Source organism: Equus asinus, chromosome 8 (genome assembly GCF_041296235.1).
Source record: "Equus asinus isolate D_3611 breed Donkey chromosome 8, EquAss-T2T_v2, whole genome shotgun sequence".
Lineage (NCBI taxonomy): Eukaryota > Metazoa > Chordata > Mammalia > Perissodactyla > Equidae > Equus > Equus asinus.
Genome location: NC_091797.1, coordinates 47,981,609 through 48,053,697, shown reverse-complemented (window position 1 = coordinate 48,053,697; position 72,089 = coordinate 47,981,609). Strand labels below are relative to the sequence as shown.

Here is a 72,089-nt window from a genome sequence, read left to right as displayed (position 1 = left end):
TTTTCAGTTCTCCTTCAGGTCTCTCACTGATTTCCAGGTTATGAACACTGGGCAGCTACGATGCAATATTCACGTTCAATCCTGCATAGGTCCCAATAATCAGGCCGTGATCTTTTTCCCCCCAGCTGGCTGTAATGAACAGAAAACTAATACTCACAATTTTATGCTGTCCCATATTAATGGGGAAATTTCTTGAGGTATCATTAGAAAACTATGCCTGAGGAAAGTCTGCTCTTTTGGAAAAAAAAAGTTAACTAACTGACTTGCATTTAGTGTTCAAGCTGTCCGTAGACACAAACATTTTATCGCTTTGCACAATAAAATGGAATCATCAGGTGACAATGGATGTCTATCAATTATTTTTCGATGAACAGAAATGAAGGAGAACATTCTATACATATGATGTAACTCCCAAATCTGTTTGAAAGTGGCAAAAGAGATGGAGAATGTTGTTGATTATTTATTTGTTTGTTTATTTATTTATTTATCCTTCTATGAGTTCTGGGCTGCCCATCTGCACTGCTTAGGTTTGGAACTAGAGATCTGGCATAGCATGAAGATTATTTATTCAACAAATCCTATATACCAGGCTCTGTTCTACACACAAATGGCATTGGAGTTCATGAGCTAGTCAGAGTCCCAGAAGTCCCTGTTCTGATGGGTTTTATATTCTAGTATAATTGTACCAGAGAAAGCCTTCTCTGAAAAGGTGACTTTTGAGCTGAGTCTTGACCAGTGAGAAAGAAGAGCTGCTGGGCAGAGAGATCAGTAAGTACAAAGCCGAGAGGGAGGAAATGAGGTTGGTACATTTGAGGAACTGAAGGAAAACCAACATGGCCAAAGTTTAAGAGTAAAGGGGATAGTGCTATAAGATGAGGTCAGAGAGCAATTAGCATTAGTCTAGTTGTTTGTGTGAAACACATTTTTTTTTCACTTTAAAAGTATAAGGGAAAATGTAGTCAAAATAAAATGCAACCGACAATTTTTGCCATCACTAGGATGTTCCCAGCATGCTTTGTCTAGCTAGCCTGACATTACCAGCAGATGAAAACAGCTATTGTATTAGTATCGCTCTGCCTCTTAGACAGTGCTCTGCCAGATGATTTATGAAATTAAAGGAAGGAAAGGTCACCTGATCTACAGGCCAAAGCTATTGCAGAAATTCTGACGTGAAGAGATATTAAAAATTTTATGTTCTTTCATATAGGAGAAATAAATGGTACCTGGAAATTCTGAGGATTTTCTTCTTAAGGAGAAATTACTCCATTCATCTAGATAATTTTCTATATTTGAAACAGAGTGTGAACCATCAATCTGTTCAGCATTTTTGTCCAGTTCTCTCTCTTAGGTAGAACAGGCTTCTGATTATGGCATCATATTTTTCAAATATTCTAAAATAGTAAATGTTGCCAAACAACTTTTAGAACAAAATTTTTAACCTAGACTTTGAGAGTTGAGTGAAGCCTTTTAAAATGGTATGTCTAATTTTGTATATACCGATGTATATATGAGTGTAAGATAACCTGAGTAGAGTGAGCTATCAAGTCCGGTAGATTCTGGAGCCATGTTACTAGCGTTTAAAATCCCAGCTCTGCTGTTTATTAGTGTGTGACATTTGACAAGTTACTTATCTGTGCCTCTATCTCTTCATTTGACAAATGAATATAATAGTATTACCTATCTGATAGAACTGTGTTGGTGTTTAAATAATTCAATGAGTAACCAGGATATAGCACAACGCCTAGAACATTATCAACTCTTCTTATGGTATGAAATTTTCTGGGAAGAGGGTGCATGCAAAACCCTCTCATCCCTCATCCCAAATAAAGTTAAGAACAATTGTCTGAATGCTTCAGGAGAGATTATTTTTTAAAGTGGCATTAGGATAACATGTCGAGGTAATTAAAATATCAGTTCGTGCATGCTATTTCCTCTCTGAGGATATACTCATTATTCTGATCTTGTTTCAGAACCACTAAAGTTAACATCTTACTTTCTTTTATTATTAATTTCTCTCAGTGTCATATTAAAGATTTTGTTCCAGTAAAAGTAGTAAGAACTACTTAGCTTTGAAACCTCCTTCCAATATGGAATTATCTATCATGAAGGAGAAAAAATTATTGTTAGTTTAAATAGACTTTAGAAATAATCTTCAGTTAAAGCAATTATGGCTCCAAAAGAAAAAAAACTCCCTGTTTTTTCTTTAATAGCTCTCTCTCTTGAACTCCACTCTGATAATCTTTGGCTAATTCTAATTAGCCACTCCCCACCAATAGTAACTGCCAGACTTGTGTACGTCAATGGTTGGTACACGCTGGAGAGAGGATTTTCTAAAACCCTAAAGAGAGAAGTGTTCCTCTGAGTTGAATTTTCTTTCTCTCTTTGGCACTTCCAGTGATGCCCAGGACCATGGCAGGGGTCATGAGTGTTTCCTAAGCCTTTGTGACCTGTCTCATTCCTGTGTTGAGTTGTGTCGTTGGGATAAAGCTAAAGAGTGCCTGCCTTGGTGCATGCAATAGGCAAAGTTTCATAGAAAAATAATGCAGTAAGTGTGGTCAGCTCTCAACAGTCATCTTTCAAAGTCTGTTTAACATATAACACAGCTGAAATAAAACTTGTGTGTGTATCTTTGTGCGCATCCTACAACAAAAGTCAGAACACTACTTAAAATCAAATATGAAATACAATGTTTAAATCATAGCCAGACTTGAAGCATTTGTATGCTAGTCTATGAGTCTAACATTTATTCATTTCATTTCCTATGAATGAAGGCATTCTGTTATTGAAATCATCAACTTACTAATGAATGTTTAGGACACAAACTCTTTGTAAGCAGGATGATGTCTTAATACAAATCTACATTTCTAGCAGGTACTTTCAGTGCTCTCTCTCCTTCCCTATGCCCAAATAGCCACCTCTCTTTTCTATATTGTTTTGGCTTCTGGCAAATCTTCCCATGGGTACATCACTTCATCTCTGATTAGTCTGACTGACAAAGTCTGGGACCACATCTGATCAATTTATCTACGTAGCATTGAATTAAGGCTAATATCAATAGGACTTCAAGCAACAGGATGAAGCCAATTCGGTATTGATTTCTACCATGAACCACAGTCCTGGGCCTGGACGCAACCAGCTGAACAATTCCCACAAACCATCAGAGTCTAACTTAGAAATCCAGATAGCTTTCTCCCTAAGTTTCTGCATTAACCTTTCCTTTAGATCCAAGGCAATAGTCTAGGTACAGTGGGATGCATGAGTGATTACACAGACTCTGCCTTCACCTGCAAGGAGGGAGTCTAGGCATCATTTATAAAAAGGCTGGTCAGTGGGTTGAGGCTAATCTGGATTCCTTCCAGGGCCAAGGTCATATCAGTGATCAATTTAACTAAAGTCAGCGAAAGACAGATTTTGTACTCACTTTTGTAAATGGATGACTCACATTGTAGTTGTGGGAAGGGAGGTAAATTAATGTCTGGCTTCTACACATGACATATAATCCTGAGGCCACACACGGCGGCTCTGGAACAAAAGTGTTGTTTACAATTGTTGGGGTGCCCCATATGGGACCCACATCATTCAGGGGACATGGGTTGACTGAGCCACCAAAGTAGTCTCCCAGATAGCTAGTAAGCCTTAGGATTCCTGGTTCTATTCAAATAATTGAGTCTAGTCCTTCTTTGTTGAAAGCAGTCAGTCCAATCTGTTCTGTTTATCCACCTCACCACTCAGGTGGCATTCATCTGCCCCATGGGATGGCTGAGAATGATGAGGTGGGGCACAGGGAGACATCTGGAGGTGTTTGGCACAGGAGGAGCAGGAACTGAGGCCATTTGCTTTTTCCAATAGACTCTCCACGAGGTTAAAAGGAACCCCACTCAGACGACGGTCAAAATCTTCTGGTAGGGGATGAAAGACCCATAAGTCAACTAAATTTGAGGGACGTGCAACAGTTTGGAAGAGGCATATCAGGGCATCTTCCTTCATATTCTGAAAGATTAAAGACTGCTAATGGCTCTCTGTTCCCTTACCTCCCAGATCTGAGGGGTTCTCCTCCATGTTCCTGGGTTGTTGCTCTCCATCTATTGCCACAGGATTGGAGTGTTCCATTCCAGGGGCTGTAACATCCATCTTTTTTCTGATTATCTTCAAACTCTAACCCAAATCTTTCATCTGGAAGGTTCCTGATGAAAAGGGACAAAGGCAGCTTTATAAAACTTAACCAGGATAAAGTTTGAATCTCCTAGGCCCTTTTTGGCCAGGCTTCCACTTGGAGAATGTGTCAACCAGGCTGAGCTGGTGTTGCTCTTTGGGGAAAGAGACACACATTATGCCCAGGATGGTCAAGGAAGAAAATTATCTGAATTTTCAAAATAAGTCTATATAATCTCCAACCACTTTCATCCTGATCATTACCCAAGAAGCGGCCAAGAGAGGATGATCCCTTTCTGGGGACAGTTATATTCAGTGACCAAATTGCCTTACTACTGTGTAGGTTTCCAGGATGTGATGAGGGAGAAACAGAAAACTTTTCAAGTCAATTTTTTTTTTTTTTTTTTTTTTTGCTGAGGAAGATTAGCCCTGAGCTAACATCTGTGCCAATCTTCCTCTATTTCATATGTGGGTTGTTGCCACAGCATGACTGATTAGTGGTAAAAGTCCATGCCTGGGATCCAAACCCACGAACCCAGACCGCTGAAGTGGAGTGCACCAATCTTAACCGCTATGCCATGGAGCCGGCCATTCAAATCAATTTTTGAGGAGGCTTTTACAATACTCAGTACTACCTGCAAACAGTAGATGCCTGTAAATAGTGGAGAGCATTGAAAGTCCATCATACACTTTGACTAGTAGCCCCAACGTTGAGTTGCTTTTTTGGTAAAAGGTGCATGGTTATCAGATTGTAAATGGCCCAGAAAGCCTAAAACACAACACACATTAGTTTCAGCAACCACAGTGGTGTAACTGAAGCTGACTAATTGGACTGGAACAGCAACATCGTAATCTGAAAAAGTGTCAACAGTGATGAAGCACCACTGATAGCCTTTAGGGGGTCAAAGTCCAACCATAACCACTCTGCCTGGAGTTGGTATGAACAACCACTCACGGGATTTAGCCTCTATCACTGCAAGACAGAGGGGTCAACTTCCTGTAGTCACACATTTGGCGTCCAATGGTGGCCTCTGCATCAGAAATATAGGGTTCCTTACTTTGTGCTCAGTCTACAGTGGTGACTGCATGTCATATCTGGTACCATGATGGGTCCAGGCTGCAATGGAGGCAATCTGAGGGTACAGGATTGATCAGCAGCTTGATTCCAGTTGATCTCTTCAGAGAATGGGACCTGTAGAGTTAGCAGCTTTTCATCAGTTGCAGAGAAGGGGATAAAATTTCTCTCGGAGGAATACCTGCCATATTTTCACAAAAAGCAAAGATGCCTCTGTGCGAGACCACTTATGTCTTTGAATACACCATTTCATTTGATGATCAAGGATCTTTGGCCATTACCACCTTGTTGGTCATGGAGTCTAAGTTGATCAAATCCCAAATGGGAATAAATAGTAGACTGGAGAGTCAAAAGACCATGATGGATCAGGCATTCAGTTTCAACAGGACCCAGCAGCAAACCGAGAGTTGCTTTTTAAAAGCAATGTACCTGGTACACATGCTCTCAAGGGGCAACCTCCAGATGGAAACTGTATTTCTTTTCCAAAGGCTCCATTAGGAAAATTCATCAGTCACAGAGACCAGCTTCTTAAAGAGGTCATTAGGACTGTGGGGCCTCAAAGGTGGAGAGTATGCTACAGATTGCTGGACAGCTTCGAGTGCAGAGTGTTTGTTTGGTTCCCACTCAAAGAATGCTAATTTTGGGGTCAGCCAATATAAAGGACCAAGTAGAATGCACAAGTGAGGAATATACCTTGTAAAGGTTCCAATAAGATGCTGGCCGGCTCTATGGTGGTGAAGAGAGAAGAGTTTGATTGCTGAAAGGATTGAGCATTGTGATCCAACCATGTAACCTTGATATATTTTATGTAGTGAGTAGTCTCCTAAGTTTTTATAATAGTTGGCAGAGGTGTGATAACACTGTGTAGTCAAGACCATTGAGACTTCAGCTTCTGGCTTGCCTCCTAACAGGACAATATGTATGTAAAGAAAACTTTGGGAATCAGAGGATACAGGCATTTGAGCCAACCACTGGTGGCAAATGGCAGGCAAGTTTGTCCCACTCTGCTCTTCCAATCAGAAAGCTCTCCTTTGACACTTATGGGAGAAGGCTATAAAAGCATATAACTCATCAGTTATAACATTAAGATGTAGAAACAACAAAAAAGTACATTGAATTGGCACAAAGGACACACTCATAAGATTGCATTAACCTCTCAACTTCTCTGTAAACCATTCTCAAACCACGTCAGGTAAATCCAGATCCCTCAGGGACCAGGTTAGATGGTGATTATGATTTTGGTGCCTCTATCCTGTGGATTCATAAAACCTTGAGTTTTCGCCCTGTGCAGAGTTCCCCAGCATACTCAGAATCATAGCATCTTTAATCCTCCTCATGGACAGGGAAAACTTGGCCCAACTCCTAATTATTTTTTTCCTTAAAGAACTAAGGTCAGGGAGCAGAGGAGAAAGTGATCGGGAGATACCGATGGAGAAAAAGCTCTCTGCCAGAAAGCAAGGCATAGTGGCTTCTCATGGCTCACTAAATGAACTTCTAATGCTTCCTGTCCACCCAAAGCCAAATATGAGTTTTGGGGACCACTTGACCCTCCCCTCTCCAGCTTGGAGTTAGCCTGCTACAGTTTTATGAATGTTGGCAGAAGACATGAGATTTCTGGGTCAGAGACAAAGAACTTTATTATTCATGACACAGCAGGCAGCATGAGCTTAATGTTCTCATCAATTTCTCATGCCCCTAGAGTCTCACAGGAGTAACTCAGAGGGGCGTAGGTGGATGCTGTGCTCACAGTGGATTTGTGTCACAGCTGAGGGACTCTGAGTAGGAAACCCCAATCTATTATAAAGGGCTGCAAGCAAAGCTGTGCAACCTTTGCTGCAGAGAGAGACATTATCTTTGTTATACTAGACAGGAAACAAACTTATTCCTTGCTCCAAAAGGAAGACAGAGTCTCTGTCTTTTAAGGCTATTCTCTGTACAAACATCCTTGGAAAAATAGACCACAACGAAGGGCTGTCAGTGACGCTGATGGCAAGATGTACAGACATGGGAGTGACTCATGGAGAATTGTCTCCCTACATACCTAATTCATCATGCTGTTGGGATGATTAAATGAGATAAGATGGCTTATAAAGCATTTAATGAATATTGGTTATCATTATTATGTTGTTATAATTCTTATAGAGGAAGGCTTATTTTTTTAATTAGAGTTAATTTACTTTAAAGACATTAATTTATTAAATTTTATAGTCTTCTGTGTAAGAAAAATACAACTATATACACATGTAATATTTTGAAAGCCAAAAGAACTATGTATGCCTAGAGAATGTAAAAAATGATATTCAAGTTTTAGTATGCAGAAGATTCTAAAGATAGTATATATGAATAAAAAACAGTTCCTGAACTCTTATACTAAGTGGGTTTATGAATTTTAATATGGTTAGATTTTTCCACAGTTATAACAGTTCTAATCGAATGCTCTAATAAACAAATAATTAATACATTATTAGCAAACGGTTTGCTTAAGAAAGCAGATAATTTTTGCATTTTTTTCTAGAGCCCTAAGTGGTGGTGTTTACTGTCTTATGTGTATCTATAAATCTCTTTTATACATTATAAACTCTTGGTTTTTCGAAGTTGGGCAAATATTTGTCTAGACCATCTGCTTCTCTCTATCTTTAACCTAGTCATACAGCTTGGTCACAGGACTTAAGGTTCGCAGAAATTTTAGTGGGGAAAATAGTACCTGTTTTTGAAGTACCACTCGTTAAGTGAGTCTTAAATTATCTATTTTTGTTTTCATTATGCAAAATTTTAAACGTATACAAAAGTAGAGAAAATAGTAAAATGAACTTGGTTTACCTGTTGCCCAACTTCAATAATTATCTATTCACAGTCCATCTTGCTTCATCTCTACTCCCATGCAATATGACTCTTCCCCCCAAAATTATTATTATTAAGTTTTTGGAGGAAAATTAGCCCTGAGCTAACATCTGCCACCAATCTTCCTTTTTTTTGCTGAGGAAGACTGGCCCTGAGCTCACATCTGTTCCCATCTTCCTCCACTTTATATGTGGGACGCCTGCCACAGCATGGCTTCACAAGCAGTGCGAAGATCTGCACCCAGGATCTGAACCAGCGAACCCCAGGCCACTGAAGCAGAATGTGTGAATTTAACCACTGTGCCATCAGGCCGGCCGCCCGAAATTATTTTGAAGTTAATCCCAGATGGAATATTAATTACATCTGTAAATATTTCAGTAAATTTATCTAATATTTAGGAACTGATTTTTAGAGGCAAAGCCATAATACCTCATTCACATTTAAAATTTAATAATTTCATAACATCACCAAATATCTGGTTATGTTTGCATTTCTCCATTTATTTTATAATTTAGTTTTTATTAAAGTTTAATGTTTAATTTGTTAATTAATTAACAGATAAATTGAATTAGGATTCAAATAAGGCTCCTACATACATATATATGTGTCTTCGGCCTCTTTTAATCTATTTGGCTCTACGTGGCAACTCTTTTTGCTGAAGAATCCAGATCATTTGTCCTGTGGCGTTTTCCATATCCTGGATTTTCCTGATTTTATCCATATGGCTTCTTTGGCCATATTCTCTGTCCCTTGCATCTCCTAGATCTAAAGAACTGATAAGATTCAAGTTCAGTTTGGCTTTTTATTTGTTTGTTTATTTTGATGAGACAACATCAAAGGTGACATTGTGTAGGAGGTGATGTTATCAACAACTGATGATCAGTGTCAAATCCATTCTTTCCTAAGGACTTACAACATGAAGATATTCTAAATTTATTATTTCTATAAAAAGAAGCTTCCTCTCATCAACGATTTGGTTCTCCTGTGGTATCGCTTATAAAGGAAAGGCGGGGTAATTGCTTGCATCTTTCCTTTATTTACCAGTTCACATAATGATGAACTGGTTTCTAAGCATCCAAAGGGACCAATTAAGTTTTTTCCTTTTTTTCTGTATCATTATAAACTCGCAAATTTAAGCATGTTTGATTTTCTAGCAAAGGCAGATTTTTATCTTTACTGATGGTTAAATTATTCCATTTTTGGGCTGCTGAGATTTTATCCAGATTGACTACTAAGTCTTTTGATAAAGAAGTGTCTTCTTTTCTCGTGGAATAAGTTATCCATGCTCATTTTGTGTATTTCCTGCCTCGGAATCTAGAATCAGCCATTTCTCCAAGAAGTCTCATATCCTTTTATGGGAAATAATATTTATAGTCCACAATCATGACATTTTTAAGGGGAGATAACATACACTCTGGATAGAGCAATCCTGGAGACCACTAAAATACTGAATTATGTCTGATACCGGACAAAGGAAAACAAGAGGAAAAGACGTTAGAAAAATGTCTGCTTTTCTTCTTTATCCACCAGGTTGTAATACTCACTGTCTCCAAAAAGCAAAAGAAAGATTTAAGCCAAATTACATCCTTTGTTTCAGAGAGGAGAGCATAGTAGTTACTGTTTGCCTAAGCACACGTTTATACCCTTAGGATTTTTATTAAGTGAAAAATTCTTAGTATTGCTCTCAAATAGCCCCTTTAAAACTGGATTTGCTTTAAGAAGATGTTTAAAAAACCAGGCATGGTTTCCCATTGATGTGACTGATTTAATAATGTTCCTCTTCATTTTGTTTATGCAGCCTTATTTGAACTGCTGGTTCTAGCCTGTTTTAAGCTTGATACCATAATTTGGTCTATTTCTGTGGGTAGGAAATTAAGCCAAGAGCTGAAGAGAGCAGAGATGTATGTTATCGTCTGGGCTCCCAGTGCTGGGGCAGCTCTGCATTTGGTGACCTGCAATCACAGAGCTCGTGGATGTGTAGCTCCCGGCTCACATGTGCATTTCGATGAGGCTCCCATGACAAATCTAATGGAAGGCTCTGGCTAGCTGATGCGTATCTGGCCTCTTGCCCCCATTTAACACACAATGCATTCCTCATTCCACATACCATAGTCTCTTTATGGATTCTGTTCAGCCTAACTCAGAAAATAAGATATATTTTTGGCTTGTTTAATAAAACTGGACACATAGGAAAAGGAGGGAAAGAATTGCTCAAACTCTCAGCCACATTTTAGCATACAGATGGTAACTATAGGAGGTGTTAGTTGCAAAAAAAAATGAGTTGATCAGGAAGATTTGCTTGAGTGAATTTTGATTTTGTTTCCAGCAGACCTCCTCACATGGCATTGTTTATGCAAATTGGCCCTCTTTTCAGACACCGTCTGGCTTCAGAAAACCCCTGTCAGTTGAGCATAAAAGCGAAGTTGTACAGCAGCAGTTAGCAGACCTGAAAGGCTGGCTGAATGGAGCAATGGATGCAATATGCAGGCCGGCAGGCCGGCAACAGAGCAGCCATTCTTCTCCGAGTCCCAGTGGCGTGTAGAGAGGCAGCAGACCCCGGAGGAAGACAGAAAAGGCCTGGAGAAAAGGGCAGGCCCTCTTCTCCAGAGAAAAAGCAAAACCTCAACGCACAGTAGCCCAGGATCTTATACACGAGCATACTGAAAAGACAAAAACAGATTTCCTTCTTTTTACTATATTTTTCGTGGCTCTGATATATGGAAATATTTTTTTCTCTCTTTCTTTCCACCTTTTACTTCTCTTAGATAAGATTGAGGGAAAGGAAGAAATAATGTTATGTACTGGCTTCCAAAAACTGAAACAAGCTTTTACTTCCATTTCCTTTTTCTTTGTATCCTGACTACCATTCTTTATAGGAACAAATGAGTAAATTTTATTAATATTGACGGCAGGGGTGAAATGGGAAATCTGAGGGTTTTTCCTTGGTAATCTATATTTTCCTGGATAGTGTACTGGGCACAAAAAGTGGAAATCTCCATTTCATTGCAGTTTGCTTGTATTTACATGTGTTTATAGGCATAGATAGGTAGATAGAGCTGTCCATATGTATATAGTATGTACATCATTCAGGGGTTGTTCTAAAAATATAAATATTGCACTAAGAACAATGACTTTATAAATCAAACATTTTGACTCCCATAAAGGATCATTTTATTTTGTTTTTCACTTTGTGAATAGCACAGATTTTCCCAGAGAATTTTGTTGAAAAGTAGGAAGCATAAAATCAAAGGTGATTAAGGCACCTCTTATCAGTGGATTGCATTTAATTTTCCCTTGTATCATTTATTATAACTTTATTTAGAAAAAGCTCAGATTTTCCTTTTACCGTATGAATGAATTTTCTTTATTAATTGAACACATCAATATATGCAATGATATAGATTGTGTAGTGTAATATAATTGTATATAAATACAGAAAACATTCACATTGCAATAATGAATACATGCTTTTTTAGTTTAACATAGGATAGTGTTTATTGAATCTATTCTGGCCATGACTTTCAGAACATTATTTATTTTTTAAACTAGCATACAAAGCCATCCATTCTGATCAAGGATAAAATAAAAAATAAAACTCCAGGCCAATAATACATAAGGGGAATGAATAATGTATTTTTAATTGTAATGGTTCTGCCTCTCTTGCTTCTGCTGCCTTTAGGTGATGAACAAGTCCGGGAAGTCATTTTTAAGGGCATTGTGATCACAACCAAGAACATCAAAAAGCTTTGTCTTGGTGGAGTTTGGAAATCGCTGGTCATTATGCCCACTTAGAAGCAGATCCTTTGAGCTGCACAAACTAAAAAAAGCAAAGAAAGAAGAGAGTGACATCATCTGCATTTCATGGGCCTGCCCTCCTTTGGAAATATTATTGCCTTTGCTCTCCTTCATCACCCACAAGAATAACAACAGACATTTCAGGGGGAAAGTTGGGGGCTCTTAGCAAAGGGTTATTTTCCATCTGTCATCAGTTTGGATTTTGCATATCAATAAAAAATTAATAAACTAATTTCAGGCATATATGACACGGCTAATGTGGAAGGCCTATTGTTAGGAGAGAAATAGTATATTCTTATCAGTGGATTTAAACAGCTATTCATCATTTCTAAAGGGCAATTATTTGGAATCCATTAAACTGGAATTCATAATACCCCTGCATACTGAATTTTAAATAGAAATCTGTATTTAGATGAAGGAATACATTAGTATAAGTCATTAGAGCACTGAAAATCCATGACTTGTTCATTTTTCACTTCTTTTGCAGATAATATGAAGCACCAGGGATGTTGGTCCTTTAATAAAACCAAACAAAAAGGAAACTATGCACTCCACAGTAGCATTGCTATGGATAACGATGCTTGCTTTCGTTCTTTTTTTATCTTCGTGTTCCAGTTTTTCTAATTATTACACATAAAATGAATCATCTCATGGAAAAATCTTCAGTAATCAGTAGAAAACTCCTGACTCAAAAATGGTGGCACCTTTCTGCAGCTGTGACTTCCTTCGCTACACTGGGCATCTATATCCTGAAAGTTATTTCTTAAGACAGCATATCAAAGCTAAGGAGATATATGTGTGAACAATTGCACAGTTTCAAACAAGGTACAGGGAGCTCAGTTTAAATGAATGAAAATTGAAATTATAAAACCTTTAAAAATAAATTTAGGCCCAATAATTTTAAATAATATGAAAATATTCTTTATTATATTTGTTTTAACACATGGGTCAAGAACATTTATAGTTATTAGATGTATGTATGCAAAAGTGCTGCCTTTATTGCTGTGAAGGGATGGAAGAAAGCTTGGTTGCCAGACATCTGACCTAGTCAAGCAATAAATTTTACATTATCAATTTGCTTAACCCCACCTTTTTGGACACAAACCATGCAAAATAAATTGTAGTCCAGCCTGTGTTAGAATAAATGCCAACTCTGAATTAGCGTGGACTGATAGAAATTTTTCTGTGTGACATCTCTACTATATTCTCCCAGGTTGGACTTCTGTTAACATTTATGTGTTAGTTATTTATATTGACTCCCTTAGTAAATCTATTTGGTAAAAGCGAAAATTATAAACCCACAGCTGAGAAAGATGAAGATAAGGAAGAGCTCACTAACCTGGACTATTCTCAACAAGCCTTTACTAAGCTTCCCCCCTCCTCGCAACACACACACCCATTCCTCCATTACATGAAAATCTTCATGAGAAAACCTAATGGAAAAGCAGCTAAGATAATAGTCATACGCTCCATGTGTGTTGATGAGCGCTGGCAATAAATCAGATTTCTAAAAAAACACAGCGTATGGCCCTGTGACTTGCAGCCTTGTCTGGAATGGTGTGAACGCGGCCTGTTCCAGCATCCATATTATTAACATTTTTCTTGACAAGAAACTAGGTTTTAAACACATGCACAAGCACGTACAACTGCTTATATGTGCGTGTACACAGAAGCAGGTACACACTGTATTCACATACCTTGTGTCAGATCAAATCATACGCTAGTAAACATGTAAGCTGGGTAACAGTGATTCACGGGCAACAATTACTGAAGTTCAAAGGACCACAAGCCATAGCACTGCTGTGTGAAGTCTTGGGTAATATATAGTCATAGTAAAGTGAACAGCAATGTGCTTATCCAGGCAAAGGCGACAGGAATCCAGCCAGGTGCTGGAGTTTGTGTTTGTGGCTGCTTTGGGCTTTTTCTAGATGCACTTTTATGGTGTTCATTTGTTTTTTTTTTTAACCTGAATATGTAAATTTAGCCTCACTTTCTTAATTCACAAAATAAAATTAAGCTTTTGCTAAGAAACATTTAAAGGTGCATTAAACTATATTTTATGCATATTGTATATAAATGTACATGTCATATATCATATAATATACTGTCTACATTATATACATAAGTTTGTGTGTATGTGTGTATCATGTGGTGAGCGGATGACTAATAGCTGCTCCTGTAGGGAGCCTTGTTTTAGTTTGCTAGGCTGCTGTAACAAAATACCACAAAGCCAGAGGCTTAAACAACAGAAATTTATCGTCTCACAATTTTGGAGGCTAGAAGTCCAAGATCAAAGTGTCGGCAAGGTTGGTTTCTTCTGAGGGTGGTGAGGGAGAATCTGTTCCAGGCCTCTCCTCTACTTTCTGGTGGTTCGGTGGCTGTCTTTGGCTTGCCAAGTTCCTTGACTTATAGGCACATTAGCCTGTTCTCTGCTTTCGTGTTCACATGATGTTCCCCCTGTGCACATATGTGTGTCCAAATTTCCCCTTCTTATAAGAACAACCAATCAATTGGATTAAGGTCCCACCATCCTCCAGTATGACTTTGTTCTAACTGAACTAATTCGTCTACAATGATCCTATTTCCAAATAAGTCCACACTCTGAGATACTAGGGGTTAGGACTTGAACACGAATTTTCAACACACCATACAGTTCAACCCATAACAGAGCCTATAGATGCAGCCAAGGAGAAGACCCTTTGTGAACCAAGTTTAATTAACGTCTTTGAGAGGGGTTGCCTTCACTAAGCTAAGCTCTCTATCATCATTCCCATTCTCAAGAGTGGAATGATGTTCAGGTGGGCTAGACCCAATGCTGCCTTGCCCAACACATGGAAATATACTTCCCTTGACCAGTAGTTTTCCAAGTATTTCTTAGAGCCAAGAAATCCACAAATCATAGTCTAGATACAGCTCAGGAATACAATGAAATGAGGCTTAGAGATCTAAATTCTGGTGTGAGTTTTGGAGTAGAAAAGATGGAAACCATCAGGTTAAATCGTTACTCTGATGCCCTAATAAAGACTTCTTGAATTCTGAGAAATGAGGAGAGCCCAGACCATCAGGGCAATCCCTCTCTGGCGTAATCGCCAAGAAGCCCATTTGGATCTAACAAGAATTACAATTTTTCCAAATGAATTATGTTAATATTTCATAGGTAACTTGTTTTGAAAATTTATGCTAATAATATTACTAGAGTTAAAAGTGTTCAACCCGTAATATCTTACTATAAAATAATTAGAATAGAAGGCGTACCTCTTAAAGCTTGCTCAGTTCAGTAGTATTGATGGAATTTGATGATTTTTCACCAACTCAGAATTCATGGGGCTACATATCTTGTAAGTTTTGCTTAATTTGCATCTGTCTTATTTTACCAGAAATACAAAGTTTTATCATTCGATTTCTAGTGTTAAAGATACAAAATTTTATGCAAATGAGAATGCAAAGAGGATTGCACATGATTTATACTTAATAAATGTTTATGAAATGAGTTTTGAAATTTTGTGCAATGTGCATTAGAAAGCAGAAAATGATGGATGGTCCTTTGGAGGATATGATTTTTAAAAACACAGTTCTTTGGGAGAGGTGAACAGCAGTGTGGGAGAAGCTACAAGAGAAATCAAGGAAAAATTTAGACATAAAATTAAAACATCATTGAAGTGACTAGAACAGATTTAATCTGAGAAGATCTTTTGCTCGCTGATTGGAATATAGAATATCTGCTTTATCTAAAAGGCAGGAAGATTAGATTGTGTCTATCTACGTAACTAGTGGAATATAAAGGACAGAGCACAAACTCCGAATGAATTCCAAAATAGCAGAGTTTGAAGGAGTATGTTAAATACTGTTTAGAAGTAAAGCAAGAGTGTCCAGTAAATTATCATATCATCTATAGTGCTCTTTTTCCTTGTGTTGGAATTTTGTTCTTTACATCTGGCAATGCTGTAGTTACTAAAATTAACGTTATTTAATTAAACTATAATATAGTTGTAGTTTTGATAATCTTGTAGCCCTAAGACCTTGTACTGTGAATGTGACCTTGTTTGGAAATAGAGTCTTTGTAGATGTAATTAAATTAAGGAGAGGTCATCAGGGTGGGTCCTAATCCCATATAACTGATGTCTTTATAAGAAGAGGAAAATGCCATGTGAAGAAAGAGACACAGGGAGAATGCCCTGCTTGCGATTACACAGGCAGAGATTGGAGAGATGTAGCTGCAAGCTAAGGAATGCCAAGATTGATGGTCACTGCCAGAAGCTAGGAGGAGCCAAGGAAGAGTCTTAGTGGGAGCATGGCTCTGCTGACCACCTTGATTTTGGCCTCTAGCCTCCACAACAGTGAGAGAATAAATCTCTGGGGTTTTTGTTGTTGTTGTTGTTGAAGAAAATTCACCCTCAGCTAACACCTGTGCCAATCTTCCTCTATTTTTCGTGTGGGCCCCTGCCACAGCATGGCCACCAACCAGTGGTATAGGTCCGCACCTGAGAACAGAACCTGGGCTGCCAAAGTGGAGTGTGGTGAACTTAGCCACTAAGCCACGGGGCTGGCCCATTCTCTTGTTTTAAGCTACTCAGTTTGTGGTACCTTGTTACAGCAGTCCTAGGAGACTAGTATCTTGGGTTCTGGGTAGTTAGCATTTTGCCTGGCTAGCTAATGTTTGTTGTTATGGAAACTACATAGCTACAGAAATCAAATTGCAAAAGCCTTGAAAGCAAGTATGTGCTTTCTTCGTTTTTGGTCCCACTTTGAAAATATGCATTTGTCTACATACACATATTTTAATCCGTTGCGTAATAAGTAATTTCTTTAGTGGCTAAGGCTATGCCAACAAAAGGAGTATGCCTGCTTAGCTTATGTATGGTACAATTCAGTAAAGGGGTCAGGTTTGCCTAGTCTGAGTCTGGAGAATATTCAGGAATGATTTGTATGTTCTTTTAAGTAGATACCAAAATTGGACTTATGTAAACTAAGTAAATAAGCCATGTCGCTTCACACTTCAACCTCTTTCTGGTCTTCCTCTCTAAATTATTACTAACTCTTCTTCCAAATCCAGGCAGCCCTGCCCTCATGCTGCTCTTTGGATTCACAAAGCTTCTCATGGTGTCTACTCAAGCCTGTCCTCCCGGGAAGTGCTCTTTTCTACCTTCCCATTAAGGGCCAAAGCATCTGGATTGAAATGCCTGTTTTCTGGGTGCCTGAGACTTATCTCAGCTGGGTGGAGGCAACTTGATTAAATCAGTTCACTTTAAGGAATTAATGGCACCTTATTTGATTTTCCCAAGGATATTTGCATTTTGAAAGAGGGAAATTATTAACATAAATTAGTCTTTTATTAATAGAAATTTAGACAGCATGCAAAACAAAGAATTCCATGGTGTAAGAAGAGATTTTGAAGGAGATGGTCTTCCATTATTCATTAAATTCATTAAATTCTAGATAATAGCTTACCTTAACAATTTGGACAGGCGACCACGTTTTCTAGTTCTGATCTCTTGTGGGCACATAAAGGGAGACTGTGTTATGAAGCTTTAGACAATTTAAAATGATTGTTTAGATTCATATTTAATGTTCATGGAATTTTTAGGGTAAAGATATTTTTAGGGTTTGCAAAAGTTCACCCAGGTTTAAATTTTGAAGTCATATTACAGGAAAATATTGAGCTAATGAGCTAACTTTATAGTGTGCCAACAAACTCTATGGGAAATTAAATGAGAAAGCACTTATAAGTCATCTGGCACAGTGCCTGACCTTCATTTATTCAGGTATACTTATTGTGTGTGTATTATGTCCCAAACACATGGTACATGATCAATAAAAGTTGTTTTATTTCCTTTGTTTGTTGACAAATACACACACAAAATATGCAATAATATGTCATTGTAAAGATGGAAACACCCATAATCAATTATGTCCAGGAAAATATCACGTATTTGCCAACTAGATTGTTATTATTTCTTTTTGCCATACCACTTCCAGTTTTGTATATGATTTCCCTTATATACAATGTATGGTTTATATTATCAAGTTAATCTTAGAGATATTTGAACTACATTAAGCTTCACATGAAGCAAGAGGCAGCTGTCACGTGATGGTGTTTGGGCTAAGCCAGCACTGCTAATGACTTAGAAGAATTTTAATAATTTTTTAACACAGAAAATTTTCACTTTAAATATACTATAACGGAAAATTATTTTTTATTCTTTTTATTAATGAAATATATGCATGGTATATAAATTGAAAAAATCTATTTCTTAAGTTTTTGGAGCAATGACGTTAAATTTTTAAAAACAAAATTTCTTCTGATGAGCTAACTCAGATTTAGGAAGTTGCTTTTTTCCATTCCATGTGAGAACATTTCAGGAGCTGGCACTGTCTTCCTTCTCAAATAAGGTGTGCTATACAAAGATAAAGAGTGTTTAAGGTCACAGTTGAGATTTACCCTTAAGCTTCTATCAATAATTAAGCTCTGAAAACCTTCTAGGTAACAATTCTTTTTGTTTTCAAAGGTTAATTGCAGAGTTTTTCTGTGTATTTCTAATCATTGAGCAAATATTCCATTAGCAAATTAGTTAGCTAGCTCAATGTATCTGATTATTTGTGTCTGTTTGCTAGCTGTAAAAACCCCTCAGAAGTCCATTTTTGACATCTAGACACATATAATGTGTCTATATGCTGGTATTATGTGGCTTTGAATATGGCTTGTGCTACACAAAAAAGTTACATGATTCAACGAAAGAATATCACATCGTGTCTTTATTTTTTCAGTTTGTCCATCTCTCCTTGCTGTCTTATCTTTTGTATATTAATTTAAAAATAAGATAATCAGTAATGCTGATCACGCAGAATCTGTTAGATCAGTCAGAAACTTCTCTCGTTTTCTCCGGACTGTTCAGTCTAGGCTAACATTGGTCAACTATGATTTGGATTGACCTTAGTCAAATCACTTCACCTATTTAGGTCTTAGGCTTCTCATCTATAAAATAAGGGGGTAGAACTCAAGATGTTTTTCTGATTTAATGTCCAGTGATTCCATTGCCTGAATTGTTGTGCCTGGCAATGCTGCCGCATCCACAGGAGCACTATAGATGCTCTCCCTCACGGGATGGGTATCATTTGGGCCCATGTTCAGGCAGTGATGAAATCCTAGCAGAGACTAGTGTAGAAAACTCACAGGGCATGACATTGGGGATAGCCGACAGGGGGCTAAAGATTGCTCTGAAAGTTTGCCTTTGGCAACCAAAAAAGCTGTAAAATGTTTGGGACTATTTCTGATCTTTTTCTGAGCAGGCCTTGAGGAGCCAGGGTAAAGAAACAGTTACTTCCCTAAAAACGTCCTCTCTAGGCTCACGCTGGTTTGAACTACACGCTTCAGGTTGCTAATTAGACATGCAAGCTTAGATGACCTGATTGAATTTTAATTGTCTCCATTTATTAGTGAAGCTAATGACTGGATTTTTATTTTGCTGCATTTTACATAAAGATGTTTGTTCAAATCAAACTGGTGTCTTTGTATGTGTGTGTGTGTGTGTGTGCGCGCGCGTGTGAATTTCTTGAGTCAACAAATTTTTGGTGAGTACTTACTGTGTATCATAAACTGTGTTAGGTAGCTCAGGGGCGGGGCTTCATACTATTACCAAAGGAGGGCTTGACTCTCCCCAGGATTTTTTGATTTCATACTTGCAACGGAGAGAAAGGTATCAATTCTGAAACGCAGCTGTGAGGTCCAAAATATATTAAACCTATGACAGTGCTTGTCTCTGTGTTTCTATCTCATGTTTGTGTTCTTTATGAATAGAGAGGTGTTTTCAGTTCACCTCGTAATTTCTAAGCATGAGTATCCTGGTCTCACCTATTAAGCCAAGGTAACCACATTAATAAAGCTAAACTATAACAGGTAAAACTTTGAGATTTATAGATGGAGAGTGTTAGTATGATTGAAGACTCAACCATACTGTTATTATTTTCTGTTTCTTGATACATTTCTGATGACACTTACCAAACATTCAAACTGTCCTCTCTGGAAGTCTTACCTGATCGTCACAGGAAGTTGGTGGTACTCTAGTTTTTGCTTTTTATTATTTTAGCTTCGGTGTTTTCTCTGGTTTTCACTTGGTGAATCTGAACATAGATGTATTCCAAAAGGATTTTTTTTTTAGATCAATTGTCCATCTATGATATAAGCTCAATGAACAACTAACAAATGTCGGCTCTGGAAAGCTATTAGGAGCACCTGCACTTAGGAAGACAACACGTTTTAATAAAAACTATTCTTTCACTGTCTAAATCCTGCTTTCTCAAGCAAAGCATAGTGGTATATAAGAACCTAGATGGAAAATTGAGAAATTAATACCTCGTACCAGAACATTCCTCTCTGGACTGATCTTTACCCTAAAAGCTCAGGAATCATATGCTGTTTCTTGTTACTCTTACGAAGAGGCAGTCTCATTAAAGTTACTTTCTGCCAGATGACTGTGTTTCAAGCTTAACCTAAAATTCTGAAGTGAGTGAGACATAAGACCAAGGTCACCACACTTTTGAGTGGGCCATTCCATGAGATTAATCCTTATAGACGTGAATATTTACATAAATAACTCCATTTCCATCAATTATTCTAATTTTTACCTACTGAAACGAGGCTCACTGTATTTATTCTAGATCTCCCACTGGGCAATGTGAAGTAGTGCGTCATAAGCTGTATGAAGCCATGATATAAATTTGGTTTATGCTCCTGGCACAATGAATTTACTGAAAGATTTTGGAGAGAAAATAAATGTATCGATCTCTTAAGCATATAAAGTATTGTTGTATTAAATATGCCTATATATGTAATAGAGAAAGTACTCATTTAAAGTTTCGAGGTAAAAGAGACATGAATGATATTTCCTACAATGGAAGCCCTTGAGTTTAATTCGTTAGCCATTATCTCCCTCTCTCATCTCTCTGGGCACATATATGTATTTTTTCCTTTGACATTAGGAGTTCTAAAAGGGAAAAGTTTGGGGTCGGCCCGGTGGCACAGCGGTTAAGTTTTCATGTTCCGCTTCTCAATGGCCCAGGGTTCAACGGTTCGGATCCCGGTGCGGACATGGCACTGCTTGGCACGCCATGCTGTGGTAGGCGTCCCCCATATAAAGCAGAGGAAGATGGGCACGGATGTTAGCTCAGAGCCAGGTTTCCTCAGAAAAAAAAGAGGAGGATTGGCAGTAGTTAACTCAGGGCTAATCTTCCTCAAAAAAAAAAATAAATAAATAAAAGGGAAAAGTTTGAAGAGTCTTATTCTAAGCAATGTGTGTGTGAATGGGGGCAGGGGCAGGCCGTAATAGGCACAGCACGGCATAGTCTCTCTTTTTCCTTCTCTGGTCATATTAAGATTTATCTACTCAAACCAAATAATGTTCTGCTCTCCACTGACTTGTTTGAGGGTAACCTCGAGCTATATTATCAATGTAAATACAGGAAATAGAAATGGCAGGGAGGGACAACATTATATACTTTTAAAATATATGAATGCTGACAGACCTCCTTTTTTTTTAATCTAAAAATGTTCACCGAGCCCAAAACTTAACATGGAATGATCTGGAAGAATGTTTACCTTGGCAGGTGACAGTTTAATGTGTACGTTCTCTTGCTCTGTAGTTTTCTCCTACTTGCAACATACTTGCTTACTTAAATGTTAGTCATTTGGATATGCTTTGTAACTATTCAGCTCAGAAGCAGCCTCTTGCTGCTTGACACCCAGAGGCCATGGGAACCTCTACCTATTTCTCAGTTATTGCGAGCAATTACTATCGCGAGTATCGCCCTTCTAGTTTTTAGAACAGTCCCTATCTTGTTGTTAATTATTCTGATAGGTTCATACCTCATGTGTCCAAATCTTGTGTGTTATATCTTTTAGATATATGTATAATGTACATAATATACATAAAATATATAATATATATAACATTATGTTGTATTTTATGTATCATATCTATATAATATATTTATTAAGTGGGTGCCCAAATCATTGCATAATGTCTGTATTGCCCATGGGATACCTTCAATAGGGAGGTAATGATCAGAATTCCCAATAACATAGATCAAGTTAGAAATACATCCAGTTTGCAAAATCTATTCCAGAAAGCAATATTTCTTCAAGGGCATTGATAGAAATCTCTTGAAAAATGAGTACTATGGAAAATTAATTTGAGATGTGCTAAGTAAAAGCATTTTTTTTTTGTTCCTTTTTCTCCCCAAAGCTTGATGAGCAGTGTCATGTCCACGCCCAGAATTCGAACCAACGAAACACTGGGCCGCCTGCAGCAGAGCACGCCAACTTAACCACTCGGCCATGGGGCCAGCCCCAAGTAAAAGCATTTTGAAAACATTTATTACAGAACCTTTTAGAGTCTTTTGTATGTAATGTGTGCTATGGCTATTTAAAATGAGGATATGACATACTGAAGTTGCTAACCTTATTTAAAAATGGTAGGCCATCTCCAGTTCAGTATCTTGATTGGTGGACTAGAATTTGATAGGGTACATTACAGGAAACAGCAGATACTTAGGAAACACTAGAGGGTCCAGTTTTACACTTTGTAGCTAAAGATACTGTAAAAGCACTTTTGTCAATAACGTTTTAACTTCTGGTCCTGAGTAACTGTTTCACATTTTGACATTCTCCTAGGAAACTCCAGTTTCTTGTGTTAAGAAACTGCAGTGTTAACTCAGTGTTTAGAAGTCAGCTTCTCTAACAATTAGTCAAGATAATTAAGGGAAGTTGTACAGCTTATCAAATAAAGTATTTATTGGCCACTGAATAAGTGTTATTACAAGGAGATATATAGATGGAACCAACCAATATTCTCATGGTATTGCCTCCAGGGACTCTGGGTCAAAGAAAATTGTGAGAATATTTCTCTGGCTGTAGCCCTGAGAGGAAATATATCTGGAATTCTAGTCTCTTTCAAAGTATTACCCACCTGATCCCCACACATACAATTTTGAGAGTACAGAGAATTAGTCCACATATTTTTAACAAATTAGTCCTCCAAACTCCCTTATAGAAAATGTCATCTTCCTCCTTCTTTGTTCTCTTTAAATATTTATGTTTCTCTGACCTCATAATATTTTGCAGGCTACAGGAATGTGATATACCATGGGTTCTGATAATGAATAGTGTTCCATGAGGATGCACATGGGCTCATTATTACTCAAGTTACCATAGTTGTCCACCTGTCATTGGCACCTACTCCCATTGCAACAGAGCCCTGAGCACTCAACTAACACTGTAGGAATTACCAGGTTCCCATGTATCTATGAAGGTCTTGGCTGCAGTAAATGTTACCATGGTGTGCTTGGTGAGGATGCTCCCATGTCCAGGGAATGTTTTCATGTTGTACCAAAATCTCTATGGGCCAGAGGCAAGCTTTGTTGTTCAGAGCCCTCAATATTCTAAACTCATCTCCTCTCTCAACTATGTTAAAGGGATGCTAAAGCAATACTCCCACCTGCTTTCAATATCTTATGGAGTATTTAAAATACCTCTCTTTCAGTTTTCACTTTCAATCTCTTCTCACTCTAGGTCTCAGATTGTGAGGGCTGAGCTAGAAGACAAATCTGAGAGATAAATACTGTAAATGCAATTAACTCCCACTCACCTCCTCCCATATGATTGGAGGCATAGTTCCTACATACAACTTTTCTGTTGGAATCTACTTTCCTTTGAAATAATTTATTTTCCAGTTGGTTCCTTGGGCTGCCACATACTTTGATGATTGCTAAGTGTGCTCCACAAGTCTTTGAGACATATCCAGATAATTTATAGTCTTGGAAATATAATACAGATGGAAAATATTTTGTTTAAATATTAAAGTGTGTTGTATCCTGTAATTTTTTTTCTCTACTTCCAGTTGAATTAAATAGTGCGACCCATCTAAGGTAGGAATGCAGGGTTGAAAACAGAAGACTCTTAAAGATGGTTTCTTTACCTGACCTTTGTAAGTCTAACCTCAAAGAAGGGAATTTACTGGATATGTTGGTAAGGGAGGGGCATGATGCCCTTGATGGGAGAAAGGTTGGAAATAGACAAAGAAAGATTCTCCAAGCTAAAGAAAAGGATAGTGGTTTCTGAGATCCATGAGGACTTGGGATTTAAGAATCACTTTCTCATAACACAAGGTGTTGGTTGAATTCCAGGAAAACAGCTAAACAGAACTTTTGTTATTGGAACTCCCAGCCGTGGAAACATCTCTTATCATAAGCGACATAGGAGCTTCTAGATTTCAAAGACTAGGTAAGCATGAATAATAGTCTTCCACGGGTAACTAGGGAAGAACAAGGACTGGACTACCCAAGTGTTTGTTTCCATTGAAGATCTCTGGGTGACTGAATAATCATGAGGAAGGGAGCCCCAATATTTCGACCAGAGTCGAATTTCCCATCAATCTGGATAATGGGAGCTTGCAGTTGAACTTAATTGTATCTAAAGGAAGCACAAATCTGAAGTAAGACTGGAACCTGAAAGAAGAATCTAATTAACTTCAGAATGTAATCAAGAAAATGAATTAGAATCTTCGACCTCATGAAATTTACATTTGATGACTTAAAACACCTAACTTACCTCTTCTAACAACGCAAAGCAGTATGTGTTAAACGCTAAAATGAGTACACAGTATAAGAATTTTAAAATTTCAAAGCAGAACATACATTTGAGCATAACGTGAGAAATCTTCCAAGAAAATAAGTGACTTCCCCTGGGCCATAAATAGGGGGCAAGTATGGATTGCAGAAAGAAAGAGGACCATTTCCAAGTAGTCAAACAGTATGAGCAAGACTGTGGTCAGGAAAGAGATTCATGTTTTCAGGGGAGAGTGAAGAGACTAGCCTGACTACTAGGTACAAATGAGAGGATGGGGAAGCAAATCCACTAAGGAAAGTGTTAGGATATAAGGTCAGACCTTGCCGTCGCATGTTAAACCACACTCCTCAAACCTACCTAGAACCAGAGACTACTCAGTTCAGCATTGGGATGAATTAAATGGATGAGCTAACAATCAACATTCCCTTTTATACTTTGCTGTATAGACAAAATCCGTATAAGTAACAGATATTATTTATAAAGTAAGTACGATGTGCTAGGCTTTGCACTAGATGACTTACCTGTATTCTTTCTAATCCTCATGATAAATAGGCACAGGAGGTATTAGTGTCTCCATTTTACAGATGAGAAAACAGGCACTGAAAAAGATCAATGACTCGCTTTAAATCAAACAGACTGTAAGTGCTAAGCTATGAGCTATGAATCATGGCCAGCTCCATCTCTAGCAAAAGCTTGTACATTTTATTTTAACTACACCATATTATCTCTAAGATTAAAATATTTTTAAAACATGTAAACAATTCAATAGATGAATTCTTGCATTCTTGGAGAACATATAACTAAAATAAATAATTAATTGCAAGTAAATAGATGGCTGTTTATTATTTCTTTCAGCTAGAATGTCATGTTTCAGGAATTTTAAGAATAAGAAGAAATGAAGCTCTCTGTTGATTTAGAGCAATGCCTTATAATCAGGTGGAAGATGCATGAAATTTACATCTATTAACAAAGCCAAATAAAATCAGAAGAGAGTTAAATTTCACCGAGCAGAGTCACAGATTATTTTTTATTTTATTTAATATCATTATCAAAAGGGGTAGAATCAGCTATCCCTCCAATGCAAATAACAGGAAAAATAATAGGACGTGACTGTAGTGGATTGAATGGTGGATGCCCAAAATATATGTCCACCCAAATTCTGTGAATGTTTCTTACTTGGGCAGTGAGAAGAGAGTCTTTGTAGACATAATTAAGATAATTGAGATGAGATCATCCTGGATTAGCGTGGGCCCTAGCTCCAATGACAAGTGTCCTTATAAGAGAAGAGAAGGAGAGAAGACAGGACACAGAGGAGAAGGCATGTGAAGGAGGCAGAGATTGGAGTGATGCTACCACAAGCCAAGGGACCCCTGGAGCCACCTGAAGCTGGAAGAGGCATTGAACTGATTCTCCATCGAAGCATCTAGAAGGCATCAACCCTTGATTTTGGATTCTGGTCTCTAGAACTCTGAGAGCACAAATTTCTGTTGTTTTGAGTCATTTGGTTTGTTATAATTCATTATGGAAGCCCTAAACACAATGACAATATTCAGTTTAAGCCACGCGTGTATTTGAGTTAAAAACATTCTCTTTTCTGCATGGAATGATTCTAGCCCCTCACCAAATTGAATAGTTTCCTCATGGACAAAACAAATAAAGACATCAAACAAAACAAAGAAAATGACATTGAGTGGTATACTGAGAGTGGGACTCTGTCTGCTTCTAGAAGGTTTAGTTAACTGAATTTTCTTGTAAGCAAGAATGGACACTATGAGGAAGTACCAGAGTTGCTGGAATTCACTCTTTTCTGGTCATCAGAGGATTTTGTCCACTGTATATGAAGCTTTATCTGAAGAACAAGTCACCATATGCTTGAAAGTGCAAATATGTATATTTATCTATTTCTAAGCTCAGAATTTAGGCTTTCATAGATCTCATTTTTCTTCAACTTAAACCAAAAATACATTTATATGATGTGAGTAGTGCCCTCATGCTCATGTGAAATGAATATTTGATGATTCAGTTATAAATCACACACAAAAACCCCACAAATAAAGCATTTATTGTAAATTTAGTTACTCATATGATTTATTTTGTTTTTGAGACCAATACTTTAATAGTTTTTTTTAATCATAGAAACACTTGATTATGTGACCACCATAAAAAAGAATTAGTATTCTCATAAATAATAGTGCCTACATTTAGAAATAGAAAATTACCAAATTCTGGAGCTCATCCTTCAGTGCTGTATTTGCAGACTATAAATCCCTCTAAGGGACACACGAGCCTTTTAATTATTTTACCCATTTGTTGGAAGGTTTTCTCCCCCTTGATTTAAAACATGATGGTACATATAGCAGCCTTCTAAATCCAAAACTCAAATAATATATTTTCATATTCACAATATAAAATAACTTATCTCCTCCCAACTCTTCTCTACTTTTATGCTCTAAAAATACTTACTTGACTCAAAGTCCACTCAATCCATGAAGCTTCTGTCACCCTGATCAGAAATCAATGTTCTCTTAAGCACGTTTTATTGTTACACTACTTTAAAAAATTTACCATGTGCTGTCATATGTTGTAGTGATTGACTGCTGGTATATTGCTCCCCTATGAAGGTAAAAGCTAGTTAAGCAGAGGTAGCAAGTCACTTTCACTTGACAGCCCACATCAATGGCTGGCAGTGATGCCCAAGGAGCCATGTTGAGAAGGATCCGAAGGCCATACTCTGGCTCAGCGGGAAAAATACAAACAATATCCTCTCCAAATAGGGAGGTTTGCCACACCTGTGAGAGCTTTTGCTCTTTCTGTCCTTAAAGGTAGGACCACATTGCGTTTATCCGTCTAGTCAAAACCAGCCTAGCACTGGGGCATATGTTTATTTCCTATGGACCTCCTTAAGTCCATCAGAACTTCCCCAAAATTGGTCACACATACGTGATCTCTTGTTCCTGGAATTCTAGGCTCCTCTTCCTTCAGTTGGCTTCAAACCTCCTTATTTCAGCTCCCTCAAGTCCCTTATTTGTTTGCATTATGGTTCCTTTTCTTGATTTATACTTCTTTGGATTAATAACTGGTTTCAGATTATCTATTATGAAAAAAACTTCCAAATGGATTTTTCCTTATTTCTCAAACTGTGGTTACAAGCACAGTGGCCATCTCCAGTCCCATCTCAGACATGGGAGAGGTCAGCGACCCGTATCTTTCCACAGGCTGAGCTCTACCACCCAAGCATGCTTAGGGAGGAAGAGATCTTGAACATACCAGGCTACGCATAAATAGTGCTCCACAGACTTTTTTAACCAACTGATTTCAAAAGGCATATATATATATCATAGGGACCCATACACCACACAAAAGCTACCCGCTTTTTGTGAAAAATGTAATGCTTTATAATTGAGCTCTCATATAAAGTTAATGAAAACATTGGATCATCCACCTGTTACATTTTAAGTGAAATATTTGGTACTGAGAAAACATTGAAAGGACTTTGTAATCTGTGGTTTTGAAAAACACTTAGGTATACTGTTTCAAGGAACATTTTGACCACGAGAGTAAAAAGGCTTGAATTTTTTTCTGCTTTTATGTTTTGTTTTGATGACAGTATTTGTTTGTTTGTTTGTTTGTTTTTGGTAGCAGAATGCGTTTTTTGAATAAATTTACCAAGTAAGTCAAAGGAAAAAAAGATCTTTGTACAGATTCAAGATGTTCATGATTAAAAAAGGAGAATAAAGTGTTTACCTTTTGTTTTGTTTTGGTTTTATCTTTTCACGGTCTTTCATAGGTGATATTACATCTGCATTGTGTTTACAACCACCAGGATTTGTTGGTTGAGACGAAAATAACCCGTTCATGAGGTTTAAGGTCTTTTGCAGGGCATCATATGCCCTAGGATTGGGTATTAACACCACATGGCAGGTTGGATGTCTGTCAGTTTGTGGGAAGCTGTGGGAGTGAAAGGGCTGGGAATGAGTTCTCTAAACAAGTGGGGTGATTTTTTGTGTATATATAAACACACACACACATATATAATATACATATATACACACAAACTACATATATATACATTCACATTTGCACATACACACATGTATATGTATATATGCACACACACACTTCTATGTATATATATATTATATAAAGGTTAGCAAGGCAGGGGAAGACAGTTAGGTGTTATAGTTTCATGCATCCAGGTAAGAGAGTCATAATAGAAAAAATTAGTTAAATCAGGAAAGTGTGGGGAGATAAATTATACTCTGTCAGGAAAAACATTTAAAGTCTAGGGTACTCAGCTTCGTCAAATGGAGAGAGAGAGCTCCTATCCCATGAGATTTAGACAGACAAGAATTCTAGAGTCCAGTGGGGTAGAATTAAAGGTTGACTCAAGGAGAAGTGGTTCATAACTCTTAAGAGATTAAGACACAAAGGTCTTAGCCTTAGCCTAAGCCAAGAAACCAGGCGAGACACGGTCAGGATCTAGGTTTTGTATTTTGTAAAAGAATCATGGCACCAACAAGGGCAGTAAAGGGAAGGAAGTCATGCTGGAAGGAAGGCTCGTGCCTCTTTCTATAGCTATTGCTCATGGGGAGTAGCAGTAGTGACAGGGGAAGAAACACCACAAGGCCAGTGTTGGACCCTTCAGGAGTGCCTGTGAAGCGCCATCTCCCTAATCCCCATACAGCCATGTTAGAGCACAGGCTTTCAATCACACCCAGATGTGAATTTTGACTTTGCTCCTTACTCGCTGTTAAACTAGACCAGATAACTAATCCTTCTGAATGACAGTTTCCTAAAACATAAACGGTGGCTAATACTTCAGTGTTATTATGAGTATTGATTGACACAATGTATGTAAAGTACTTAGCAAAGTGCCTGGCCTATAATAAACAATCCCCCAAACGAGAATAAAACCACCAACTATCTAAATATTATTACTACTCTAGATGGGAAAGTGAGGATCAGCGATTTTAGGTGACTCACCAAGTCCCAAGTAGTAAATGGTGGGCTAGGATTCATAATCAGATTTACCTAACTCCATGACCTGTACCTTTTCAACTAAATCACACTGAAGGTGGGTATAATTCAGGCCAAATTCAGAGGGCATCGGGAAGAATGAGTTCATCCACGGCGATATCAATGAGAAAACCTCCCTAAACGTGATCTGCTATAGTTTTATGTCAAGACGGACAATAAAAAAACCTCGGTAACTTCTAAAGTGTACTTGATTTAGATATTCAAGTGACCTGAAATAGTCATTGCAGCACGTGGTGCTACTCTTGTGAAAATAATACTATATATGTTTTGGACAATATGAGCAGCTAAGTGCTTTTCTCTGGTTTGCACAATGAGATAGGGTCCACACAAACATCTTGAAACAGCTTTCACAGGACCCTCATCAAGACTTACCACTGGAGCTTCTCAATCTTTTGTATATGTTTTAAAAATCTGCCTTCCACATTTTTTTCCTTACCTGCTGCCACTTGCTCCTTTCTGACACAGTGTGCCCGTCACTAAAGGAGCATATGGACTCTGAAGGCAGGCAGTGATGAGAGAATGACACATTCTTCAAGCTATGCCCAATAGCCATCAGGATACGGTTCTCCGGAGTGTTTACGGAATTACCAGCTTCCACCTAGAGCCTAGTGTTTGCCTATTTGCTCAAGTACCAATCACTCCAGTGGCAGCAAAAGGAGTTTTCTGTGTAAAACTACAACAAGGAGGCAGGTCCTGTAGCTCTTTTAGATTCTCCCTTTGATTTATGAAGAGAGAAAAATAAGACAATACGAAAAATGCTATGCTAGTCAGAAACCAGTGAAGTGAGATCAAGAGTAACACTCTGTTCCGATCAGGGGAAGGTCAGAACTAATCCTCTCTCTCACCCTCATTTTGAGACCGTCGGAGTACAGTTTTCAAGGGAATGATGAATGGGGGGGTTGTCTTAGCTTGCTAGGTGCGGTAGATCTCATTTATTTTATTTTACAAGTCATTTGGCACAATGGTAATAATGGCAATGAAATTGGATTCTTGCTACTTACAAAGGCCTTCTACTTTGTGCATAAATACCTTGGTCCATGCATTCACTTGTCAGGGGAAGGCCATTATCCAGTTACCACCTCTAGTTACAGTAACTTTAATTTAGCAATTTTAGTGGCACAATCAGGTTCATGCATAAGCAGGATAAGAATTTGCCTACACAGTGCTTTTGAAAATGATCTCTTTTCCCTGACTATCTTATCTACCTACGTGTAAAAGAAGCAGAGATCTTTTTCTTAAGGAACCGTTTCTTTCTTTTAAAATTCTATGTCCTTATATATCTTTTAAAAAGCAAATATTCTGCTGTCATAAGCCATTTACTCATTGATTGAACTGTATTATCTCCTCCAGGACAACTGGCAAACATTTTAAGTAACATGAAAGAAGTGTGTATGTCTGATTATTCTCTGTACCAGACACCACACTCAGCACATTTGTATGCATATACACTTAATACATGATGGTAGATAAAAATAAGTACCTGATTTCAGCGTACCGGGGAAAAAGTAAATTGCAAAATTCCAGGTACTATTGGATAAGAAATCTCGATGGCAGATTAAGGAAGAATAATTAGAGAGAATATAGGGACAATGGAGGCGTCATCAAAGACTGGAGGGTGAAGAGGAAATGTGTCTCGGGTCTGGATGGGGCAGGAATGAAGGTCCCCAAAAGGAAACTCAGAGGCTTAGGAAGGAAATGTAGGGAAAACATCCAACACAAAATTCACAGCTCTGCCTTAGAGTGATCCTGACAGGAAAATTTATAAAATCCTGCAAAGTGAAGTTTTCTTAGCAATCAACTCCACATTGACTATTTCAACCACAATTCTCTCTTCTCTAACCTGATCCCACTGAGGTATAGTTAATTTGGATTATTTTCAAAAGGATCCCTTCTAAGTTTCCTGACGAACTATGCTGAGCACATTTTGTCCCCTTGAAGTCAATGTGCTTTTCCATCGTTCATTAAATCACGGTGTCTCGAGCATAATTCAACTCCATCCTCATGGCCACCTTAGAGGTAGGCCATGTATTACTAAAACATCACTCCCTTGACTATTGTTGAATTTGATAAAGTTCTATTTTCTTAAAATAAAAGACATTCCAAAAATCAGTTTGCTCAGCTTAGATCTGGTGCTTCTAAGGTACTATCTAGCTTTAGGATCTTCAACTTATTTAACAATACTCTTTTAAAGAGTGTTTAAACACAACTTTTAATCTATCCACCCACACATACACACAAAAGAGAATTTAAGATACTCCCACTTGCCACTGATAACTCTGATGAGTTAATATTCCCAAAGCTGACTATTGTTAATATTTGGGGCAGTCAAAATGTATTTGCCTTGAAGGCATTGAACCACAGTAGGAGCCGGTTGAATGGGGCTTCTTGGCTTTCTGCTCAGCTAGCTCTATGCTCTATCTTCAAAACATGGCAGTTTAGAGACACAAGACACCTATTAACGCCCGGGTGCCTTGAAATCATGAGAGGACAGAACACCAAAAAGCTGAGGCTTCAAATGGATATCATGGAAAGAATGTTTACAGGTAAAAATGTTTACAGTTGCTATATACAATCTACATACTTGCAGAATTTAGAGATTATTTTTTTTCTTTCCAGACTGAACTCATGATTTCACCTCTTATGTTGTTCCATATATTTCTTACCCTCGTATTGAGAGCTCTATCATACTATATCTTTTGGTTGAAATAACATACCTTGTTTTATCACCAACAAAGGTCTATCAGAAAAGGGAAAATTGTGTTTCAAAAGCTGCACATAACCTGGTCCATCCGTTCAGTATCCATGTGTTGAGTGCGTACTCCATGCTGTGCAGTACTCTGGGTGTTGGTAAAAAAGAAGGGCAAAGTCCTTGAGCCAAAGGAGTTTACATTCTATTGGAGGAAGAAAGATATTAAGGAACTGTACCAATAAACAAAAGAAATAATTTTAGAGTGGGATAACGCTAAAAAGAAACAAATCAGGATGCCAGGATAGAGAGAGATGGGGGGAGTGGTAAAACACAGTGTCTTTGAAGACAAGTTGCCCTTTGAGTAGAGGTCTAATGATGGGAAGAAGTGCACCCTAAGGTCTTGGGTAGTAACTCTCCATGCCCATAGAATAGGAAGGGTGGAAATGAGCAGTCATCATCAATGGAAGAAGCCCATTGTGGCTATAATGGGTTGAATGAGAAGGAAAATGGTAGGAGATGAGTGGGAGAGAAGGGAGAGGGATGGCGAGGTAAAACAAGTACAGCCTTGTGGGAATTTGGATTTATTCTAATGATGTAATTTAGATTTTCAAAAGATCACTCTGGCTGCTGTGTGGTCAGCCCTAATCCATTTGGGCTGCTTTAACAGAATACCATATACTGGGTGAATTGTAAACAACTGAAATTTTTTCTCACAGTTCTTGAGGTTGGTAAATCTAAGATCAAAGAGTCAGCAGACTTGGCGACTGATGAAGACCTACTTTCTGGTTCATAGACAGCTGTCTTTGCCCTGTGTTCTCACGTGGCTTAAGGAGACAGGGAGTTCTCTGGGGTCTCTTTTGTAAGCCACTAATCCCGTTTATGAAGGTTCCACTCTCATGACCTAATTACTTCCCAAAGGTCCCAACTCTTAATACCATCATATTGAGGGTTAAGATTTCAACACATGAATTTTGGGGAGACATAAACTTTTAGTCCATTGCGTGGTCTTAGGAAATCAAGGGCAGAATCAGGGGGACTGGTTAATTTACTTCCTAAGTCTTTACAGTTTTGAGTGTTGCTTCTTAATTCTTCTTCTTTGATGCACGAATTACTCTGGCTCTCTGCTACTCTATGTAGAGAAAGGGAGGCCAGCCTGGTTCTTATAGGGTTTGTGTTGAGGTGACAGGGAAAGAAGAAGTTCTCCCAGGCGTAATTCACATGAGCTTTGTGCATGATTTCCAGACAAGAATAACTGTCAGATCACAGACTTTTTGTTTGTATTTCTTATCTTCTAAGGCAGGGTGTAGACATAACATGAGAGTCAGAGTCAAGTTTAGAGTCTGCTCTCCACCGCTTACTAGTTGCATGATTTTTGGAATGTTAATTAACATACCTAGAGCTCATGTTCCTCTTCAAAGAGAATATACCAGTGCGTAGGATCAAGAGAGACAACACATGTGACGGTACTTTACAAATTTTAAAGCACTATGTAAATGTTATGTATTTTGATAAATGAGTACCTGGGTTGACCTCGATATTTCACAGCATTGAGATGAAAGTATATTAAGGTGCATTGTCATACACAAAATTGGGCCTTTGGGCTGAACTTCCACTGCTATTCTGGAATACCTCCCACACCCCAAAGTCAAGGCGAAGCAGGAATTGGAAAGGGAAGGAGATAACGGTCACATTAAAATAAAAAGTTGGAAAGGAGATTTGAAGTTTCCTGTAGTTCAGGGATGGGCCAACTTTTTCTGTGAAGGGCCAGAAAGTAAATATATTAAGCTTTGCTGGTCATAGTGTCTCTATGGCAAACACTCATCTCTGCTGTCACAGCATGGAAGCAGCAAGACTTTGGAGTGTGGCTGTGTTTCAATATAACTTTATTTGTGGACAATGAAATTTGAATTTCATATAATTTTACCGAGGCAAAAAAACATTCTCCTTTTAATTTTTTTCCAACCATTTAAAAATGTAAAAATTGTTTTTATCTTGTGGGCCATACAAAAATAGGTGGTAGTCACAGTTTGAGGCTCGAGGCCACAGTTTGCCAACTCCTAATATAGCCCATTCCTCTGTCTCCTCAATTAACAGTGAGGGACACCCCAAACCGACTAGCTGCTAATTTATCTGTTAGGAATACTTGAGAAGATATGATAATTAGAACTTTGCAGTGAGAGAACATCATTCAAAAAGCAACTAATAAAAAAGGACTCTATTTATACAGAGAATTTTAAAAAGACTTTAATTAAATGAAGACCTTGACTTACAAATTCCGTCCCCCAGCAAATGCAGATTTATATTGGACCTCTACTGATAAGAACGCCCATCTAGATTAAGAAGTTTGCTAATTGACACATGTAAGTTTATAAAAGATAAATAGAGCTTCATTTGTAGAACACATAGGTTGTGTTGTTATGCACAGACAGACCAAGTTCGCTGTTGCTAAGAATCCTGTCAGATTAAATCAACCTGCAAATATATAATTGTGACATCTTGTTCTCATTGGTACAATGCGTGCCACTGTAGTCATTATCTCAAAGCTCTTTCACTGAAAGGAGCATCAGTGTTTAATTATATTCTTTTATGAGACCTCATTTGTAGACATCATCCTCTTTCAGAGTTGGCTTTGCTCAGAAAAAGCAGGTCATTATTTTCAAGACTGTCCCCAGTAGTACCGAACACTAGGCTTCTCAGCAGTGTTCTTTTAAATAGAGCATCTTGTGGAACCAAAACCCCATGTTCTTGCCTCAAATTCTTAGCTATAAGTTGACAGATGAACTTATTTCTCAATTCCTACAGGCCCTCACTGTCCTCAGCAAGACCCAGAGAGGATGAAAGGTTTGTAGTCTGTTTTATCTACCGGGGGCGTCATATTCTTCATAACCAGTGGGGGGAAACGATATTTTATGTCCATATTTCAGATAAGAAGCTATAATGATGAATAATTTGAGAATAATTTCTATGACTCTCTGGGAGGAAAAGGATTTCAGCTAACACACGAAATGAGGGTTGTTGAAGACTGGGGTGGACAAACTATGGCCCATGGGCCAAATGCCTGTTTTAGTAAATACATTTTTATTAGAACACAGTCGTGTTCATTTGTTTATGTCTTGTCCATGGCTGCTTTCTTGCTACAAAGGCAGAGTTGAGTAGCTTGCAACAGACACCAATGGCCTGCAAAGTCTAAAATACTTACTGGTCCTTCATAGAAACTTTTGCTGACTCTTGGTAAAGACTGTTGAAATCACCAAGTTAAAAATATAAATGTATTTGAGTTAGCATTTTTTGACAACACTCAAGGATTTTTCCAGAATTAAGTCTAGCATGCTATTTTCAAATTAAAATGAGACATGGTGTCTAAAGTGCTCTTGCTCCCCTTTCTTGATCTGAAGTAACAGTATCTAATAACGAGTAGGATGCATCCTACCAGTATCTCAAAGAAGACTCAAGTAATTTTCTTTCTGGGTATAGGCACTTGTGTGTGTGTGTGTTTGTGTGTATGTGTGTGTCTGTTTAATAGAAATGAAAATTTATGAGTTGTTAATTTTAAATAGAAATAGTAGGTGTACACTCGTGCTATCAAATATAACATACCCAATGTGCATGGATCTGCCACATCTATAAGCATCAAGCTTGGGAGGAGACGGTGCTTCAAAAATAAGAAATTCCTTAGATGCTTTAAGGGGAACTAGTACCTTTCCCTTATGTGGGACTTCTTACTTTCCTCGAATCACTTTAGAGTAGAAATTGTAGTATCTTCTGCCCTTGTCCATATCTCCAAAAGTGGTGTGAGGGCCCGTTCAGAAGAAGGATTTAGTGGCTGCTGATGAACGTATGTTATAGGTATTCTGCAAGTTAGCTAACTGCTTTATCCTTCGCAGATGGTCAACACCTACTGCAATACACTTAGAGAAAATAGTCTGGTTCAATGGAAGGTCGCGTTGAGCAAAAAACTACAGATCATCTCTAACTAAATTCAGATACAACTGTTTCTTTTTACTGTCCCCAAATTCTTTTTACATGCATACATTGTTAAAACGTACCACCTACACACTCTCTCCAAGTCAGCACAGTTGGAAAGCAGAACTTCATTTGGCAGTTATTGAAAAGCTCCTTTTAGGACTGCATACATGGGAGAATTTTACAGTTCAACAAATGTGGTTCTATTTCTAAAAAGAAACTTTTCTTAACTAGAATCCATTCACCAACGCAAAACATTGTGGTCAAATAGAGCACAAGGAAACAAAGGAATATATAAGCATCTTTTCTAGAAATTTTGATTTTTATGATGTCTTTTTCTTTTGAAATTCCAAAAGTCCTCCAAATGCCCATCACCTAACCCAGTCAATACTTACCATTAATTAGGATTTACTTATAAAGGTCTTCTGTTAAGCGAACAAGGGCTCATTTTGTGTAATGGCAGCTTGATTTTCCTTCTTTTGACATCTGTTAAAAATGAGCTATGATATCATCAATCATATTAACTCTGTGGTATTGTGCTATTCCTTGGGTGTTCCCAGATTTCACTTGGCAACTTTTTCTAGAATTCAAACCATAAACACGTCCTCCGGAGTCTGTAGTGAGAGGTATAGATAAAAATCCAGGGGACTTGAACTGATTAAAAACCAAAAATAAAAAGCAAAAAAACCAAACAAACATACTTTTTCAGTCCCTCTTTCCCCAACCTACAAAAGTAATCCTTCACCATAATTTCCTACAAATAGAAGAAACTAGTAGAAACACTAGAACTTGAAAATCTAAAGAAATATAAGCTTAATTACCCAAAACTAAAGAAGAAAGAAATTTAGGGAACAATATTAAATTTATTCTAAAATGATGCAAAATAGTATGAGAAAATATGGGTCATCAAAAATTTGAGCAAAATGTAATAATTTGCACAACGACTAAAATAATAATTAAGCATAAGATTTTATCACTTTAAGAATAATGAAGTATTTTATTGACAATTTCTAGTAGTATTTCATTTATACAACAAAGAATGACAAATAAAATAGTTTTGTTTAAAACAAGGAACTTAGAAAAATATTAGTGCATTTCACATACTTAGGATATTTCTATTTCTCTTTTTGGATATCTATACACAACCCAAGAGTTTGGAATCCAACTTTCAATTAAATGTCAAAGTGTTGTGTGTGTTTTTAAGAGCTACTTAATGCTTGTTTGGATTATAAACAACAAAATAACATAAGGAGCACTTTGTCATAATAATTTATCTATACATTGGATTTAAATTTGGCTGAGTGATTTTCATTTCAGTTTAGATTAAATAAGCATAACTTTTCTGATTACTCTTTGCAAGGTAAGCGCTATGAGAGACTTCACCAAGAGCTTTGTGAGGAAACTAGCTAGTTTTCACCCCAGTTATTTCTCATTCTTCTTGTGCAACATGCAGCTATGCTAGCAATTATGCACAGCTATATGACTGACTAATGGCCAATTGAATGTGTGTGGGTAGAAGTCATGTGCACCATTTCCAGGCTTGGACCATTGCAATTCTCTATATCCCTTTCTCTTTCATGGTGACCTTGGAAGCTATCTGTGGAACATGGTGAAGCCACAAGGTGGAACGGGAAGAGCTATCTAGCAAACAGGAGCACCTAATTGGAACTTTAAGTGAGCAAGTAATAGACGACCGATACTTGGGAGGTTATTTATTAGAACAGCTAAGGTTACCTTCGGTGAATACAAGCTTGAGATAATTTAGATGAGATTCAGAATTATTTTATAAGTCTGGGTACAAACAGGTCAATGGAAAAGTTGGATCAAAGTTATTTATCAATAATTTCCACAAAGTAGCTCAAGTCATAATGAAAAGTCCATTTTCCTATGATCTGATAGCCAGCTTTGATGTAAGGAATTTGAAACACTTGAGAATAAAAATAACAAAGAAATAAAACAAAGCCCAATGAGTGACTTACATTACCAGCTACATCACCTTTCCATGGTGGAAATATGTTGGGAGAAATTCCAGTTATTTACAGGCTCTACTTATATGTGAATCTCCGAATCTTGCTGAAATTTACTTCTTATGTTCAGACCACAGGAAGAAATTGACTTCCAAAGGAGTAATTGCCAATTCTATATAACTTTCGCATCACACTTAATCCCTGGTATAATTGGCCTTCGTTACTTAATTGAAGGTAGTGGCTATGGTGAGGAAGGAAGAAAAGAATCACAAATATTCAAGTTGACTCAAGTTCCGTGATCCAGCCCACTATTCTTCTGTTCATGGAAAAATATACCTTCCTGGACATACCAGAATCCTTTTTTTTCCCCTGCAAACACCCAGGAAATAGTTATAGAAAGAAGTAAAAGTCATACAAAGCAACCTTAGCAAATTTAGGTTGGCATGTGCAAAAGGTAACAGTGATATATGATACCCCAAAATCCCTTTGGTGCATCCAAATTGGAACTATCCTATGTAGTTGATAACTTTTGGGGTGACGCTCAACTGATTGCCTGCCGACCCTGGGAATGCCCTTCCCATTCAAAAGAGGTTTGTTTCCAGGACTCATATATGGACATTGTGACCACTTCTGACCACAGTGCATTGGATCAGTTAGGCAGATAATATTCTCCCTCCAGGAATTCTGGGATTTAGATATAGCAATAGCAGTAAGTCTGGAGTGCAACTAGACATGGTGGTATGTAAACTGTAGTGTGCAAATGGAAAGTAGTTCCAGTCTTCAAAGGAGAATGATTCAGGCCCAGAGATGAGAGAATCTGAGCAGGAGAGAAAGAAAGATTCAGAGGCAGAGACAGAGACTGAATGAATGAATGAGAGAGAACCTAGATTACTAGTGGCTTTCATCTTCCTGGCTATAAACTCACCTCTGGAAGATGTTTACCTTCTGGATTATTCCAGAATAAATGTGAAAATGAATGGCACATGCAAGACTCCCCAGTACAGGCCTGTTCTCACTGGTAATAAATTATGCCTTCGATAAGTCTTTCTTTTTTAACTTCCCCTCCTCAACTTTCATAATATTTTTTCCTTTGCTTTACTAATTTTTCAGTAAATCATTTCCTACTTATCTGTAAAGATTTGGATCAAGTATCACCTCCTCTATGAACTTTTATCAAATTCTGCTAGACAAAGTTAGTCCTTTCTGCACCTGTGTTTTCACAGGAAATTCCACATTCCTGAGTTATAACTATGTGCTTATGCAGCTCTCATTCTTCAAACTGGGAGTACTTGTGGGTAGAAATGTAGTGTACTTTTCTTTGAATCTCTAGCATCTAGTAGTGTCTGGCACATAGTAGGTCTCAATAAATGTTCATTAAATGAATGAATCAACGCAGCTAATTTAGTTTACTTCTGCCATGATGTCTTAAAACACCAAGATATTCCTAAAAATGCTGTGTACACCCTCAATATTTTGAAGTGAACCTTTCCCTTCTAAGGAATACTCTGCCTCCTTGCCCTCTGTCCACACTCACCTTGAGACATGATCTTTCTAGAATACTTACTATTTTATGATTAACATATTTTTCAGGAGAAGTGATTGAATCCTACCTATAGCCAGGGTTCATTAGCAAGCAAGGCTTTTACATTCCAAAAATCACTCCTAGAATGAGTTTATGCTTCAAGAAATTATATAAAGAAATAAATTAAGAAAAGCTTCAAAAATTACTATGATTTAGATTTATTAACAGGAAGCAGTCTATTTTATTGTTCAAACTAACAAGATATGATACCATGAAGCATCAAACTGATTTGAAGAAAAATATGGATTATAATATAGATTTTTGGTGAGGAAGATGGGCCTGAACTAACATCTGTGCCTATCTTCCTCTAGTTTGTATGTGGGATGCCACCACAGTATGGCTTGATGAGCAGTGTGTAGGTCCGTGCCCAGGATCTGAACCTGCGATCTTTGGGCTACTGAAGCATAACACGATAACTTAACCACCACACCACTGGCTGGTCCTACAGAATCTTTTTAGAGAGCCAGATAAGCCTAAAACATCTTATCAGAATAATAAGTGAAAAAACTTGTATATCCTAAGTCTCAGCAATGCTAGCTCTCTATCTTATTGGACTCAAGATTTCTAGTCTCACTACTATTGATTAATCCAGGGAATAGATACTTAGCTAAAATCCATGTGTAGCATGCTACAGGGCTTTTGTTTTCTTCTTGTTTCAAAGAGGCATGAGCTATTGGATCACCAGATTTTTAAATATCTACAGAGGAGAACAGGAAAAATAAAAGCAAAGGGATTTTTTTCTGCATGTATGTGTCTTTCTGTTTGTTTCTCTCTTGTGTACATGTATGCAAAATGACATGCATAATATATGCATATATATACACTCAAGTGTATATATACGTATGTATTTGTATATGTGTATGTATATATAAATCTGAAAGAGTTCTGATTTTTTTCCTTCAACCTTTCATAAGGTGAAGTTTCATCAAGCCGTATCATGTGACTCTCCAGGAACCTCACTGAACGGGTCTGACTCATCGTCTGGGAATTTGAAACAGGCATGTGCTTCCATGAGAGTTAATACTTAAAAACACACATACACACAAACTGGCAGGGAAAGAGAGAGAGAAAGAAAAAAAAAACGCAAGTGAAACTTTTGCTTGGCACAAACACTCGGGTCAGACATTGGCCACTCAATATTTCACAGTTAATTACCAGGTGGAACTACCTTCAGAGTGAAGGTGGTGGCTCAGCGCTCAGGGGACAGAGGCAGTAAATCTACAGTTTATATTGTGAAGTCAGCCTGGTTGGATTGAGCAGAGACAGGAACTGCCCCTGAAATCTTTGACCCTGATTCCCCTGAGATATGGAGCTTTCCTCAGAACCGAGGGCTGTGTCTGCCCACTAGTGGTCAGATGGCAGAGCTGGTACCCAGACATTCCCCAGAGTATTTTATGCCAAGTTCTATCTGGGTCTGTGTGGGGATGGCAATGGTCACGCAACTTGATTTTTAAGCAGAAGATTTTGGGATCAACTCAGCTCTGTCAGAGAAGTTGGAAAGAACAACATAGGCCAAGTCAACTTCAAGCAGATGTTTCTATTTCCAAAAGTTATTTAACACTCTTATTGATGACAAGTAAGTTTCGCAACAGGAACTAAGATTTCAAATCTATTACCAAAGGATCAGTTGTGTCAATAACACCTAGGACAAACTAACCACTTTCTTCTCTTTCTTCCCAGATCTTCATAGAAGACGGCACATGGATGTTTTCCTGTTTGAAAATCACTGACTCTTCTTTCATTGCCATGGAATGAATTTGAAAACCCTTAGATTGAAATTAAAATTCTTCCACTAATCGGTCCTAACCTATATTTTTATCACTATCTCCATTACCCCTAAAAGAAATCTATGTTCTAGCTAAACTCAATTAAACACTGTTCTCACTAGAGATTTTACAGTTTGTCCTCAATGCTTGGTGTGTGACTGCCCGCTTGAAATATCTGTCATGTTCTAATATCCACCTATACAAACATTACCTTTGATTCAAAATCAAATCCAACATCATCACTAAACTCTAAAATTCCTACCGCAGCCTGTACTAATTTTGTGGGACTTGTTAAAGCTTACTTTCACTGTCGCGTTTGTATCTCAATCACTAGATATATGCCTTCTCAATAGAAATTATGTTTTGTTCTCTTTTTCACCCACATAATGTTTAACAAAGGTATTTTCCTTATAATAAGGTATCTACAAATATTTGTTGAAAATAGGACACAGAAATAAATCAGTGGTTTAATTTCCAAGTCAAGACTCAAATCTAGAAAGAGTTTATTGTGGTCCAAGGCCATGTGACAACGCTACCCATTTATGGGGTTAGTTTCCTCTATTCACCTCTGAGAATTTCTAGGTTACATTACGGGTGGGAGGCCATTGGGTAGTGTATTGACTCCCTGGTGAGGTATAAATTTTCTGCGACCTTCACATGAGTGTTAGAGTTTATGATAGGCAAATTGTCTCAATTTTAACACGTTTGCAAATAAAAATCTGATCCTATGAATATGGTTGGAAAACTTAAACACGTTTTATAAATAGCATATCTGTTATAAATGTTAATAAATACTTTTCCTTAAATTTGTAACTCTTAGTTCCTCTAAACACTCTAATTTGTGTCTCAAATACTAATTCAAAGAGTGCTTTGGTTTACTCATGCACTCACTTAACTCTTTTTGGTTTTAAATTTTTTCCTATAGTTTACCTTTAGTCTCATTTTCACAATTGTTCAAGATACATAACCTGTCAACTGTTCTTCATTCTAGTACTTTCCTTTCCTAGTTTTAAAAAAAAACTAAGTCATTTCAAAACCATTTTGCTTTTCTCTTCAAATTTTCTCCTTAAAATGAGTTTGCCTCTCTCATCGCAATGTAAAGAATTATGCTAAGAAAATCCCCATTATTTGCTTCTTTCCAAATATAAGGTGGTGTACTTCTACTTCTTTGCTTGTTTCCTTTTCCTTCTTTCTTTTGCAAAATCTCTTTTTAATTACCTGTATAATATAGCTATTCCTTTTTCTTAAAATCAATTCACTCCAGATCCAACCATTGTAATCTGCCTAAAACTGAAGTTGTCCCAAACAATTCCACTAGATCCAAGATGTTCTGTCAGTTTCTTCAGGAACTATACCTTGAGATAATTTAAAGTTTCAAAATCCAAATTGGAACAAAAGAATAAAAAAGTTCCCTAAGTTTAATGATACAGCTTCCAAATAAATTAACTGGAAATTACATCAGAAGGAATGAATTAATTAAATAATCAAGCCAGGAACTCCAAGAATTGAGCCATTGCATTTTTAGTCTCTTCTCTCTAAAATATCATCAGAAATCATACTTCAGACATGAAAAAAGAGATGCCACTGATAGATAGGGAACAGTTGATAAAGTAATATGGAGGTGAAGGATCTTTTGAAGAATTTATCATTTTTTTGTTATAAAATAGTGTTTTCAAAAATATTGCAATTTCTCCTTTCATTCAAAAAAACACTTACTGAGCATTTTTTATGTTTCAGGCCACGTGGAAGGCATTTGTAGAAACATGGGGGACAGATGCTCCAAAATATCTGTCATCAGTTCTAGCCACAAATCTTTGCAGATCGATGGATGGTTTATGTGGATCTTTGTTATAATATCAACTATGACCACGCAGATAGCCAACTACTGCATACTATTTTCTAAATTATTTCTTTTTATCTACTTACTTACTGATCAGACCCATCGTTCATGGAAATATGAGATCGTCATTGAGAAAACCAAAAATCTTTGAATAATTGTCATGTTTCTGTGTCATCCATTACCCCTCTTAAGAAGAAGATAGAGTTAATTAGAAAAAAACAAAATAAAAAAGGTATTTAAAAAACCCACAAATGAGTTAAGAAAAAAAACGCTAGCATAATAAATTTCCGTGATATAAATGCATAAAAATATATGATCTTTTTAGGGCATGGGTGGCTCAGGAAAGTGGGCACAATTTGAAGGCTACCATCTTTCAGAAATATTTTATGAAGCTATCTTCATAGGATGGAATAAAAAATAATAAAGTACCTGTGCAGAGATTTTCCTTAAGGCATTTATTTCTCCAATCCACAAATTAAATAATAAGGTGACACAAAAGGAAAGAGTGTGTGACAGATCAAGGCTGGCACAGATGAGTATAATACCTCAGAGCAGGAGGTTAAGGTAAAAATTCGACCTTATTTTTATATATAGGCCAGAGCAGTAGGGTTCCATTGTCTCCCAGGCTGTATACTTTCCCTTTTAAATAAATTCTTATATAAGATTTTTGGCGCACATGTAGACACAGCTACATGCCATGACAACCGTGGAACAAAATTTCAATTTTTCATGATACTTATTTTATTTTGTCACATGAAATAGACTTCCAGAGAAGCACTAGAGGAGTTTTAAATTTATTCTCCTGTTGATTTTGTTGACAGTGAGAATTTCTTCACTACATGGAGAAAATCATGGAATTATAAAGTTGGAAGAGAATTTACTTATCATTTAATACAACTCTCTATTTTGCAAATGAGGAAATTGGGGAGCAGCGTTTCAATGACTTTCTCAGGGTCACATAGCTACCTATAAAAAATCATAGGGAGAACAGATTTCTTTTAGGTTACAATATAATATGCTTTCTATAACACCACGTTTGCTCCCTAATATTTTAGTGGTAATGATGTTTGATTTAGTATTTGGTGTGAAAGGTTTGATGTGATGTTCTTTGATAATGCATTGATTACTATAACATAAGACCTATGGCTTCTAGATCAAGTTCAATCACAAATTGTACCAAATCTTCTTTAGCAGTTGATGGTTCCTAGGATAAAGGGAAGTTGGTATAGGTTAAAGAGACGGGCAGAGGCTACAGTGCCTGCCTTCGCTCAAGCGGCTGTAACGAATTACCGCAGACTGGGTGGTTTAGACAGCAAAAATTTATTTCTCATAGTTCTAGAGGCTGGAAGCCCAAGATCAAGGTGCCAGCTGCTTTGGTTCCCGGTGAGAACACTCCTTCTGGTTTGCAGATAGGCATCTTTGTGTATTTTCACACTGCTGAGAGAGAGAAAGATCTCGGCTCTTCCTCTTTTGATAAGAAGCCTAATTCTATCATGAGGGCCCCATCCTCATGTCCTCATCTAACCTCAATTACTTCCCAAAGGCAGCACCTCCAGATATCGTCACCTTGGGGATTAGGGTTACAATATATGAATTTTGAGAAGGACACACACATTCCTTCCATAATAATGCACATAGAAGAAAATTTCCAGCACAGGCCAAATTCAGGTGCATAAAAGATATAGGAAAATGCCTAATGTTACAAAAGTATTGTGAATGGTTACAAAATTCATATATTCCTTTAAAAACACTTCCAATACTCTACCACTAAGCACAAATGGCCCTGGGTTGGTAGTGGATAAGAGAACTTTCTCTTCTCTCTTGTCAAAACTTTTAAATTCATACTTTTCGGATGCACAATTTCTAAAAAAATAATTCCTATTTACTCTTTTTTCTGAGGGTGTGAAAGTAATCCATGGTATCTGCAAATGTGTTGAGATCCTGAAAAGAAAGAAGGAAATAAAAATCATTATAATCTCATCACTCAAAGATAAACAAATTCTGGGGGCTGGCCCTGTGGCCGAGTGGTTAAGTTCGCGCGCTCCGCTGCAGGTGGCCCAGTGTTTCGTTGGTTCGAATCCTGGGCGCGGACATGGCACTGCTTATCAGACCACGCTGAGGCAGCGTCCCACATGCCACAACTAGAAGGACCCACAACGAAGAATATACAACTATGTACCGGGGGGCTTTGGGGAGAAAAAGGGAAAAAATAAAATCTTTAAAAAAAAAAAAAGATAAACAAATTCCAATGTTAAATATTTCTAAGATTTTGGGGTATGCATAGCATATGCATATTCTTTTTTTCAGAAGGCAAAATCATTCTCAGAGACTTCAACTTAAATAAGTGTTTATGTTAATTTCATTAACATTTCTTTGTGCAAGGAGTAACATTATAGAAGGATACTACTCTACAGAAACATTTCAAGTCTAGTGTTGAGATGAAGGCAACATGTTTTGCTTTAGAACAGAAATGGGAAATGTCAGACATACTTATAGCAGTGTACTTCATTTTAAACTGCTGTTGACCAGTCACTCCCAGACTTAAGCTTAATGGCCACTTTTCCAAAGTTTACTGGATAGATCTTCACCAGTCAAGACCTTTTCTCCACGCTGGTTATTAATGAAGTTTGTCAGTAGCAATGTGCTTAGTGTATTTAGATGAGCTGCTCAGCTCTGAAAGCATCCTCGGAGATAGATGCTCCCACACATCCTTCCTTAGGCAGCCAGAAGACTTCCATCAGCTTAGATACAGTCATTTCACCTCACATAATCTTTGTATGCCTTAGAATACCTTTATATCAGACAGACTACAATTCGCTTCAGGTATACAAATGAGACACTTTTCAAAGAGTACAATCTAATTGAAACTGTCTGGAATGTCTTTATTCTAGACAGCTTCTATTATAATATCTATTTTTACACACACTTTATATTTTCCCACTTTCAAAGTGATTAAGGTTTGAAGCATGAAGTAAAATCATACCTTTTGTTTTTTTAATGTTTTGGGCAATTCTAATGGTCAATCCTTACATGGTCTTAAGTCTTAAAATGGCCAATTCTTAATATTTCATAAAAAGAACGTGAACTTTAAACGGATAACGTAGAGGAACAAAGGACAGGTTCATGAAGTTCTGAACATTAAAACATGCATATTTTTTAAGAACATAAAAAGATTCCTTTTTTTCCCTCTTCGACATGGTTTTCTTCAGCTTTTACTTTTTTTGTGTGGTTGAGGAAGATTCACCCTGGGCTAACATCCACTGCCAATTTTCCTCTTTTTGCTTAAGGAAGACTGTTGCTGAGCTAACATCTGTGCCAATCTTCTTCTATTTTATGTGGGATGCTGCCATAGCATGGCATGACGAGCGGTGCCAGGTCCTTACCCGGGATCCGAACCTGCAAACCCCAGGCCATCCAAGTGGAGTGTGTGAAATTAACCACGATGCCACGGGGCCAGCTCCCAGCTTTTACTTTTAAAAATATTAATCTAGCTCCTTCCTCATTTCCATTATATATTTAAGGCAGCTTGCTAAAATCACAAAGCATCAATATTTTTTGGACATAGTACCATGTGAGTCTAAACTTCAGAATAGTATAGTGCAGCCTTCAGAATCAAGTTTCATTAGCAATTTGCAGTCCTTTCTTGTTCTTGTTAACACTTTCAACTTAACATCATTGATTCTAGGTCATTTCTCACTTTCCCTTGAAACAGTCGATTCCTTCTCTTTCCTCCAAGCTCACTTCTCCTTACAGCCCATCACCTCAAATGGTTTAATTCTTTGTTGTTGTTGTTTGATACTGATTATTTATTATACAAGTAACACATGAATAAGTCATCCCTGTGAAAGATTCAAACAGTACAGACTCACATAGAATAAATGGTACAAATCACACTCTCATCAAACACACTGTCAATTTCCTCAGCAGCGATCATCCCTGTTAATAATCCCAAATGAGGGCTGGCCCCGTGGCTGAGTGGTTAAGTTCTCATGCTCCGCTTCGGCGGCCCAGGGTTTCCCCGGTTTGAATCCTGGGTACAGACATGGCCAACAAGCCACGCTGAGGCGGCGTCCCACCTGCCACAACTAGAAGGACCCAGAACTAAAAATAGACAGCTGGGCACGGGGAGCTTTGGGGAGAAAAAGGAAAAATAAAAATCTTTAAAAAAAAAAGAAATCCTCAGTGAGGCTTCTTGTCTTTTTTCCATTCATATTTGAATGCAAATATCACATTAAACATAAATAAAACCATAGAATGTGCATCCTTCTGTGACATGTTTTTTCATTTAACAATCAGCTTTAGAGTTTGGTCCTGATTATTACATGGGCTCATCTCTTTCTTTTTAATTTTTGCATAGTATTTCATGACATTTGATACTTTCTATTTTATTTAAAACTCTCCTTTTATGCATATTTAGTTCTTTGATACTTTTTCAACAGTTAAATAATACACAGCAATACCAATGCACATATATGTTTATGCAGATATATTTGTTTGGGATAGATTATTTGCAATCAAATTGCTGACCAAAACATGTCTATTGCTCTCAGACTATTTTGCATACCCACTGCCATTATATGACCCCACCCGTTTAAAAAAAATCTTAGCCCACACAGAATATTAATGCTGGCATTAGTCAAAGTTCAGTCAGGATAATAGAAGTCACGCCAGTTTTTCAAAAGAGAGTACAGTATAAATGGTTAAACAGATATTGGAGAAGTGAAAAGACAAAATAAATAAGAAGTGTAAGTCACTGCAGGAAACAGCTACCACTCCTTTTTAACTGTGGGGAAATGAAAGGAAGGAGTTGAGATTATTATCAGGAGTATGTGGACCCAACAGTACTGGGACCCAAACTGTTCTGGAGGGGGTACCTACCCAGTTGGTGATGGGACATAAAAAACCCAGAGGATGATGACTGAAGAGCTAGAAAACTGGAAACTGGAACTAACTGCTATTTTCAGGGTGAGGAATGAGAGTTGAAGCAAGGTTGAAAGGTACAGGGAGCGGAACAGGAAGAAGCTTATAAATCTGGGAACAGCAGCTACACCAAAGGGGGGGTCCTCAGAATCTAATTCACAAATGATGTCAAATGGACTGGATCACTGAGGGAGGTGCTGGAGCAGTCTGAGCCCTATACAGTCTCAAAATGAAGAAACGGAAGCTCTCTTTCAGTGCAAAGACTAACATGGAGAAAGTTCTAGGAATTTAATTTAATTTGAGAAAGCCAGAGACAATAGGGGGAAAAGAGATGATCAAGATGAGTTCTGCTAACTTTTTCCATAAAGCACCACCTAGTCAATATTTTAGTCTTTGCTAGCCAGGCAGTCCCTGTCATAATGACTCAAATCTGCCATTGCAGCCTGAAAGCCATCAAAGGCAATAGGAAAGCCAATGCCTGGGGCTGCGTTCCAATGAAAGTTTATTTACCAAAACAAATGTGGGCCAGATTTGGTCCTGGGTAAATGAGTTGGAAGAGAACAGGTGAGATAGTTCTCAGAAAGTTTAAAGCCATATTTTTATTAATTTTTAAAGCAACAACAACAAAAAGAGCTCTAAAGCAATAATTCTACAATTTCTCTTGGCCTACTATTCCCTCCTAAAAGTATAGAAAAACTTATCTCCCTTAAAGGAAAAGAAAGAAAAGAGAAAAACACAACAGAAAAAGGTTTGTGATCAAATCCTATAAAAATTTATTTTAAGACAATGAGAATAAAGTACAGAATAATACATCTTTAGATAAGGAAATCCCACAGAAAGATATGTCTGGAAGACTATAACCTAATTTTTTTTTTTTTTGAGGAAGATTAGCCCTGAGCTAACTACTGCCAGTCCTCCTCTTTTTTTGCTGAGGAAGCCTGGCCCTGAGCTAACATCATGCCCATCTTCCTCTACTTTACACATGGGACGCCTACCACAGCATGGGATGCCAAGTGGTGCCATGTCCTCACCTGGGATCCGAACCGGAGAACCCTGGGCTGCCAAGAAGTGGAACGTGTGAACTTAACTGCTGTGCCACCGGGCTGGCCCCACTAATATTTTTAAATGAGATCAAAATATTACAAATTTTAAATATATTTCTTTGATCTTATTTTAAAATACTAGGTTATAGTTTTCCAGGCATATCTTTCTGTGGGATTTCATTGTCTAGAGGCTTATTGTGGTGATAGTTTCACAGAAGTCTACTTATCTCCAAACTGATTAAGTTGCATACGTTGAATATATACAGCTTTTTGTATATCAAACGTACCTCAGTAAAGTGATTGTAAAAGAAATGGAAAAAGCAAAAACTTAAAAAGCTATAAAAATAAACCTCAGAATTAGAAAAATTCAGAAATTAGATGATTGAAAAGGGGAAATTTGAAAACGTGTGATAGAACCCAAGAACAGGATCAGAAATTAAAGGAGAAACTTGTGAAATAAATGCTAAGTTAAAGTAGCATAAGAGAGAATAAACACAATGGTAACTCCTCAGGAAAAACAGAAAGGACATTTTTAAAAGTTAAGAAGACTTTTAGAGAAAGTGACAGAGATACAAAATATGTGGGGGGAAAAAAGACATATGTATAATTAGTGTTTCTGAAAAAAACAACAAAAAAAGCACTATAATGGAATGAACGCTAAAAGTAAGATTCACAAAAATGTTCTAGTCATCAAAGCAATCTAAAAATACATACTGAAATGCACATTTATACATTATACATCATAGAAAATGGAGTCAAAATTGCCAATACCAACTTATAGATGAGAGTATTATTAGACTTTAAAGGAAAAGAAAAAAAATATTTGGGCACGCAGGCACAAAGAAGACTAAGTCATTTATAAAATAAGCAAAACCATATTGTCATCATGCTTTACAGCACATGTCAAAGAAGTAACACATTTAAGATACTCAAGAGAAGAAAATGTGAGCTAGGATTTTATGTCCAGTCAAAATGACCTTCAATTCTAAAGGTCATAGACAGACTGTTATGAATGTTGAAGAAGTCAGGGGATATTGTTCCTTGTGTCCTTCCTAAGGAATCTCCTAGAAAACAAGCTGCAAGAACTGAAATAATTGGAGAGGCAACAGCCAAAGGACTTGTGGATTTTCGAATTGTGGAGTACTAAGGACAAAGAGAAATTCTTAAAAATAAACATTACAAAGGAAAACTATTTAAGCAATACTCAGACTACCAGCTGAATTATCATCAGCAGCAATGGATTCCAGAAGACCATGGAATAATGTATGCAATGTGCTAAGGGGAAGTAACTGTCAACCATGAATTCTACCCTCAGGGAAAATAACTTTTAAGAATAACACCAAAATAAAGGCATTTTTAGGCAAACAAAGCCCGTGAGAGTAATCACCAAAAGATCCTAACTAAAGAATTTTCTAAAGGCAGAAAAAAATGAATCCAGATGGGTAGTCTGAGATGTAAGAAGGAATGAAGACCAAAGAAAATAGTAAATTGTGTGAGTAAATATCAACAAATATAGTTAAACATTAATTGTATAATGCAATGATAATACTATCTGGGTAAAAATATATTTTTTTAACTCCAGATTATAATAAAACAGTGGATGAAAATAGCAACTTTGCCATGGAAATTTGAGAGTGAAATGGGAGGGATTACTTTAGGTATTTAAGAATAATTGTGATATGCGTGTTCCTTTTATCATTGTTTGTATACATGGTACATATTTTATAAAATTATTTTATGTATATCTTCTGTATATTAATAAGAACAAATTTTGGGGTAAAAATTCTGTGACTGTCAATGGCTGGTTCAAATCAATAATGACATTCTTTAGAAGTATTACTGGAGTCATTTCTTTTTTAAACTATTGTTAAATTTATTAGCTATGATATGCTTAATAAGCCAGTATGATTTTTTTTAAAAAACATCCTGATGTGTTTCATGCTGTCCAAACTACGTGTAAGAAAGAAAAAAGTGGGGGCTGGCCCCTTGGCCAAGCGGTAAAGTTCAAGCTTTCTGCTTCCAAGGCCCAGGGTTTGCCGGTTTGGATCCTGGGCACGGACCTATACACTGCTCATCAAGACATGCTGTGGTGGCAACCCACATAGAAGAATTAGAATGACCTACAACTAGGATATACAACGAGGTCCTGGGGCTTTGGGGAGAAAAAAACAGCAGAAACAGAAAGATTGGCAACAGATATTAGCCCAGGGCCAAACTTCCTCACCAAAAAATAAAAGCATACTCAAAAACCTTTAAAAAAAACAAAGATGTTTAGCGTTAGTAGACAAACATTCTTAAAAAAAAGCATATTTAAAAAAAGATGTTTAGTGTTAGTAGACAAAAATTCATTAACAAAAGGAAAGGAAAAAGCAATTTTATCTTTCTTTTCTTCTGGAAGTCACAGTTGGCATAAAACTAAAGTCAAAGTGATATAGAGTGTTAACTACCTTCCTTATTAGCTATGCAATCTCTCCAGCTAATTTCTACCCTTTCTTTTCTATATATTAAGATAATTATAGTCATTAGTATTACATGGTGGTAAAGATACTATTGCTATCAGTTTCACATGAGCGTTCTCATGGTACCTAAAGTGAGAAAATGCAAGTTTGTCCTCAGAGAGCTCTAGTGTAGCGATGTGTTAAGTCAGGGAATGGCATGAGAAGGGAGGAGCGGAGACAATGAAAGAAAGAAAGAGCTTGGAAGCTTTAAATGTAAATGAACGTTAATCATGAAAAACACTGATTAAAGCGTAATGATGTAAAAGTTAATCTAGCTACTATGCAATTAACTCAAAATTACCACCATATATTGTATGTGTAATCACATCCCAAGAACATATTACATTTAAAAAAATGAAACCACTTTAACAGGATGCTTATGGTAGCCTGTCAACAGATAGCTATACCAATTTGATAATTAACTTTTTAAGGCTAGTTCACATTTTGTGTTCCTAATTAATGCTTACTTAATTTTTGATACATTTTATATTAGGTTAAGTGCCAATTAAATGCTGTGCAAGCTCTAGGAGTGGAAAAAATCTCTAAAGCTCAAAAACCATGTGATTTTTATCATTAAATTGCTCAATAGAAATCAACTAAGAATACCACTTTCTCACTAACACCCTGATAAATTTACCCTTGAATAAAATTACTAAAAAATAAAATGCAATGGCTATGATGACTTAGAAAATTCAAGTGACCATAATGAACATCATGATGATAGCTCCTAATTACATAGGCACTTGTAAAAGTTTCTTAAGGTAACTTGCACAAAACCCCGTAATAATCTCTGTGAAGTCCTATCAGATGTACTTAATTATTTCTTCATCTGCAAAGGAAAGTGGTAGAGCCCAGGGTTAAAATCTTCATTTCCTTTGCTACTTTCCGGAAGTTTCATTTGCCTTTCACATTAAAGTCTTCAATCCACGGGAATTGATTTTTGTATGAGGTACAGGTCGAGATTCATCTTTTAAAATATGGATGTTCAATTTGCCCAGCACCATAAAATCCCAAATGCTCTGCAATGGTAATATTGTCATAATTTAAGGGTCTACTTGTATCTTTGATTTTTGGGGGAACTAATTACTCTGTTTCATTTTTCTATTTAGTAATCTTGCATTAATACCACACTATTTAATTAGGATAACACTACACTAACTCTTGATACCTTATAGAAAAGGTTCTTCAAGGATGTCTCAGATATTCTTAGCACTCTCAATTTTAATACACATTTTAGAATTGTTTCCCAATTTGTATACAAAAGATATTTCTGGGATCTTTATTGGGATCACATTGACTCTTTAAGTCAATTTGTAAATGAATGACATTGTTACAATATTAACCTTTGTAATGCATAAGAAGAGGATTACTTTCATTTATTTATGTATTCATTCATTTCTTCCCATAAAGTCTTAGTTTTGTGTATAGAGGTCTTTTAAATATTTTGTTACCTTTATTTCTATGTTTTTGATAATTTTGGTACTTTTGTAAATCATACTTTTTTTAATTAGCTTTTTAAATCTACTTGTTGCTATTGTTTCGAAAATCAATTGAGTTTTGTATAATGAACTTGTATCCAGCAACTTTGCTAAATTCTAATTAATAACTAGAATTGTTAATTATAATTTATCTGTAGAGTTTTTGCAATTTTCTACTAACACAATCATATCATCTGCAAATAAGGATAGTGTTATTGCTTTTGTTGACTCTATAAAATTAAATAGACAATATTGAATAAGTAGATGCTCTTGGGCATCCTTGTCTCATTTCCAATCTCAGAGATATAAATGTAAATATTTTACTGTTAATATGGAGTTTTTAATAGGTTTTATCAGATAGGATATGCTTCCGTTTAAATTTAATAGAAACTTCAAGATGTTTTTCAAAGTGGTTTTGCCAATTTATACTTCAGTGTGTAAGAGTTGTCATTCCATCACATCCTTGAGAATGTTGGTATTGACAGTCTTTATCTAGTTTGCTAACAGTTTAACAATGGGTATTGATTCTTAGCAGATCACTTTTTTTCTGCATCTATTAAGATGATAATGTATCTCTTCTTTATTTCACCAGTCTGATTAACTCCAATGATTAATTTTCAAATGTTAAATCAACTTTTCACTTTTGAAATTTAACATGATGTATTATCCTTTTAAATATATTGCTGAATTTTCTTTGTTAACACTGTGTTTGTGATGATTTCATCTATGTTACTCAGTAAGATTTCCCCAAATTTTCCTTTCCATGGTTTTGTTGTCAGGTTTTGATTTAAAGGCGATGCTGGACTCAGAACAAAGTGAGAAAAGTTGTCTCTTTTTCTATTTCTTGGAAGAGTTTGTGTAGTTTTGGTGTTAACCTTTCTATAAATATTTACTAGAATTCATTGGGGAAACCTTATGTGCCTAGAGTTTTCTTTTGGAAAAAGTTTGTAAATAAAGACCAAAAATTTTTTAATAGTTATTTGGATTTTCTATTTCTCTTTACATCAGTCTGACAAGTTGTTCTTTCGAGGACTTTTCTATTTCATCTAAATTTTCAAATTTATTGACATGGAATTTTCCATTATATCTTACTATGATATTTGAAAAATTGTAGGTTTTCTGGTAATGTCAGCCTAATCTGACATTGGTCATTTGTACATTTTTCTCATATATGCATGTGTGTGTACACACACACAAACACACACCTGTCACACCAGGGGTTTACCAATTTTAACTAGATTTTAAAGAGACAACAATGCCTGGTTGTTTCTCTCCATTGTATTTTTTAAAAACTATTTTATTAATCCCTGCCCTTTTATATTTCCTCCCTTTTACTCTTTTGGGTTTAATTGCACATTTTTTCCTAATTCCTGTAACGGATGTTTATTTAATTGGTTTTTCTGTCTCTCTTCATTTTCAATTACATGAATTTAAGGCTATGTGTTTCCCTATAATCACTGCTTTAGCTACATCCCATTTTGAATGTTCATTCAGTTCAAAATAATTCCTTTTTCTGTGTTTTTTTTTTCCTCTCCTTCCCAAAACCCCCCAGTACGTAGTTATAGATTCTAGTTGTAGGCCCTTCTAGTTCTTCTGTGTGGGGTGCTGCCTAAGCATGGCTTGATGAGCGGTGCTAGGTCCATGCCCAAGATCCAGACCAGTGAAACCCCGGGCTATGGAAGCAGAGCGCGTAAATGTAACCACTTGGCCATGGGCCCAGCCCTCAAAATAATTTCTAATTTCCATTATGATTTATTGTTTGACACATGGTTTATTGAAAAGTGCATTGTTTAATTTTCAAATACTTGGAATTTCAAAAATTCTCTGTATGCTATTGATTTGTAACTAAATTCCACAGTGATCAGGGAGCATAACTGTTTGATTTCAATACCTGATAATTGTTGAGACTTGCTTTATGGATCAGTATGTGAATCGTTTTTGTAATGCTCCATGTATGTTTTCAATTGTGAGTGTAGAATTCTGTACAGGCTTTATATCTCTTTAGCTATGTTATTTAGTGCATAACATTTAGAATTTCTGTATTTCTTGATAAATTAAAACTTTTATTATTTTGAAATGTTCTCTTTGTCTGAAATAATGCTGTTTGCCTTAAGGTCCATTTTGTTTGACATTATGTCTACATTGGCTTCCTTTAAGATAGTTTTTATGTGTTTGAGTCTCCCTTCATTTTATTTATTTATTTGTTTGTTTGGTGAGGGAGATTGGTCCTGAGCTAATATCTGTTGCCAATCTTCCTCTTTTTGCTTGAGGAAGATTGTGGCTGACCTAACAAGTGTGCCAGTCTTCCTCTATTTTACATGGGATGGCGCCACAGTGTGGCTGACGATGGGTGTTAGACCTGTGCCCAGGATCCAAAACTGTGAAACTGAAGCCGCAGAGGTGGAGCATGCAAACTTAACCATTCCACCACCAGGCCAGCCCCATCACTTCATTTCAGTTTCAGAATTTCTTATATTTTATATGTATCTTTGGTAAGCAACATAGAATTAGGTTTTGTTTGTTTTTAGTCAAGTCTGATTCTAATTTACTTTTTAACATATCACAATTTAGCTTTCATATCACAACATTAAATCATCTTGGCCCAATGGCAACTATGTCACCCAAGCTAACACATACTCCTCAATTCATATTTTCCGTGTCTATTTCATTTGATGTTGCCGATCCCTTGCATCTTGAAATTCCCTCCTTTTTGGCTTCAAATACATCACATTCCTCTGGTTCTTCTCTATGCCTTCAACAGTTCTTCCAGCTGTTCTTAGAATCTCCTTCTTGTGCCCATCCTCTGAACACTATGGTTTTCTAACTGTTCTGTTTTCAGTCCATTCCTCTTCTCATTCAACTCACTCTGTTGTGCGGTTTTTATATTGTGCTCATTATCTTCTCTCTGATGCTGGCAACTCCTAAGCATCTATCTTTATTTCTGATCTGCTTCCTGAGTTTTAGACTTACCAATCTTACAACCTAGACTTACAAGACTTATAAATCTTAAAATCCACTTGGACATCCCGCAGGCATTTTATACTTGTGTGTCCATAATTATAATCGTTATCCTCTCCTTCATCAGGACTTCTGATTTGATTTGAAGAGACAATAAATATATTCACAAGTAAAACAACAAATAGTCACTTCAGGCTCTGTTATCTTATCTTTGGTTATTGAGCCATAGAACCCTTTGTACAAGTAAATTCTTGCATGGAAGCCCAGGGTGTAAATCAGAGAAAATAGAGTGGTTCTTTTTCAATATGTTGCAGTGTGCGTGTTCTTTGGGGTTGGGGCCTGTAGCTGTGGAGTATGGATTCCCAATTTTTGGCTTCCTCTCTGCTATTGATCATGGTGACAACCATAAAAGTGCAGTTGTACAATCATTTACTTACACCTCTTCCCACTTGGACATCAACATGTGATGGTCCAATTATAGCAACTGCTTCAATTTCCTATCTCATAAACATACCAAGTTGTTTCTCACTTAAATCGTATTTCTTACATATTTCTGTTTCCTTGTAATGCCATTCCATTCCTCAATTGGTAATTTCTTTGTGTTCTTTAAAATTCAACTGAAGCATAGTTTCCGATAGGAATTCTGAGTCCTGTGTCATCATCTAAACATCTCTCAGTATGTTCCAGAAGAGCTTGTGGAAACATCTAAGTCATCTTTCAAATCACATTAAAATTAGGCTCAAAATTCCTCAAAGACAAGGCACACTCTTATTCTTTGTTTTATCTCTGGTGCTTAGCAGAGTGCAAGGCACATGGGAGATATCAATAAATGCTTGTTGAAATGTTGAACTAAATTGCCTTGTAGTATATCAAAAGCCAATGTAAGAAAATTGAATATTTTGTAAAATCACCTTATAAATTACAAAGGCTTTCAATTCAATTTTTATAATTTGATCTCCACAAGAATTTCATAAAAAAGAAGCATAGCTATTATTTATCTAATTTTACACTTCAAAGAAAGGAAGCTAAGAAATGCAGAATTTCACAACCACATATCTAGTTAAAAGTAAAACCAGATAGAGCTAAAAACTATATCTTCAGAATATGAAAATCCTCATTTCTTGAAATCCAATAAATTTTTATTCACTATAGGATTATCAAGGGTTTTTTGGTCTCAAGTTGTATCATTTTTACCTTCACAACAATTCCTTGGAGTTTTCATGAAGTGTCAGTGTTTCAACAGTATCTGCAGAAGGGAACTGATTGTGACTACAATTGCCCTATTGTTTTAATATAACATTTTAGCTTTGCGTATTCTTTAAATTTTCAAAATGCTTCATTTTCCCCCTCAAGAACTCCCCATGTGTATATTAACAGGGCCCATAGCAACCTGACTTTGGTTTTATAGAATTTATTTTCCTCAATACCCAATTTCAGCTACCAGTACCACATGGGGACTTTTTCCTGGACGTCCCTCTCTCTCACTCCATGTAGAGTTGGACCTGCTTGGAGCCCTTATATTCTTAGACTTTTCCTTACACGTGTTGGATAATCTTTTTAGTCTCTGCCTTCTTTTGAAGTGCCTGCATGTCTGTCTCTTGACTTATGTTTCTTCTACTCTACACAAGTCGCAATTTCCTCTAAAGATTAAGATAACACTTGTCTGATCTCCCCATAGGTGTTGCCTCTATATTTAAATAGAAATATTTTACCTTGTTTTATTTTTTTTCTTGCTGTTCTTAGAGCATGTGCATTTATCTCAAGTGGTCAAATAATTCATGTGAATAAAAGGAGAATACTTGACCTCATTTAAATTCTAGGCATGGGATTCCAGATGGTCACAATTATTGCTGTGGGAAATTTTGCCCTAGAATTTTTTTGAAAAGTGGTTTATCAGAGCCCAGATTTGTCATCAACTTTCATGGGAATCACAAGTTTTCTGCTATCTGAAACATTTGGCCTGTTTTTAAGCCAAAAATCTGGTGCACTGTAGGTATTTTTATTTATATAAATTACCTAAGATTATTATTTTATGCATATTTCAGGGTGAAACATAGAAATTTCCACGGATTTTAATAATATTGAGTTATAACTTGATAAATAGATCACTTCAAATAAATTTAAATTGATTTAAATCTCCTGATCTTTCTCTTAGCTATCCTCATGCCACTATCTCAAAAAAAAAAAATCATTAAGAAGTAAAATCTTTATTAATTACTGTTGAATGCTGAGAATATGTTGTAAGGTACTTATTTCTTTGCCAGCCAGACATTCTTCTAATCTTCGTTTCAGCTAAAATAAACTACACTGGAGCAGGGACTTGTCTTAATAAACATAATACTCCCAGTAACTAGAATATTCTCTGCCGTGCAATCAGCATTCATAAAAGCTTCTAAAAACAATAAAATCTTAGCTTCCCAGGAAAAATTAAGAAAAACAATATTGGAAAGATCTTAAGAGGGTTATCTACTAAAAGGTTTATCATAAAATTTCATTTCCATTGTTACTATAACAAATGGACTAAGTTGATGGGGAAGATGGAAGGAGAAAGGAGATATTTTAGATAGGTTCATATTGTCCATTCCCTATCAAATAATGGAACGAATATTGTGTATATATATGTGTAAATACCTATATATTTCTTGAGATGGGGAGTCAAGTTAAGCTGTTTTAAATAAAAATATGAGTGGTTTTAATTTTTTTTGACAATTGATCTGAAACTTTTGGCCTTTTTGACTGGCTGCATAAAGTAATAGTTAAGGTTAAAGGACAATTAAGCATGTCCTTTGTGAATAATGATGGATGCTTTTATCATAGCTCTTTGTATCCCCAGAGGGTCATATTCAGGATATTAACAGAAAACTCATAACTTTTGTCACCTCATAAACCTGGTTTAAATCCTTTCTATATCCCTTGCTAGTTGAGGGAACTTAACCAACTTACATAACCTCTTTGCAGATCTGCTGAAAAATAGGTAAATAAGACCAACCTAAATGGATTTGAGCTGATACACAAGTGGACAAAAGTAGACATGTCAACTTATCCCATGGGAAAAATACTCTGTTCAATAAATGGTCAATAAACATGTGTTGTAAAGAATGTAATCAGAAAGTGTCCCAATGGCTTCTCTCCATTGTCCCCAAATGCATTGTCACTATGCATACGTGTAAGTTTCATGCTTGCATATGACACCAAAATTGATGTCTGCATATCATGCAAAAGATAGACACATTTTATTGGCCTTTTATCTTGTCTTCATTTTATGTAAAACCAACCTATACTAATAACTTCTGGTCACATATTTTCTGTTAGTTAATGGAATCCAAAACAGATTGAATTTGCACATGAAGACAATATAATTAAAGATAACGAAGTTACTATAGGGTTATTATTCAAGCAGAATCATTCCAAATAGATTGACAAGGAAAATGAGTGAAGGAAAAAGATGAGAACAATGACTTTAAGAGTGAAAAGGGTGTTATCTAATATATTTTATGAGTATTCATATGGAGTTTTCACTACAACATTTTTACTTTTAGTTCCATGTCCTGGTTTATTTCTAATACAAAAAGTCCAAAATAGCCTATAGATCCTTTTCTTCTATTTTGCAGATAATTCTATATGTTGACTTGGTGCACCTTGAGTCTGGATGGGTAGGATTTGCACAAGAAATGCCAGAATAAGAATCGCCATTGTTAGCATCTTCAACAATTATAAAAACTGGGCTTTGACATCTCAGCCCTTATCCCAGAAAGACTATGAGCTACGTGTTGGGAAGAAATAGTGAGGCAGATTCATGTATCTGTGTGTGGGAGGAAGTCTTTTTATTAATAAACAGGACTTTAGTCTCTAGGGCCCATTTCCCCAGCAGTCAATTGACTTAGAAAAATAAAATGTCATTTAATTGGCAGGAAAATTGCTTAAATTCTGTGTGACAAACTCAAAGAAACACATTTTGTAGATGGAAAAGGAAAGAGAAAAGGATATAAATTAAATGTTAATTATGAAGATGATTAAAATTTAATAATGTACAAAATTCATCTAGCTCCTTAGTAATTGACACAAAATTATATAAATTTGGGATATGTAATCACAATCAAACTAATACTATAAACTTAAAAAAATAAATTGCTTAAAATTGATGCTTAGGTTCCATTGTGTTGACAGCTATCTACTAAATCTGTAGAGAATGCTAATTTGATAGGAATGACTTGCATTTAAAAGTCAGTTCAGATTTTAGGTTAATTGGCATCCACTTAACTTGTGAAGTCTACCTTGTTAAATATAAATTTTTTAAAAATTAATGCCAATGGAAGTGAGAAAACGGTTTGACACAAGGCAGCAAGTAACTATATAAAGCCGAAATTTAAGATTCTAGAAGTTGGGAAAGATGCAAACTCCTTTACTTGCCCTTGAATTTACAAATCAATCATATGTCAAAATGAAATGTAGGAAAATAACATGCCGAATAGTATAACAGAGAAATCAGAAAATCCAGAAGAAATCAAAGTACAAACATTAAAACAGAAAAGAATGAAATAAATGGAAAAAAGCCAGATACTCTTAAAAAAGCCTTGTGCTTCTTTGTAGCCTAAATTAATACTTGAAATTTTTATTTTTCAGCATCTTTGAAGATTCTTTCATCTTCTATCAAACATGTTTTTGTTAAGATTGTTATATTACATAGTTAAGTACATTCTAAACTAGAGGTTTATGCTAGTGAAAAGCTGTAGTACTCATGTATTATAATGACATGCCTCTTCTCTCCCTCTTTATTTTCTGGGTCTTTCATTGTTCAGCTCATCATATGCTTGTTCATGGTCTCTTGTATTTGAAGCACTAAAGTGATTACTGGGCAGATGCATCTCTTAATTCAAACATCTTTATAGCTATGAATGGGAAAGTTTAACGTTACTAGAGGACTTCTCCCGTTGACAGTTTCTCAAGGACAAATAAGGACAAATGCAAGTACGTCTAAATCAGGAAAGATGATTTGGAGCCAAGAATAACCTTGGCAGAGGATGTCCGAGGGAGCACAGGATAGTAAAATATGGAATGCAGATGGAGTTTAAGGGTCCAAAAGTGATGGGTTTTTATCCATTTTAATGTTGCCTTAGGGCCATGAGGTTGGACGTAGTTATAGACTTTGTGAAATGGACAGATTTGAAATGAGTAAGACACGGTTCTGTTCCCTAAGGACTCTCGATGTAGTGCTAGACATGTGATCACTCTTGTCTTGTTTAGTGTACTCTTAAGACAGTACATTCAAGCTCCAGGCGGTGTGAAGATAGATCCTAGCTCAGCAATTTGCTCTGTTTAACTTTGTGTAAATCACTTAAATTTTCTGTCATCAGTTTCCTCATATTTAAAAAATGGCAAAGATGGCAATTGAGAACCTGAGAGTACAAAAAAAGCCATCTTCTATGACCAAGAAAGAAAGAGAATAGAACTCTGAAAATGCAATTTCAACTTGAAAGAGCTCAAAAAAATGCATTCACTAAATAATAATACAAAAACATATACATAGCACAGAGAAAAGTACAACACTCAGGATTAATATCTCTGAAAAGCTCTCAGATCTAAAAGAAAAAAATACACCTACAAAGGAATGAGAACAAAGCTGGCATGAGGAGTCTCATTAGCCACTTGGCAACATGGCAAGTGGTGGGATCTGGGGGAAGGGTGTCATCTTAGTCACTAAGGGAAATTTATCTTCAAATTAAAATTCTATATCCAGGCAAAATGTTAGTCAAATGTGATAGTAAAGTTATTCCTAGATATTCTTAGATATGCAATATCTCCTCACATATCCTTTTACAAGACATGTATTAAGGATCTTCTCTAGAAAAATAAGGGAAGAAACAAGAAATAGAAATCCATGGGAAAGAAATGGTACAGGGCAAAACAAACAATATAATTTAATCAATCAAAAAATGTCTATAGTAGGTGGGGGAACAGGGTAGCAAAAGTTTAGAAAAAAGGAAATATAGAATGCAAGGGCTGGTATACATCTATATAACTATAACTATATCTTACACAGATATTCAGATTTACAAAGTAAAACCATATAATTAGAGTAATACAAGCAGAAAGATGTTTAATAAAATTTAATGCCCAGTTTTGATAAAAAATTTTTTATCAAACCAGGAAAAACATAAAAATTCTTTAATCTGATACAGGACATTTCCCAAGAATTGTAGCACACATAGTTTGTAATAATGGGGAATGATAGAAACATTCCCTTTAACATCATGCAAAGGCAATAAAGCCTAGAGTCACCTATTTTTCAGGGTATAAACACTGAAGGAGAAAAGAAAAAGAATAATGTGTTAGAAAGAAAGAAGACAACATTTCATTACTCACTGGAGATTTCACTATTTTAAAAAAAGAATATACAGGCAGATTATCAGAATTAATAAGAATTGCCAAGTTCATAAAGCAGAAAACACAGGAGATGCAAGAAAGAAGAGAAAAAAAATCACAGGAATTAGGAAATCTTAATTCACTTCTCCTAGTATGTGGCAGAAGAAGTAGACAAGTAAAGGAATAGAAGATTTATATCATGTAATTAATAAGGTTCCCATGTTTGATATATTAAATTCTGCACTTTGCCATAGAGAATACATGTTCAAGGTCTCATGGAACCATCGTAAAAATTTGCCATACATTATGTCATGTGGAAAATCTTAATACATTTCAAAAAGTATGGAAGACAACTGTCTTAGCCAGTCGGGGTTGCTATAACAAAACAACATAGGCTGGGGACTTAAACAACAGGCCTTTATTTCTCACAGTCTGGAGGCAAGGAAGTCCAAGATCAAGGTGCCAGCCAATTTGACTCCTGGCCAGAGCTCTCTTCTTGGCTTACAGAGGGCTGTCTTCTCTGAGTCCTCTTACGGTGGACTGAGAGCAAGCTCTCTGGTCTCTTCTTACAAGGGCACTAATCCCACCATGAGGACCCCACCCTCATGACCTCATCTAACCTAAATATCTCTTTCTCAAAGGCCCCACTTCCAAACACCATCACACTGGAAGTCAGAGTTTCAACATATGAATTTTGGTTACAAACATTCAGTCCATAACAAGAGCATTTTCTAATCACAATTCAAGGAAACTAAACATTAATAGCAAGGCTTAAAAACATTTACCTAATCATGAGAAAATGTAAACATTCTCCTTTAAATAATTCTTGAGTGAAAGGAAATTCCAGCTGGATATGCAGAATATTGAGAATATATCGATAATGAAAAAAGTACCTTTAAGAACCTGTGACATACAGCCAAAGACCACACTCAAAGATAAATGTGTAGTATTTAAATACATCAGTAAAAAATAAGTTAAGTATCTGAATGGAAAATTTAGAAAAAGAAAAAATGATCCAAATGAAAGAATAAAAGGAGACGAAAGGAAGGAATAAGTTGATAAAAGTAGATATAAATAGGTTAGAAAACAAAAAATTAGTTAAATAGAAAAGTTAATAATGTTTTGGAAAAGAGATACACACCCAGCTAACCTAGTTAAGAAATAAACAGGGGCCGGCCCCGTGGCTGAGTGGTTAAGTTCACACACTCTGCTTCGGCCGCCCAGGGTTTCCCTGGTTCGGATCCTGGGCGTGGACATAGAACCTCTCATCAGACCACGCTGAGGTGGCGTCCCACATAGCACAACTAGAAGACCCACAACTAAAAATACACAACTATGTACCGGGGGGCTTTGGGGAGAAAATGGAAAAATAAAATCTTTAAAAAAAAAAAAGAAATAAACAGATGATGATGGGTGGGGAGGTGAGAGAAGGAATGGAAATGCATCGTCAACCACAGAAGAATTTTTATGTAGAAATAACCATCAAATCTAAAGATATTTAAGAAACAGTCATGAGCCAACCTTTTTCAAACCTTTTATTATTATTTAAAAACTTTATTAAAATGGATTCAGTCTCAGAAGTAGTAAACAGAACAATTTCCATTGAAGATTTCTACAGAAGATAGGAAAACCTGTCAAGAAGCTAGCTTCTCGAATATCCTAGGCCAGAATGGTTTCGTTTTGAATTCTACCAAAACTTTTAAGAGCCATGATGGCAGTGCCATTTAAACTGGTCCAGAGAATACGAAAAGAAGTAAAGCTTCTAAACTTTTTTTGTCATTTACTAGATCTAAGAAAAAAATCTTATCTCCGTACATGCTCAAAAACAGATTTGAAAAATTCCAAAAATCATTTTTGGTTTAAAAACACGTAACTATTTCTGAACATGTTAAATTAAATGCCCAACTCAGCAGAAAACAATCAGCCTTAGACTCGATAGGAAATAGTAGACTTAACAGTAAAGTCAGGAACAGGGCACGCTATAGTAAGAGGCTAACATTCCACTTTGTTCTGAGGTACCAGCTTCTGGGCTATTTGAAACTACTGTGAGAATATAGCTACAGGAATAGGGGTAATAAATTAGGATACACCATTTATTAGATTAAATAGTAGTTCATATACACAATTGGCATTCAGTTAAAGGCTATAATGAGAAATAGACCTCATTTTTTTTTTTTTAAAGATTTTATTTTTTCCTTTTTCTCCCCAAAGCCCCCCGGTACATAGTTGTATATTCTTCGTTGTGGGTCCTTCTAGTTGTGGCATGTGAGACGCTGCCTCAGCGTGGTCTGATGAGCAGTGCCATGTCCGCGCCCAGGATTCGAACCAACGAAACACTGGGCCGCCTGCAGCGGAGCGCGTGAACTCAACCACTCGGCCACGGGGCCAGCCCCGAGACCTCATTTTTAATTGCAATAAAAAAGATAAAATTCTTAGGAATAAATTGAAAAAGTAGTATGGAAGATCTGTATGAGTAGCACAAAAGAGACTTGAAAAAGTGAGAAGACACTATGTTCCAGTATTGGCAGATGGAGTGTGGTAAGGATATATCAGGTCTTGATAAGTTTTTTATGAAATTAAGGTGATTCTAGTAAAATGCTACTAGAATTTTTTTAAAACTAGCAAATTCCTTAAAAGTTGTAGAATTTCAGGGAATCAGTGGGAAAAAAAAAAAGAGAAACAGTGGGAAGTGGAGGCCAGCCTTACCAGAGATGAAAATATAATATAAAGCATTAATAATTAAAACAGTGTGGTAATGATGCCCGGTTAGACATACCAAAGAAACAGAAACACTGGAAAGAAACTCTGATGCCTCAGGCTCAATTTTGCAGAATAAAATTCAGAGAGCATCTCAAATCAGTGTGGAAAAGATGAACTAACAAGAAATGAGTGATGACCAGATTCAGAACTCCTACTTGTACTTGGATGAATTCCCAATGAATCAAATGTTTAAAAGAAAAAATGAAGCAATAAACTTACTGGAAGAAAACAAGGAATAATTTGTTATAAACTTGGAGTAGAAAAGACCTTTACGCTATGACTCAAAATCCACAAACCATTAAGGAAAAAATTGATAAATCTGAATACTTAAACACTAAAACAAAAAGTTTCCAGATGGCAAACTACAACAACAACAAAACATCTCAACCTGTCCGTGTAGTAAAGAAATAATGACAAAGATAAACTAGTGAAACTTTTCACAGCCCACATCACGGACAAAATTCAACAATTTTTCCCAATGTATCAAAAGCTCCTAGAAATTGTAAAACAAATTTCACTAGTCCAATAGAAAACTGAGCAAAGTATATATAGAGAGCTTTTAAGAGAAAAAACCTGGATGTTTAACTTATTCACAATAAGCGAAATGTGGATGAGATGCCAATTTTCACGTATCACACTAGCAAAAGTGCAGAAGTTAAATAACGTATTCTGTTGACAAGGCCAGAGAGTCAGGGATTCCCATATGTTTCCGGTAGAAGTACAAATTCTTACAAACCTGACAGAGGGCAATTTGGTTATATCTGTCAATATTAAAACATACACATTTCACATATGTGAAATTATATACACAAAGCAATTTTGCAGCACTGTTTCTAATAATGAAAGATTGGAAACAACTTAATATTCATCTGTAGTGAACAAGTTAAATGAGTTGTGATATGTTCCATATAATAGAAAACAGTTGAAAATAAAAATGAAGAATCTCTTTCTATAGATGTAGAAATATCTGCTGAGAATATTGTTGAGTGAAGATGCTAGGAACAGAACAGTGTATACAGTATGCTAGCTTCTGCTGGGTGACAGGCAAGGAAGAAAAATAAGAATACATTTGAATTTGCTTATAAGTTCAGAAATAAATGTTGGAAGGATGCACAGGAAACAATTACAATGTCTGTCTGAGAGCAGGGATGGGAAAGCAGGGTCTGCTCCGAAGTTAAACAGGGGTAAGAAGGCGATAGTCACTTAAATATATAAATCACGTAAATGTACTATTCAAAAAGTTAAAAGAAACTGAGTACAGTAATATACATGTGATAAATGTTATAACTGAGGTACAGCAAGTGCCAGGGAAACGGTGATGAGGGGCTATTTAATTATGTCCAGCTGTTAGGAAAGTTTTCAGAGATAAAACCCTAATAGTATTGATACTGGGTCTAGAATGTTGAGTAGAAACTCACCAGGGAAACAGAGTGGCAATGCATTTCAGTCATTCAAGCTGAACGAAAACCATATGTAGACATGCTGAGGTTGGTGAGGCCTGAAGGTTTTCCAGCCTGACACTGTCCATGAATCCTGGTGAATAGGTGGTCCTCAGTCTCCCCATAATGAAGCAAGTAGAAAGTCTACTTGACTTTAGAAATATCAGTCTTCTATGAGTGCATTTCTTTTCCTCGTGAGATGAGTATCAAAATAAGATAAGATCTGAAAAAAAAGTTAGATCTTTGTTTGTATACAAATTATAATGTTAGTGCATCAATGTCCAGCTTTTGTCTACAGAATTAACATAAATGAGAAATTTAAGGCTGAGCAATCTTTATTTTCCCACTTTGTCCCCTTTGTGATGATTTGCAAGCATTTGACAAATGATGGTGTCAGGTCCAAACATGGAATCATCTTCCACTTCTCACCCTCTTTCAAATTCCACACATAATATCGCAACCACTCCCACCCACCCGCTTTCTGAAATCTTCTTATCACGCTCTCTACCTTTGCACATCCCCATTGTCATTATCTTACTTTGCTAGCTCAATAGCTCCCATCCAGACCCTTCTCTCATTTTTCTCATCCAGGTGAATAATTTCCTAATGCATTTCCCTTTTATAGGTTTCTTCATCCTCCAAACTGATGACACTGTCATAGGAAATTGTAAGGAAGGTTGATGAAGTTACTAGGCTTAGGTCTTTTCCTGAGGCATCCAGTGACTTATTGAGGCCCTTTCTGAATTCTCTTCCAGGACACATTTTTTTCTCAATTGACTGCTACACCGGTGGCCAATAATGCCTCATTAACTTGAACTCTACTGTTCAAAACGTGTTAAACTCAGAAAGAAGTAGACATAAAATTCCCTTTGTCCTGCTTATATAGAATTTTTTACCAAGCAAATTAGCAGAATCATCAAGTATGCCTGGATAATTTCTAGGCTATTTCAGAGAACAAATTGTTTTCAAGCTTTGGTAGGCAGTGTAGAAGAATCTATTTACATTTAAATTATTTGCTAATTACAAATCATTATTAGCTCTTAACGAAGGAAAGTCACGTAAAGACAACTACTAGGCAACACTTTGTTAGACTTGTTCTAATTATGGAAACTGGAGAACAATAAAACCAAGGTTAAAAATAGTTCATAATCTGTATTTCTTCTCATCAATTCAAATACACCTGCCCTCATTTCCACCAGGCCAAATGCTTGTGGTTTTATTGGACCTGCAAAATATCTTGGTACAAAATAATGCCTGTAAGAGGAAGGCTGATAAATTGTCTGACTTCAAGAAATCAGATCCCTCAAGGTTACTACCCAACGAGACTCTTTCCCTGGATTTTTTAAAGCCTATACTCAAAGGGCTAGAACAACACAATCCCAAAAAAGACAGCTGCGGGGGAAGCAAGGAGAAGCATTTGTTTTCACTTTGAAAACATGAGCCCACTGCCAACAGGTTTTGGGCTCCTGTACAAGTCTTTCCAGAACTACACAAAGATTTCAGAACAGAAGAGAAACAATGGCCCAAATTACCTTTGATTTAGCACATAGTTCTCCAAGTCTGGACGGACAAAATCAAAATAGATGTCTCATCATCTACCATCGAGGTGGAACAGAGCTCTGCTCCAGTCCTGTAATCCTATATAGGAGCGATATTAGCCCAACTGGTTTCATTGGAGGACAGCAGGGTCTCAGGTTCCATGTCATGGAAAAAACATAGGAGTCAAATTCTGGTTCTGACATACTTAATCCCTCCTGGGGCATGAATCGTGCTTTCCTTATAGAATTGGTGGAGAACTATGAGAGCTGATTCTTTATTTAAGTGGTTTGCAAACTGTGTAGTACTCTCTAGAAGTAGATGAGATCATTACCAGCTGCCAGTGGACACTATTAAACACATAGACCATGAAGGACAAGCTAATTGAAAGGACTGGGAAATTATCTTCTCAAGTGGTTGAATAAAGACATGACAAGATATTTCTTAAAAAGAGAACATAATTTGTGCTCTGTAAACATGTTACATGAAAATTGTACACATGTCACTTATCAAAGACAGCATTTTCGCTAGTATATAAACTTGGATGGCGTGAGAGAGTAAGATGGATGAAGGAAGACCGCACAGAGGTAAGTGACTCCCAACGTTTAGTTTCCGTGTAGAGTGGCAGGTTCATAGGTCTTTAATATACTAGGAAAAGAAACAATCAAACAAATAACATTATGCATGGCCCAATAAAAATCTGTCATAAATGAGGAATTAGGATCCATGCAATTCTGTGCACCTGACGGGCCCTTAAAATATGTTAGCAAATATTTAAGAAAGGCATTTTTACTCTTATTAACTAACTTTCAACTAAGTTCAACAAAGTCATTAGTGTCTGTCAACTGTCAATAAGGCATTTGAATTTCTCGAACGCTTTGATTCCTCTGCTAGAGATCCCATGCTTCTTCCCTATGACCGCCAGACAGACTAGCAGTTGTAATAAGCTAACAGATACAAGGTCTTCACAACGGTGCTAGCAGCAGAAACCCATCTAATGACTGTTCTAACTGTTCTGTGTCTGAAGACGTTGGTCCCTATTTGGTTCGTCATTCTCAAAATAAAATACTCTGTGAATTCAGTAACTTTGATCAAGAAAAACTCTTTAATGAAGTAATGAGTTAAGCCAATTGTTTTAAGTAATTTAGCAAAACAACCACTTGAATGACCAAGTTAAAAAATATTTTTTTTTATTAGATTTTGCTAGAGTGGGTATTGTGCTATTTAGCCTACTGGTGACTATCAGCCAAATATTAACACCATGCATTCATGTGCCTCAATTATGGACATTGCTGTTTTGTAAGAAACACAGGTGAGAGAATAGTCTCTCTTACCCAACAGAGTTCTCATAACCTCTCTCAATATATCCTTCTTGACTTTTGGCTGCCCAGTTCAGACAACGTGCTTAAGGCTTGTGGGTACTTCTATTCTCCCCCCTTTTTTTTTGCCACAGACCACCTCAAAAAGCATCAAAAGCATGACCCTCAAAACAATTGAGAGTCTGGTTCAATTTGAGAGGTAACAAAATTATTTTTATTTGAGTCATCTATGCCAAGTACTCAGGCAAATTCTAAAGCATTCCTTTATATCAACTTCTGTAATTTTTTGTAATGTATAATGTTAATCGCATTCCAACAATTGGTTGGGATGATAACAGACAATTTTTAGGACACTGCTTGATTGAAATATTATGAAATAGGCACCGGAAGCTAGGAAGAAACACGAAACAAAGAACAAATACACCCTCTGGTTGTCGGTAGACCAGCTAAGCAGAAGAGGGACACTAACTCTCTGACTGTTTTCTTACACCTGAGCCAAGATTGAAAGCTGGTCCTAGAGTATTCAGCTGAGCTGTCAAGCCTAGTGCTTGACTGAACTGAGAGTTAAAAATGCCCTGCCAAAGGTTTCCTGAAGGAAGAAAAAAGAATGCCTATGATATTTCCTTCTTGGAGCTTTGTAATGCACAAACTCATGAAAAGCTCTGTGAAATCGACATAAAGAAACCTGATAAATTTTATTTGCTCCAGAATTTTTCCAAACACATTTGAAATGGAATCCTGACTTTGAGAAACACATATTGAATTACCCTGAAACTACTTTTTGTTGGAATGCATTTTGGGAAATATTGGCTTATACATAGCTAATTGAAATTCCTTAGTATGATAATAAGAAGGTGTGAGAGAAGCACTCAATACGGGAAAATGGAGGGGTAAATAGCAGCACGTGGACAGCCTGCAGAAGCTATTGGTGAGAGAAACAATTTGTAAAACAGGACCATTATTTTTGCTGAAGAACAAACAGTTGTTCTAATACTTGGAAATTCCATATGTGTAAAAATATGTGATGATTTTCAGAAATCACCAGAAATGCAAGATTCTATAAATAGAGCAGGATTTTAAAAAAACATGAAATGCTATTCTCTATTTTTACAGAAAGTTTATCTAAAAATATCCTTGGAGAGTTGATTCAGAGAGAAATATTCCTCTCTTCCTCATTAAAAGCAAGTATAAGTAGTAACATTTCTATTTTGTGCCCCCACAACCATTCTGTGGGGTTCATATGGCCCACTCCTCTTGTCTGACTAACCCTCTTTGGGCAGCATGGTCCATAGTAAGGGAGAGTAGAGGAAGTGTGTTCTGATCCCAGAAGGAATGCTGGGAGCATCAAGGAGAATGTCAAGCACTTCATTTTACACTCTCTCTGTAAATCTTGCATATTTAGTAAGCCACTGAATAGAATGCAAACAAAGGGGTAGATGGTTAGCATATTTTTGGAGTAGTTGTTTCTTTCCAAAGCAGAGATTTAATGTCAAGCTTCTTCTTGGAATTTAAGAAAAAAATGAAACTGATGGGAAAATGTGTCCTGTTGTGTAAAAGTTATAAACATGTAACATTACAAATGTTATCTATGAATCACAAAACAATGTACCAAATAACAATTGCTTATTTATTCTTTTGCCTAAGATTTATTTTCCTGAAATATGAGTACTGGTTGGAAGAGTTATGAAGGCGAGAGAAAGAGAGAGAGTGATTTCTCTTTATTAATTTACAGTAATCACTTCCATGAGAAAAGCATTCAAATTCTAACTCAGAGATGGAACAACCGCGAAGATCATCCTCCTTGGAAGCAAAGCTTCGATGTGTTTAATGACAAAGGGTCTATGTCTGCCACACAACCAAAAATGATCTGAATGTCTATTACAAGGGATACCTTCTCCACAAACTTTCTGACACTGAAAGTTCTCTATCTGGAATCAAATAAAAAATATAAAAATTATATATTTATAAATACATAATATTTTTTATAAATCATAAAATTTGTCATATGTATTCATAGTGCTATATGCTTTCATAAAATAAATAAATAATAAAATATTAGCTATCACTAACACTAAAACGACTTAGCGCAGGCAACATTGACAGATGGTAAACGCACACTGGGTGAAAATCAGATGATAATATAATCATACTTACAAATCAATGCACAGACTTCCCCTCAACTCCTGCAGCCCTGATAATCTTGCTTCTCCTGTCTCTCCAAAGCAAGCATTCCATATATCATAGTGCAATTCCCCCTTTTTTCAACGCTCTTTTATTTGCGTACCTGTTGGATTGTATTATTTGAAAATTACAAAGGAAAACTTTGTTCCTTGAAACATGTTGATTTTATGAGATAAGAATGACTTGCTAAGTTGCGTTAGGATTTAATGGTCAACTGAGCATTCCCATAAGGGAATCTGCACTATGTTCTGATTATACATTGGAGTTC

At 36.6% G+C, this 72,089-nt stretch overlaps 2 long non-coding RNA genes across 2 annotated transcripts; one reads left to right on the top strand and one right to left on the bottom strand.

Annotated features, from left to right (window-relative positions):
* The first annotated feature begins 34,951 nt into the window (after positions 1 to 34,951).
* Positions 34,952 to 43,749, top strand: LOC139046087 (uncharacterized). The gene is made up of 4 exons (XR_011505640.1): positions 34,952 to 35,049; positions 40,635 to 40,718; positions 41,401 to 42,033; positions 43,224 to 43,749. It is a non-coding gene; the product is annotated as an uncharacterized lncRNA (long non-coding RNA).
* Positions 43,750 to 43,950: 201 nt separating this feature from the next.
* LOC123287755 (uncharacterized) lies at positions 43,951 to 68,398 on the bottom strand. The gene is made up of 3 exons (XR_006531100.2): positions 68,318 to 68,398; positions 66,765 to 67,008; positions 43,951 to 45,267 (listed from the first exon to the last, which is right to left on the bottom strand). It is a non-coding gene; the product is annotated as an uncharacterized lncRNA (long non-coding RNA).
* Between the last annotated feature and the right edge of the window lie 3,691 nt (positions 68,399 to 72,089).